Source organism: Cetorhinus maximus, chromosome 3 (genome assembly GCF_964194155.1).
Source record: "Cetorhinus maximus chromosome 3, sCetMax3.hap1.1, whole genome shotgun sequence".
Taxonomy (NCBI): Eukaryota; Metazoa; Chordata; class Chondrichthyes; order Lamniformes; family Cetorhinidae; genus Cetorhinus; species Cetorhinus maximus.
The window spans coordinates 12007707-12060693 of NC_135881.1; the positions used below are offsets into that span (position 1 = coordinate 12007707).

Here is a 52987-nt window from a genome sequence, read left to right on the forward strand (position 1 = left end):
CTGTCTGTTCCCTCTCTGGCTGCTCGGCTACCTCAATAACGCAGGACAGCTTCTGAAACGCCTCCCTCTTCCACCCACCCTCACATCACAAGGGGAAGCTCCTCTATAAAAAGTCTGGCGTGTTGCACTTTCCGCTAACTCCGCTTTTCCCTCTTCTCTCCCCAACCCAACCTCCCCTTGGCTTAAAGTCTCCCACCCCACCCCCCCAAAAAAAAAAATAAATAAAAATAAAATAAATATAAATAAAAACCAAAGGGAGAAAAGTTTCTGGAGTTAAAGGGAAATCGTTCAAGCCCCTTGGGAGTCCGAGATGATCAGAGAGGCGCAGCGCAAGTCCTTCTGGAGGGCTCTGCTGGCCGAGTTCCTGGGGATGACCATCTTCGTCTTCCTGAGCATCGGGTCGGCCACCAGCTGGACGCCGGGCGGCTTCCCCGCCGACGTGGTGCAGATTGCGCTGACCTTCGGCCTGGCCATCGCCACCTTGGCCCAGAGCATCGGCCACGTCAGTGGGGCCCACCTGAACCCCGCCGTCACCCTGGGGCTGCTGGCGGGCTGTCAGGTCAGCCTCCTGCGGGCCCTGGGCTACATCGTCTCCCAGATGCTGGGCGCCGTGGCCGCCAGCGCCATCCTCCTGGGTCTTACCCCCAAATCCAGGAACGGGACCCTCGGAGTCAACGCTGTAAGTAGCCTTAAAAGGGTAAATACCAGGGGGGTGTGGGCGGAGAGGGGGGGAGGGAGGGATATCAATGGGTGTGCAGCATTTATAACATAAGGCTGGCTTTATTTATCTTTCTTTTGCTTCATACCAATCCTTTTAAATCACAATTTAAGATGAATTCAACCTGTGGACCCCACCACCAACCTCGTTTAACATTGGGGAGTTGAGTTGGGGGTGGGGGTGGGGTGGGGAATGAGACACGAAAGAGAGTGTCGACGGCTTGGCTGTAACCCCACTCTCAGCTTTGGCAGGGTCGGTGGGATTCAAGGTGGACGTTGCCCTTTTAAACGAACGAAACACTCAGTCCGCATCCTTCAAAACCATTTACCTGCAGCTCCCGCGGTCGCAAAATTCACTGCGAATAATATAAAAGTGCAACTTGCACGCCCAGGAGTCTGTTGCTCTTGGTCGGGGCTGTCAGTGCAGTGCCCTGCCCTGCCCCTTGCAAAGTGCCTGTCAGGAAGGTGCTGCAAGAGGGAGGAGGCCATTCGGCCCACCCACCCTGCCCTGCCCCAGTGCCGGCTCCTTCCGACAGATCTGAGCCCCCTGCCCCCCCCAACCGCCTTGCGTGTTGGTCCCTCGATACCGGTCACTGTTGTTGCCTCAAATCTGCCCCGAACTGCCAAAGGCAAAGCCTCAGTGACCCCTGCGCTCTTTGCAAGCTGGGGCTGAGATGGTGAGATGAAACGCCCCCCCCCACCCCCACCAATAATGATCGATAAAAGTCACTTCAAGTTTCAAGTATTGAACTTAAGCATCGCTATTTTTTCCTGCACTCAGCTACTATGCACGATTTAAAATACGGTCCCCGCCACATGCTTAACTTGAGCTGGGGTTTTAATATTGACTTAACAATATAGCTTAAAGGTGCCAGTTCTGCTGAAGGGTCGTGAGGACTCGAAACGTCAACTCTTTTCTCCTCCGCCGATGCTGCCAGACCTGCTGAGTTTTTCCAGGTTTTTGTTAAAGGTGCCCTGTGTTTATTCTAAACTATTCGCCCTTATTTTTTAAATGTGAAGTCTGCCTGTGTAAAATCGTTTGCGCTTGCCCCTCTGTGTCCTCGCTCCGATTAACTCCACTTTCCTCACTTGCATTCTTTACCTGGAGAAAAACCACATAAGACCTGTTCGTCATCAAAATAATGAAACCCGCCTGCTCCACAGAGCGCCCCCAAAATCAGATCACCTCCGCGCCCGGAATTCCTGGCTAACTTTTAAAATGGATATAAAAGATAATTTAACACTTGGACCACTGCCTGGACTGAACCTCTGGGATTGTGTGTAATATTCACTGTGCACCTCGACTGGGGGCGCTCGGTCAGACAGCACACCTTTCCCTCAGCGTTTGAGATTTTCGCCTCAAAAATCCCTCCCCCTATGACTTTGAAGACCGTTAAAGAACTCTTTGAGATTTCGATGCTCACCTGTTTTTTTTTGCATGCAAGAATCCCAATTATTATGTTATCTGTGTGTATGTTAGCGTGTGTGTATGTGTGTGTGTGTGTTAGCATGTGTGTATTGTGTGTGTATGTTGGGGGTGTGTATTGTGTGTGTGTGGTGTCTGTGTGTGTTAGCGTGTGAGCTTTGTGTGTGTGTGTGTGTTAGCGTATGAGTATTGTGTGTGTGTGTCTATTAGCGTGTGTATTGTGTGTGTATGTTAGGGTGTGTATTGTGTGTGTTAGCATATGTGTATTGTGTGTGTGTGTGTTTTGTGTGTGTGTGTGTTAGCGTGTGTATTGTGTGTGTGTTAGCGTGTGTATTGTGTGTGTGTGTGTGTGTTAGGGTGTGTATTGTGTGTGTTAGGGTGTGTATTGTGTGTGTATGTGTTAGGGTGTGTATTGTGTGTGTATGTTAGTGTGTGTGTATTGTGTGTGTATGTTAGTGTGTGTGTGTGTATTCGGGTTTATGTACACTGGTAAATAATTCCTTTCAGTCCCATCCCGCAGAGGCTGGAGACTCACATTGCCTGGGTGCAGTGTCTTCTGAGTGACTCATTGCTCAGAACACCTCGCAGCTCCACAAACTTCACACATCACGTGGAGAGGAGAGTACAGAGAGCTGCTTTAATATCAAGTCATATAGATTGTATCTGTAGACACGAGCAACTCCTTATCGGACCTTTTGACAGACCTTCGATCATCTCTCAAATTACCCTTTCTCCTCTGGGTCCTAGTGCTAACGGCCAGCGAGATTCCCTGTTTTAGGAACATGGCTGGGTGGGTGGGATTGGTGGGGGGGGGATGCATTTAACCCCTCGAGTCTGTCCCGACAGTCAATAAGTTCTAACCCCACACCTTAGCTCCATATAGCCACCTTTGCCCCATATCCCTTAATACCTTTGGGTAACAAAAATCTTTCAATCTACCATTTAAAATTATTTTTAAAAATTCGTTCATGGGATGTGGGCATTGCTGGCATTTATTGCCCATCCCTAATTGCCCTTGTTCAGACTCAGCCACACTGATCCAGCATCAATTACCATTTGCGGAAGAGAGTTCCAAACTTTTACAACCCTTTGTGCGTAGAACTGTTTTTCTGTCTTGGCTCTGAAGGGCCAGACATTTTTTTCAAATTCTGCCTCTCAGACCTAGACACCCCAGACCGACACACGTAGTTTCTCTCCATCTACCCTGGCTGTTCCCCTTATTTACTAAATTCCAGGGAATACAGCCCTAGTTTGCGTCTCTGCTCCTCGTAAATTAACCCTTGAAGTTCAGCTATCATTCACTATCAACCATGTCCCCGAGGTCAATGTATCCTTCCCAAAGTCTGATGCCCAGACTGCTCAGCATTCTCCAGGTGTAGTTTTGTATCACGGACGCACGACTTCTATGATGTGCTGAAGGCTTTTTTTTTTGTAAATGAGTGTCAAAGTGAAAGCGTGGGGGTAGATGGGGTTAAACTCTGCCCTTTCACTTCAAGCACCTGGGTGTAACCCTGGCTAATGGACATGGTTGTCTGCTCAATGTTAGGTTCTGCTGTCGGAAGACTGGTGAAAGTGTCCAATCTAGCATTAGTTAGCACGAACCTGCAGTTCCTCGTCCAAACCCACATCATAGCTCCCGAGGCTCGGATGCCACACGTGATTCATTGCAGTTGGGAGACCTGGGTGGTGGGTGGCGGGGAACAGAGTGGCGATGGGGAGGCGGTGGTGTAGTGGTATTATCGCTGGACTACTAATCCAGAGACCTAGGGTAATTCTCTGGGGACCTGCGTTCTGTTCTCACCACGTCAGATGGATTCAATAAAAAAAAACTGGAATTAAATGTCTGATGATGACCATGAAACCATTGTCATTTGTTGTAAAAACCCATCTGGTTCACTAATGCCCCTTTAGGGGAAGAAATCTGTCCAAGACCCACAGCAAAGATTGATTCTTAAACGGTCTAGCGAGTCAGCGGAATGAAACCGGGTAGACCACCCAGCTTCAATCTAGGTACCAGAAACGACAATGGCAAACTCAGCCCTGTCGACCCTGCAAAGTCCTCCTTACTAACATCTGGGGGCTAGTGCCAAAATTGGGAGAACTGTCTCACAGACTAGTCAAACAACAGCCTGACATAGTCATCCTCACGGAATCATACCTTACAGATACTGTCCCAGACACCACCATCACCATCCCTGGGTATGCCCTGTCCCACTGGCAGGACAGACCCTGCAGAAGTGGCAGCACAGTGGTATACAGTCAGGAGGGAGTTTCCCTGGGAGTCCTCAACGTCGATTCCGGACCCCATGAAGCCTCATGGCATCAGGTCAAACAGGGGCAAGGAAACCTCCTGCTGATTACCACGTACCACCCTCCCTCAGATGATGAATCAGTGCTCCTCCATGTTGAACACCACTTGGAGGAAGCACTGAGGGTGGCAAGGGCACAGAATGTACTCTGGGTGGGGGAACTTCAATGTCCATCAACAAGAGTGGCTCAGTAGCACCACTACTGACCGAGCTGGCCAACTCCTAAATGGCATAGCTGCTAGACTGGGTCTGCGGCAGGTGGTGAGGGAACCAACACGAGGAAAAAACATACTTGATCTCATCCTCACCAACCTGCCTGCTGCAGGTGCATCTCCTCATGACAGTATCGGTAGGAGTGACCACCACACAGTCATTGTGGAGACGAAGTCCTGCCTTCACATTGAGGATATCCTCCATCGTGTTGTGTGGCACTACCACCATGCTAAATGGGATAGATTTCGAACAGATCTAGCAACTCAAGACTGAGCATCCATGAGGCGCTGTGGGCCATCAGCAGCAGCAGAATTGTACTCAAACACAATCTGTTACCTCATGGCCCAGCATATCCCCCACTCTACCATTACCATCAACCCTGGTTCAATGAAGAGTGCAGGAGGCCATGCCAGGTGCAGCACCAGGCATACCTAAAAATGAGGTGTCAACCTGGTGAAGCTATAAAACAGGACTACTTGCGTGCCAAACAGCATAAGCAGCAAGTGATAGACAGAGCTAAGCAATCTCACAAAGAACTTATCAGATCTAAGTTCTGCAATCCTGCCACATCCAGTCATGAATCAACAATTAAACAACTCATTGGTGAAAGAGGCTCCACAAATATTTCCATACACAGTGATGCAGGAGCCCAGCCCGTCAGTGTAAAAGATAAGGCTGAAGCGTTTGCTACAATCTTCAGTCAGAAATGCTGAGGGGATGATCCATCTCGGCCTCCTCCAGAGGTCCCCAGCGTCACAGGTGCCTGTCTTCAACCAATTCAATTCACTCCACGTGATATCAAGAAACGGCTGAAGGCACTGGATACTGCAAAGGCTATGGGCCCTGACAATATTCTGGCAATAGTGCTGAAGACTTGTGCTCCAGAACTTGCTGTGTCCCTAGCCAAGCTGTTCCAGTACAGCTACAACACTGGCATCTAACCCGGCTATGTGGAAAATTGCCCAGGTATGTCCTGTACACAAAAAGCAGGACGAACCCAACCCGGCCAATTACCGCCCCATCAGTCTACTCTCGATCGTCAATAAAGTAATGAAAGGGATCATCAACAGTGCTATCAAGTGGCATTTGCTTAGCAATAACCTGACACCCAGTTTGGGTTTTGCCAGGGCCACTCAGCTCCTGACCTCACTACAGCCTTGGATCAAACATGGACAAAAGAGCTGAACCCCTGAGGTGAAGTGAGAGTGACTGCCCTTGACATCAAGGCAGCATTTGACCAAGTGTGGCATCAAGGAGCCCTAGCAAAACTGGAGTCAATGGGAATTGTGGCAAACACTCCATTGGTTGGAGTCATACCTAGCACAAAGGAAGATGGTTGTGGTTGTTCGAAGTCAGTCATCTCAGCTCCAGGACATTATTGCAGGAATTCCTCAGGGTAGTGTCCTCGGCCCAACCATCTTCAGCTGCTTCATCAATGACCTTCCTTTAATCATAAGGTCAGAAATGGGGATGTTCGCTGAAGATTGCACAATGTTCAGCACCATTCATGACTCCTCAGTCACTGAAGCTGTCCATATCCATATCCTGGACAATATCCAGGCTTGGGCTGACAAGTCGCAAGTAACATTCATGCCACACAAGTGTCAGGCAATGACCATCTCCAACAAGAGAGAATCCAACCACTGTGCCTTGACATTCAACAGCATTACCATCACTGAATCCCCCACTATCAACATCCTGGGGGGGGGTTACCATTGACCAGGAACTGAACTGGACTAGCTATATAAATACTGTGGCTAAAAGAGCAAGTCAGAAGCTAGAAATCGTGCAACATGTAACTCACCTCCTGACTCCCCAAAGCCCGTCCACCATCTGCAAGGCACAAGTCAGGAGCGTGATGGAATACTCTCCACTTGCCTGGGTGAATGTAGCCCCCACAACACTCAAGGAGCTTGACACCATCCAGGACAAAGCAGCCCGCTTGATTGGCACCACATCCACAAACATCCCTCCACCACCAATGCACAGTAGCAGCAGTGTGTACCATCTACAAGATGCACTGCAGGAATTCACCAAGGCTCCTTCGACAGCACCTTCCAAACCCACAACCACTGCCATCTAGAAGGACAAGGGCGGCAGACACATGGGAACACCACCACCTGCAAGTTCCCCTCCAAGTCACGCACCATCCTGACTTGGAAATATATTGCCGTTCCTTCACTATCGCTGGGTCTTCTCAAGGGCAATTAGGGATGGGCAATAAATCCTGGCCCAGCCAGCGAAGCCCACATCCTGTGAATGAATAAAAAAGTAATAAGTGTACCTAGTCCTGCTTGACACTTTTGGAGGCAGCAGGTAGTAGATTCTCCCAATTAACCAAAAGTTAATTGAGAAAGCTGTGTCTCAGTGAATAACACACTCAACTCTGAGTTACAAAGTCATCGATTCAAGTCCCACTCATAACCTAGGCTGATACTTCAGTGTGGTAATGAGGGAGGGCTGCACTGTCAGAGGTGTCGTCTTTCAGATAAAACTGTAAACTGAGGCTAAGGCGACAGGAAAGCTCACCTGGCCTGATTTTGGAGAAATGCAATATTCATCTCACAGCCGCCATCGCTGAAAGCCGATTTTATCTGGTCATTATTACATTACTGTTTGTGGGAGCTTGCGCTGTGCGCAGTTTGGCTGCCATACCTTCTACACAACAACAGTGACTACACTTCAGAAGTACCTCGTTGGCTGTAAAGTGCTTTGAGGTTAAATACTGAGGTTAAGGAGGGCACAGCATGGAAGTGCTTTTGATGTAAGTCAGTGTTGCAAGGATTGCAAGCCTCTCCTTTACTACAGTGTGTCTGCTAAGACCGATGCCAGTTTTCCCAGTAAATTTCTGTTGACCACATTGTAGTACCCACTGAAGCTCCATATCGAAAACATGCTCAAACTGTCTTAAGACCCAACTACCAACAGCACCTTAATACTTGCCGCTCCTTGGATAATGATGGCGACACCATTGTGCCTCTGCCACTCCCGCTGCTTGTCCCTGAGCCGCGCTCTCGCCGATGGCACCGTGAGAGTTGCTGGCTACACCAGCAAGGGGCTAAGCTGTATCCACCCGCTTGCCCCAGGAACCTGCCCTTCATCCCTAATTGGATGCTGCTCTCAGAGCCGGCGGGGGGGGGGCGCTGACATTGGCCATCCCACGTGAGATTTGCGCCCAGAGGTTCAGCCTCTCTCCCGCGGCATTGTCGGCGTCCAGATTTCCCTGGGGAGGGAGGACACACCAGCATTCTTGAGGACCTCCGCGACCGGCGGGTGCCAGGGGGCGTTGGGGGGCTGGAGTGCATCATCATCGTCACCCCTTGGAGATACGTCGTTTCAATTTGATACGTTCCCTTTCAAAAGCTTTTGTTTTTTTTGTTACAATGATGTAAACCTGCCCCTTTCGAACGGGGCGTTTAATGGGTAATGGGTTGACCATTATTAGGTTTCAAAAAGAGGTAAGATTGCTCTGGAAGTCCCATTGCTGCCGCGAACAGGGTCGGCACCCAATAATGGTCCTGATGCCCGAAAAGTTTCAAAGTCTGGAAGATTTGTGTGGTGGTATTAATCACTGGTTAGGTGATCCTGCGGTTGGGAAATTAAACAGTAAGAGAAAAAGTCAGTCTGTCTATTTTTTTTGTCGACAGTTTCTTGCACCATTCCGTTAAACTGTTGATTTTATTTAAAAGGCCAGAGTCTCCACCCGTGCCTCAGCTCATCTGCTGCTATAACCTTCATCCGTTGTACCTTCAAGACTTTGCCGTCCTGTTGCTCTCCTGGCTGATCTCTTCTGCTCTCGCTGAACTGACGCTCACCTAAAACTCTTGTTGCTGTATTTTAACCTGCATCTCCAGTCCTCCAAGCCTTTGTGATCTTTGTACACCTCCCATACCAGCCTCTCCTACAGCCCCTGATTTTTACTGCTCCCCCAGTCACAGACATGTCTAATGGTGACCATGAAACCATTGTTGATTGTCATGAAAACCTAATGTCCTTTAGGGGGAGGAAATCTGCTGTCCTTACCTGGGTCTGGCCTACATGTGACTCCAGACCCACAGCGATGTGGTTGACTCTTAAAAATGCCCCCTGAACAAGGGCAATTAGGGATGGGCAATAAATGCTGGCCTAGCCAGTGATGCCCACATCCCACAAACGGAAAAAAATAGACATGCCTCCAGCAGCCCAGCCTCTAAGCGTGACACAATTGCTATGTTGCTGGACTAGTCAAGCAAAGGCCAGAGACATGGGTCTGAAGTTCCCCAAAAAGGGAGGCCGGAATCTCGACAGCAGCCGGAAATGCGCGTGGGCAACATGCGCCGGTGAGCGCCCTCCCGCTCGGGGGGCGGTTTCAGTCCCGTTCAGGATGGCTGCCCACCCCAGAGAGCTGCTGGCCCAATCAGAGGGCCGGTAGCTCAGGATCCTCAGCAGCGCCACCGGGGACGAGTGGTCACTGCTGAGCATGGCAGGGGCCGGTACAACCTGCACCAGGCGGGCCCAAGGATACATTCAAAATTAATTTCGAACGATGGAGGGGAAACCTCTCTGAGCTAAGCGCTGGGGGCTACAATGGTCACCTTACTGGGGTGCTTTATGGACCCCTCTGATCACATTTCGATTTAACGTTGGTATGTTTCCTTTGAACATTTTTGCAGTTTCCCTTAAGCCTTTTACTTTTCCTCCGATTTTGTTAATTTAGTTTATTTGTTTGTGACCTGAGAGAGTTCCAATGGTCACCTTGCCTGTCGGCTATCAGCAAAATGGCCTTTAACAGGGCATTTCAATATTTAAATTTGTTTCTTGCCATCTCCTCCTGGTGAGTAGCCTAGTGGAAGCTGGTCCCACCATTGGAAAAATTCCCCAGCGGTGGGTCATGGATGGAGAGCCAATCCCACATGGCTTTCCTCGCCCATCCCCCCCATTTTACTCTCCCCTCCCCCGCCTGCTGTGATCTTGCCTCTTGTGGCCTGGTAAAATTCTCCCTGTGAATTCAAATCCCACAACAGCAGCTGCGGGTAATTTAAATTCATCGAGTCAAATAAATCTGAAAGACAAAAAAGCTCATATCAATGGAGCGATTGCGCTGTGGTAGAAACTAAACGCCCTTTGAGGGAAGGAAATCTGCCATCCTTACCCGGTCTGGCCTACGTGTGACTCCAAACCAACAATAATATGGTTGACTCTTAACTGCCCTCTGAAAATGGCTGAGCAAGCCACTCAGTTGTACCAGACCCCATGCTTGCAGTGGTCAAAGACTGCAGCACAACAGCCCCTCCTCAAGGGAAATTAGGGACGAGGAGTAAATGTTGGCCTTGTCAGCAAAGCCCCTCAAATGAGAATGATTAAAAAAAGCGCTGGAATACACCCCCCTCAACCGTACCTCCCCCCTCCCCCGCTAAACACACTCCCTGACGCCCCCCACCCCCCTCTCTCTCTCTCCCTAGAAGCTCAAATGTACGTCTTTGGCCAAGATTTTGATCACCTGTCTTTAATATATCTCCCGATGGGCTCAGTATCAATTTCTCTTCCCTTTTATCATTGTTAAATGCAAATTGTTGTTGGTTCATTTCTTTCCTATGTTTCTATTTTCTGATACTTGTCTTAATTAACACTATTTTGCCAAGAAATAACTTTATTACATGATAAACCTCAAGAACAAAGCAGTCTGCTTGCTAAGCAGCCCCATCCACCACCCGGGAAGATCCATTATCTCCACTACAGTGTGTGCCATCTACAAGATGCACTGCAGGAATTCACCAAGGCTCCTGCGACAGCACCTTCCAAACCCACAGCCACTACCATCTAGCAGGACAAGGGGCAGCAGATAGATGGGAACACCACCACCCGGAAGTTCCCCTCCAAGCCACTCACCATCCTGACTTGGAAATATATCGGCCGTTCCTTCACTGTCGCTGGGTCAAAATCCTGGAACTCCCTCCCTAACAGCACTGTGGGTGTACCTACACCACAGGGGCTGCAGCGGTTCAGGAAGGCAGCTCACCACCACCTTCTCAAGGGCAATTAGGGATGGGCAATAAATGCTGGCCCAGCCAGTGACGCCCATGTTCCATGAGCTAATAAGAATTAAAAGGTATAACATGCTCATACAGCACTTTATGCGATCTCTCAGAAGCCTCTGGAGCATTTCATGTTCAATGGTCCTTCTTTCGGAGTCCAGTAACTCTCGTTGCGCTGTCAGAAGCAGCAGCAATGATTAACAAATACCAACTACTAGTCAATCAGCTTTGAGTGTTGGCCGGGACACTGGGAGGACTCCTTTGGTTCATCTTTGGATAAAATGCCCCTGGCATTCTCAACGTCCTCCTGAACCACTGGAAAATGTAGACTGTACCTTGGTTTCACATCATGGCACATGGCATCGTGTTTGAATGCTGCGTACCCTCAGGATTGCGCTGGTGTGTTAGGTTGTATGTATAGCATAAAGGGTTAACAAATGGGATATGCTAATGTATGACATAGATGATGATGTACTACTGACATCAGTCAATCATGTGATGGACTCTCGGGAGAGCGATGTTGGAAACGTGCCTACTCTGCAACCTGTTTAGATGTAGTATTAATAAACAAGTGCTAAGCAGATACAGTCTGTCTCAGAACCAAGTCCCGTGCCTAGAGTCTAAGGCAGAAGGACCCAATCTCAGCGGCAGAGACGTTGATGTAAAAAGACACATCAGTGTTAGCAAAGGGAGCACAGATGCAACCTTTGGAAGCAGCTCGAGAAATATTGGTGGTAGAAGGAGGCTTACTGGAGAGAGCTAATAATGACAGTACCTGGTGAACAGTCCCTACCCTTACCCCATCCATTTGACTGCCTCGAGCGCCCGCAGAGAACCAGCAGTGGGGGGGTGGGGGCGGTGCGGTGTGTTATAGAAACCGAATAGCGTCAGGTCTTCGCGAAGAAGAGCAAAAGCTTCAAGTTAGTTCCTTTCTTTATGCAGTAGGTCCAGTAGCAGACTAAGGCAGGTTGTGCAGGAATCCGCCACAGATTTTAATTTTAACAACACACAGCCTTTAATATCTTATTTAACCCGTCATGGAACCCCGTCATTGAGTTCGACTTCAAGCGCTGAATCGAACTATAATTTGGGGTGACTTCAAGGCTCCACGTGACTCTGTTGACTGGGTAGGCCCAAGGGCAGCGACCCCCCCCCGCCCCCCACCCCCACAAGAAAGCCCACCAAGCCGTGCAAAAGGGCGTGAAAGTGTGGTGCCAAGAAAAACAAGGATAGATGTCAGGGCGGCCCATCAGGGGGCGCTGAATGCTTCCAATGTTCTGGATCTTTCCAGCATTTCTACTAATCCAGCAATTCTAATCGAAGTCAAAGACCAGGAAGAATTTATGAAGCATATTCCTTCCCAGAAATGGGAAGTCTAGAAAACAACGACCCTACAGAGTTCTTAGGGGAAGTAGATAACCTTAATCCAGGCCGCTCATCAGTATGGTACAGGCTCAAGGCTTTGATATTTCTTTTAAATTGGTACCGGAGTGACTGTTCACATATTGGCGATGACCTCGACTGGCTTCAGTCAACGACCCTTTACCCATTGGACGTTAAGTCACGAGGTCCAGGTGGCACAGGGCTTCCAGTCAAAGCCAGGATTATTGCTCCCCTTAGCTACAAGGGGGTGACAGGTCACTGGTTCTATTGGATCACTGGAAAGAACATAGCAGATGGAATATAATTTGGGAAAATGTGAAGTTATCCACTTTAGTCGGAGGAACAGATGTGCAGAATATTTCTTAAACGGGGAGAGATTAGAAAGTGCAGATGTACAAAGGGGCCTGGGTGTCCTCGTCAATAAGCCATTGAAAGATAACATGCAGGTGCAGCAAGCAGCTCGGAAGGCTAGTGGTATGTCAGCCTTTATCGAAGAGGATTTGAGGACAGGAGTAGTGAAGTCTTGCTTCAATTATATAGAAGCTTGGTTAGACCGCTCCTGGAGTACTGTGTGGAGTTTTGGTCCCCTTACCTCAGAAAGGAAATAATTGCCACAGAGGGAGTGCAACGAAGGTGCACCAGACATGTTCCGGGGGTGGTGGGACTGTCTTATGAAGAGTACTTTGAAGAACTTGCTGGCTCCTGTGTTACCTACTGAGACCCCATTGTAACGAAAGGTCTTAGTTGCCTTTTGCCTGTAGATCTCTTCCCCAAAGGGCTGTGGTTGCTCCATTGTTGAATACGTTTAAGGCTGAGATAGACAGAGTTCTGGTCTTTCAAGGAGCCAAGGGGTGTGGGGGGGAGAGGGCAGCAAAGTGGAGTTGAGGCAGATGTTCAGCCACGATCGTGTCGAACGATGGAACAGGTTTGAGGGGCTGTATTCTCCCGATTTTTAACTTGAGTATTGATGAAAAAAAAAGACGTCTTTTGTCGAAGGTTTTTGCTTTGCACTCATCAGGACGGTTCACAAGGAAATGCCAATGTCAGGGAGAACAACATATTTATACTGCATTTGGCATTCTCTTGAGAATTGTCCTGATGAGTCAAAATGAAAAGCTTCGGCAAAAAAAAAGCCTCTTTTTCCAGCAAAAACTCAAGCTCTGCACCACCAAACGGCCAACTTTTAATGTTCTTAAAAAAATGTCCATACCCAGGGTTTCAAGTCCATTCTCTCTTAGGAGTCAGCATGAAAAGTCCAAAATCCTTCACTTGCGAAGCTTAGTGAGCAAGGTTCACTCACAGGCATGGAAGATGATTCTATAAAAACCTGCAATTATAACTGTTCGGTGCAGGTAATAGAGAACTCGTGAAATCCGGTTGGCTTGTTGGCATCCATAAACCCATTAAACAAGCCCACGTGATTACTTTAACTTGTTTATTCTGAAAATTTAGCAATGCGATTTTATCTTTTGCGTTTGTTCCCTTTGCTGTGCACAACGCACTGCGGCACCTTATTTTTGCCTAGTTTCACAGTGTTTTGTCCTTTGCCGGCAAGCCTAGTTTGGCAAAGAGGTGCTAGGGTAGAGTGGGGGCATATGGATCGAGAGCTAGCCAGCCTGATTTGTGTTATCGTTGGCTTAACCAGCATTTAAAATTCACGACCGGGAAAACAAAAGAGACTCAGTTCACAAAACTGACCCTTGTGATTTTTTTTTTTAACTAGACGTTTCTTTTGGCTCAAGGTTATTGTGTGTGTGACACTCTTTACCTTCCTACTTTAAAACCAATTAAACAAAAGTTAATTCTCTCGTAAGATTTATGGTTTTGTGCATGACACTCTCCTCCTCCCCTTCTAAGTTAGGAATTGGAGAACTCCAGCTCTTGAATCCTGAAAGCCTCAATTTAAAAATGAACATTCTTGTTTTCAGCTCTCTTCCTGGCCTCTTTTCTTTATTCCTTCACGGGATGTGGGCTTCGCTGGCTGGGCCAGCGTTTATTGCCCATCCCTAGTTGCCCTTGAGAAGGTGGTGGTGAGCTGCCTTCTTGAACTGCTGCAGTCCATGTGGTGTAGGTACACCCACAGTGCTGTTAGGGAGGGAGTTCCAGGATTTTGACCCGGCGACAGTGAAGGAACGGCGATATATTTCCAAGTCAGGGTGGTGAGTGTCTTGGAGGGGAATTTCCAGGTGGTGATCTTCCCACGTGTCTGCTACCCTTGTCCTTCTAGATGGTAGTGGTTGTGGGTTTGGAAGGTGCTGTCTAAGGAGCCTTGGCGAGTTGCTGCAGTGCATCTTGTAGGTGGTACACACACTGCTGCTACTGTGCATTGGTGGTGGAGGGAGTGTATATTTAAAGTGGTAGATGGGGCATTGATTGTCAAGCATAATTGGAGCTGCACTCATTCAGGCAAGTGGGGTGTATTCCATCACACTCCTGACTTGTGTCTTGTAGCTGGTGGACAGGCTTTGAAGAGTCAGGAGACGAGTTACTTGCCACAGAATTTCCAGCCTTTGACCTGCTTTTGTGGCCGCAGTATTTTTATGACTCGCCTAGCTAAATCTGTCATCAGTGGTAAACCCCAGGATTCTAATGATGTCAAATTCAGCGATGGTAATGCAGCTGAATGTCATGGGGAGCTGGTAGATTCTCTCTTGTTGGAAATGGGCATTACCTCATAATTGCATGAATGTTACTTGCTGCTTATCAGCCCAAGCCTGTTCAGGTCTTGCTGCATTTGGATATGGACTCCTTCAGTATCTAATCAGTAGTGAATGAAACTGATGATTGTGCAATCAGCAGCGAACATCCCCACTTCTGACCTTATGATGGAGGGAAGGTCATTGATGAAGCAGCTGAAGATGGTTGGGCCAAGGACACTATCCTGAGGAACCCCTGCAGTGATGTCCTGGAGCTGAGATGACTGACCTCCAACAACAACAACCTTTGTGTTAGGTATGGCTCTAGTGAGGAGTTTACCCCCTGATTGCCATTGATTTCAAATTTATTATGGCCACTTAACGCCACACTCAGTCTAACTTTACCTTGATGTCAAGGGCTGTCACTTGCACCTCGGGAGTTCAGCTCTTTTGTCCATGTTTGGACCGAGGCTGTAATGAGGTCAGGAGCCGAGTGGCCCTGGTGGAACCCAGTCTGAGCGTCAGTGAGCAGGTTGTTGCTGAATAAGTGCTGCTTGATAGCACTGCTGGTGACCCCTTCCATCACTTTGCTGAAAGTCAAAAATTGTCACCTGGACACACGCACTAGCACAGTTGCCATGTATATCCCGGCAACACTCCGAGTGGGTGAAGACTGGCTTTAAACAGCCTCTAGCACTAAGGAAAATTTATAATTTCTTTAAAATGTTCGTGAATCTGTAATTGGTTTTTTTTTGGTGGACGCTGAGAGATTGGTTGGGGAACCTAAAACACGGGGGGCACAGTCTCAGGATAAGGGGCCGATCATTTAGGACTGAGAACGTGGAGAAATTTCTTCACTCAAAAGGGATGTGAATCTTTGGAATTCTCTACCCCAGAGGATTGTGGATGTCCCATCGTTGAATACACTTAAGGCTGAGATAGACAGATTTTTGGTCTCTCGAATCAAGGGAAAATGGAATTGAAGCCCAATATCAGCCATGATCCTATTGAATGGCGGAGCAGGCTTGATAGGCTGTATGATCTACTCCTGCTCCCGGATCTAACACGGATCTGCCATTTTGCTCTGTGTAGATTCTCTTAACAGCTCTCAATCTCTCCAAACCGAACAGGCGTTTATCTGCTTGAAGGACTCCTCCCCTATCACTAGTCAAAGGGGCTAACCCTGCAAATTTCAGCTGAGGTGCTTTCGTCTTTCTTGTGCTGGTGCAGGGGTGAGTGGAGAAAATGTGTCGAGTGATACCGGTGGAGTTTTGGTAACTTTTGGATTTGCAACGGTGCTGGATCTTGCCAAGGAGCCAGAGGAGTTAGCTGGCCTGTCAGGAGAAAGTCTACTTTCGTTCCTAAGGGGGATAGTTCCAGTATCTCTTGACTTGCAAAAGTGGACCACAGGTAGCAGTAGAGAGGAAGGCATGTCATTAGAGGGGCCTATCTACCAAGGAACATTAAGTCCCCCTATCTTCATCTCAGCCAGGAGCAGTGCCTGAGGGACCTACATTTCACCAGGGTGGTAGTGACTGTCCCTTACCGCATTCCACAACTTGATCTGTTGTCAGAAGATCCCCTAGATGCAGTGATGGGAGTTGAAGTCGTGTTACAAGATCATTAATCAAGGATCTCTGAATTACCAGGCCAAAAACCTAACTGTTATGCTACCTTTCCCATATATTGTCATGCAGACATAAAAATAGGGACTTCCTTTTGTCCTGTGCAGATTTCAAAATGTCTTTTATGGAAGAATGAGATAGAAGCAGACGTTTTTTTATCTGATTCCGAGCTCCAGAGCAAAGGGCCGGTCGTACAAGAAATTTGTATCTGATCCAGAAAAGTTGGCAGGAAATAATCATTCCCTGAGTGCGCTTTGAGGAGGTGGAATTAATCTCCACTCTCAGCGGCAGAAATAGCATCAATATTCAGGATTAGGTTGAAAAGTGGATGAATCAGATGTTAACACTCTCTTCAAATATTGTCACATTCAGGGATCCCCTGCAAATGTTGCACCCTCCTTGGAATCTCTTCCAAATATTGACCAGTTCTCTGAGATCCCCTGTAAATACTGATTAACTTCCTGGGATCCCCAGCAATGATAGTCACCTTCCGTGGGAATCCTTGCGAATAAAATAAACTATCCATTCACCCACCTCACCTACCTACTCACCCACCTCACCCACCTACTCACCCACCTCACCCACCCACTCACCCACCTCACCCACCTACTCACCCACCTCACCTACCTATTCACCCACCTCACCCACCTACTCACCCACCTCACCCACCTACTCACCCACCTCACCCACCTACTCACCCACCTCACCCACCTACTCACCCACCTCACCCACCTACTCACCCACCTCACCTACCAACTCACCCACCTCACCTACCTACTCACCCACCTCACCTTCCTACTCACCCACCTCACCCACCTACTCACCCACCTCACCTACCTACTCATCCACCTCACCTACCTACACACCCACCTCACCTACCTACTCACCCACCTCACCCACCTACTCACCCACCTCACCTACCTACTCACCCACCTCACCCACCTACTCACCCACCTCACCCACCTAACCTACCTACTCACCCACCTCACCTACCTACTCACCCACCTCACCTACCTACTCATCCACCTCACCTACCTAATCCATCCACCTCACCTACCTACTCACCCACCTCACCTACCTACTCACCCACCTCACCTACCTACTCACCCACCTCACCTACCTACTCACCCACCTCACCTACCTACTCACCCACCTCACCTACCTACACATCCACCTCACCTACCTACTCACCCACCTCACCTACCTACTCACCCACCTCACCCATCTACTCACCCACCTCACCTACCTACTCACCCACCTCACCTACCTACTCACCCACCTCACCTACCTACTCACCCACCTCACCTACCTCACCTACCTAATCCATCCACCTCACCTACCTACTCATCCACCTCACCTACCTAATCCATCCACCTCACCTACCTACTCATCCACCTCACCTACCTACTCACTCACCTCACCTACCTACTCATCCACCTCACCTACCTAATCCATCCACCTCACCTACCTACTCATCCACCTCACCTACCTACTCACTCACCTCACCTATCTACTCATCCACCTCACCTACCTACTCACCCACCTCAACTACCTACTCATCCACCTCACCTACCTACTCACTCACCTCACCTACCTACTCATCCACCTCACCTACCTACTCATCCACCTCACCTACCTACTCATCCACCTCACCTACCTACACACCCACCTCACCTACCTACTCATCCACCTCACCTACCTACTCACCCACCTCACCTACCTACTCACCCAACTCACCTATCTACTCACCCACCTCACCTACCTACTCATGCACCTCACCTACCTACTCATGCACCTCACCCATCTACTCACCCACCTCACCTACCTACTCACCCACCTCACCTACCTACTCACCCACCTCACCTACCTACTCACCCACCTCACCTACCTCACCTACCTAATCCATCCACCTCACCTACCTACTCATCCACCTCACCTACCTAATCCATCCACCTCACCTACCTACTCATCCACCTCACCTACCTACTCACTCACCTCACCTATCTACTCATCCACCTCACCTACCTACTCACCCACCTCAACTACCTACTCATCCACCTCACCTACCTACTCATGCACCTCACCTACCTACTCACCCACCTCACCTACCTACTCATCCACCTCACCTACCTACTCATCCACCTCACCTACCTACTCGCCCACCTCACCTACCTAGTCATCCACCTCACCTACCTACTCACCCAATTCACCTACCTACTCACCCACCTCACCTACCTACTCACCCACTTACCTATTCACTCATTCACTGAATAATTTGGGCCTTTAAAAACCTGTCTGAAAACAGCAGCTATTGTGGTGAAGAGAGGCATGTCCTCCTCCATCTCTTCTTGTTTTATTTATTCATGGGACATGGGTGTCGCTGGCTATGTCAGCATTTATTGCCCTTGTTCAGACGGCATTTTAAGAGTCAACCACATTGCTGTGGGTCTGGAGTCACATGTAGGCCAGACCAGGTAAGGACAGCAGATTTCCTTCCCTAAAGGGGAACATGGGTTCAACAATTAACAATGGTTTCACAGTCATCGTTAGACTTTTAATTCCAGATTTTTTACTGAATTCCAATTTCACTACCTGCTGTGGTGGGATTTGAACCCTGGTCCCCAGAGCATTACCCTGTGTCTCTGGAATACTAGTCCAGTGATAACACCACTGTGCTGACAGTCTTTCCCCGGAGAGGCTGCATTGACCTCTCGACGCTCCAGCCTGGATCGGAAGTTACGGCTCGAAACTTGTAAAAAGGTCGGGTCACTGGCCAGGAGGGCTGAGCCCATTATTTGTAGGGAATTCCCACGGAAGGTGACTGTCATTGCTGGGGATCCCAGGAGGTTTATCAGTATTTGAAGGGGCTCCCTGAAGTGTGCCAGTTTTTGCAGGGGATCCCAGAGAACTTGTCAATAGTTGGAAGAGATTCCAAGGAAGGTGTCAGTATTTGCGGGAGATCCCTGGACTGTGGCACCTTCCAAAACCCGTGACCTCTACCACCTGGTAGAGTAAGGGCAGCAGAGAGATGGGAACACCACCACCTAGACGTTCCCTTCCAAGCCGCTCACCATCCTGACTTGGAAATATATCGCCGTTCCTTCACTGTCGCTGGGTCAAAACCCTGGAACTCCCTCCCTAACGGCTCTGTGGGTGTACTTCAGTGCTTCAAGAAGGTGGCTTAACACTACCTTCTGAAGGGCATTTAAGCATTGATCAATAAAAAATGGCCTTCCAGTGATGCCCATATCCCACGAACAGATATAAAAAATAATTCAAGTGAGCCTGTGATGTGTCGTCTACTTTAATATCGTTCCTGCAGTGTGGAGTCCAGTACCGCAGGCTGCACTCTTACTGAGAACCTATTAAAGTTTAATTTAAAGAAAGGAAGGCTAGTGCCTTTCACGGTCTGAGACCATCCCAAAATGCTTTAGAGTTAATTATGCAGCTTTGAAATGCTATCACTGCTGCAACGTGGGAAATACGGCAGCCAAATTGCGCACAGCAAGCTCCCACAAAAACAATGTGATAATGACCAGATAATCTGTATTCGTGATGGTTTTAGGGACATGTCTGGAGAACTCCCCTGGTCTTCTTTGGAATAGCAGCAGGGGATCCTTTAAGTTCATCAGAGAGGACAGGCGGGGCCTCCGTTTAAAGACTCATTTGACAGACGGCACCTCTGACAGTGCAGCTCTTCACCAGTACTGCAATGTCAGCCTACATTGTGCGTTACCAGCTTCCAGCTGGTGTACCGACACAAGTTGTCCTACGTTGTCCTATGATAAGAGGCTAAGTAAACTCTTTGGAGTTTAGAAAATGAGAAACAACCTCATTGAAACCTACAAAATTCTGAAGGGGCTTTTTTTTGATTTATTCATTGGGTGCGGACTTCACTGGCTGGGCCAGCATTTATTGCCCATCCCTAATTGCCCTTGAGAAGGTGTGGTGAGCTGCCTTCTTGAACCGCTGCAGCCCCTGTGGTGTAGGTACGCCCACAGTGCTGTTAGGGAGGGAGTTCCAGGATTTTGACCCAGCAACAGTGAAGGAACGGCGATATATTTCCAAGTCAGGATGGTGAGTGACTTGGAGGGGAACTTCCAGGTGGTGGTGTTCCCATCTATCTACTGCCCTTGTCCTTCTAGATGGCAGTGGTTATGGGTTTGGAAGGTGCTGTCTAAGGAGCCTTGGTGAATTCCTGCAGTGCATCTTGTAGATGGTACACACTGCTGCTACTGTGCATCGGTGGTGGAGGGAGTGAATGTTTGTGGATGTGGTGCCAATCAAGTGGGCAGCTTTGTCCTGGATGGTGTCAAGCTTCTTGAGTGTTATGGGAGCTGCACTCATCTAGGCAAGTGGGGAGTATTCCATCACAATCCTGATTTGTGTCTTGCAGATGGTGGACAGGCTTTGGGGAGTCAGGAGGTGAGTTACTCATCGCATGATTCCTAGCCTCTGACCTGCTCTTGTAGCCACAGTATTTATATGGCTAGCACAGTTCAGATGCTGGCTTGATGGGGTAAATACTGAGAGATTGTTTCTGCTGGTCGGGGAATCTAAAACACGGGGACACAGTCTCAGGATAAGTGGCCAATCTCATTTAGCACTGGGATGAGGAGAAACTTCTTCACTCAAAGGATTATGACTCTTTGGAATTCTCTACCCCAGAGGGTTGTGGATGCTCCATTGTTGAATACATTTAAAGGCCGGGAACAGACAGATTTTTAGTCTCTCGGGGAATTAAGGGATATGGATAGCGGGCAGGAAAGTGGAGTTGAAGCCTGAGGTCAGCCAGGATCGTATTGAATGGCGGAGCAGGCTCGATGGGCCGAGTGGTCCACTCCTGCTCCAGTTTCTTCTGGTCTCGTGTTTGTGTTCAATTTAACGTTTTTTTCGTGAAGGAAACCTGCTGTATTTTTCCCAGTCTGGCCAACAGGTGATTCCAGTCTCACGTCAATGTGGCTGACTCTTACACGCTGTCCGCAGTGGTCGAGCAAGCCCCTCAAGACCGATGAGGGGGTAAATGCTGGCCTTATCGACAACACCCACCAGCTATTAAAACAATTCTTTCTTCACCTTGGCCACAGCTGCCCATATTTGGGTATGGCACCTGTCAGTGAGAAGGGATATCAGGCAGGCAGAATAACGTCACTAACCCGATCATTGGATACTATGGAAGAAAAGGCTAAGTGAGCAAAGGAAGAACGATAGATGTTGCATTTGCATAGCACATTCCTTGACATCAGTCTGCTCTAAAGCACTTTCCAGCCAATGAGATGCTTCTTGAAGTGTGCTGAATGTTGTGAGTTAGGAAGCACAGTTTACGCACAGCAAGATCCCACAAACAGCAATGAGGTCATGACCAGATAATCTACTTGTCGGTTGCTTGATAAACAATGGCCAGGGTGAATCTGTTCTTGGAAATAGGGCCGTGGGATCTTTTACACCTACCCGAGAGGGCTAATGTAGGCCTCGATTTAATGCTTCAGATGAAAGATGGCACCTCCGACAGTGTAGCGTTCTCTCACTACTGCACTGTAGTGTGGGTTCAGTTGGCGAGAGAAGGAATTGAAAAGACAGTGTTGATGGAACACTTGGTGGGTCAGTACTGAGGTAGCACTGCACTGTCAGAGGGTCAGTACTGAGGGAGTGCTGCACTGTCAGAGGGTCAGTACTGAGGGAGTGCTGCACTGCCAGAGGATCAGTACTGAGGTAGCACTGCACTGTCAGAGGGTCAGTACTGAGGTAGCACTGCACTGTCAGAGGGTCAGTACTGAGGTAGCACTGCACTGTCAGAGGGTCAGTACTGAGGTAGCACTGCACTGTCAGAGGGTCAGTACTGAGGTAGCACTGCACTGTCAGAGGGTCAGTACTGAGGTAGCACTGCACTGTCAGAGGGTCAGTACTGAGGTAGCACTGCACTGTCAGAGGGTCAGTACTGAGGGAGTGCTGCACTGTCAGAGGGTCAGTACTGAGGTAGCACTGCACTGTCAGAGGGTCAGTACTGAGGGAGTGCTGCACTGTCAGAGGGTCAGTACTGAGGGAGTGCTGCACTGCCAGAGGGTCAGTACTGAGGGAGTGCTGCACTGTCAGAGGGTCAGTACTGAGGGAGTGCTGCACTGCCAGAGGGTCAGTACTGAGGGAGTGCTGCACTGTCGGAGGGTCAGTACTGAGGTAGCACTGCACTGTCAGAGGGTCAGTACTGAGGGAGTGCTGCACTGTCGGAGGATCAGTACTGAGGTAGCACTGCACTGTCAGAGGGTCAGTACTGAGGGAGTGCTGCACTGTCAGAGGGTCAGTACTGAGGGAGTGCTGCACTGCCAGAGGATCAGTACTGAGGGAGTGCTGCACTGTCAGAGTGTCAGTACTGAGGGAGTGCTGCACTGTTGGAGGGTCAGTACTGAGGGAGTGCTGCACTGTCAGAGTGTCAGTACTGAGGGAGTGCTGCACTGTCGGAGGGTCAGTACTGAGGGAGTGCCGCACTGTCAGGGGGTCGGTACTGAGGGAGTGCTGCACTGTCAGAGGGTCAGTACTGAGGTAGCACTGCACTGTCAGAGGGTCAGTACTGAGGGAGTGCTGCACTGTCAGAGGGTCAGTACTGAGGTAGCACTGCACTGTCAGAGGGTCAGTACTGAGGGAGTGCCGCACTGTCAGGGGGTCGGTACTGAGGGAGTGCCGCACTGTCAGGGGGTCGGTACTGAGGGAGTGCTGCACTGTCGGGAATACTGCAGGATCAGTATTGAGGGTTCAATTTGAGAGGGAACAGATTGAGAAGGACAGTATTGATTCCTGATAGATTCCCTAGTTGCCTCCATTTCCATCTGTAAGATATGTTTTTATGATTACTCTTCATGTTTTCCCTCTTTTTTTTCCAGCTGGGCGATGGTGTTACTCCAGTGCAGGGTCTGGGCGTTGAAATTATCATCACTTTCCAGCTCGTTCTCTGCGTCTTTGCGACCACCGATAAACGAAGGACAGATCTCTCGGGCTCTGGCCCTCTTGCCATTGGACTGTCGGTTGCTATTGGTCACCTAATGGCGGTGAGTGACATCAGCGGAAACATCTGGCTGGCATTCGCGAAACGTTCAAGGCTGTGTTTCACTGGTCACCAACTTTCCAGCCAATAGCATCACCCGAGTTGTAACATTAAGTTGACCAGCTGCACAGTGGAAGATTCCAGAAGGTTCCAGACTTATGCAGCACAGAAGGCCATTCAGGCCATCAATGCCTCTGCCGACACACTGAAAGAGTTGCCCAATTAATCTAACTCTGTTGCTTGTTCTGCGTATCTTATAAATCTACCCCTGGGTGTATCTATCCAATTTCCTTTGGAAGTTACTAGGACATAGGACTAGGAACATAGGAACACCCGGAAATTAGGAGCAGGAGTAGGCCATTCGGCCCTTCGAGCCTGTGCCACCATAGAACCATAGAACCATAGAACCATAGAACACTACAGCACAGAAAACAGGCCATTTGGCCCTTCTAGTCTGTGCCGAAATATTATTCCGCTAGTCCCATTGACCTGCCCCTAGTCCATAACCCTCCAGACCTCTCCCATCCACGTATCTATCCAATTTATTCTTAAAACCTAAGAGTGAGCCCGCATTTACCAGATGGTAGCTCATTCCACACTCTCACCACTATCTGAGTGAAGAAGTTCCCCCTAATGTTCCCCCTAAACCTTTCCCCTTTCACCCTAAAGCCATGTCCTCTCATGTTTATCTCTCCTAATCTAGGTGGAAAGAGCCTACTCGCATTTACTCTGTCTATACCCCTCATAATTCTCATACTCATAATTCCTCATACCCCTCACCATTCAATAAGATCGTGGCTGATCTGGTTGTGGCCTCAACTCCACTTTCCTGTCTGTCCCCCATAACCCTTGATCCCCTTATCTATCAAAAATCTAGCTCAGCCTTGAATAAATTTAAAGACTCAGCCTCTACTATAAAATCTGCTTCCACCACCTTTTCGGGCAGCGCGCTCCAGGTCTCGCTGTGTCTTTTTAATTTATTCTGGGGATAGGGCCATCCCTGGCAAGTCAAATATTTATTGCCCATCTCCAGTTGGCCTGCCAAGGCCACGTTGGACCTTCCCCTTCAACCGCTGCAGTCCATGGCACTACCCACAATGCTGTTATTTCAGGAATTCTGGGATTTTGACCCAGTGCCGATGAAGGAATGGTGTGGGGGTGGGGGGTGGCTGTGGTATGCCCCACAGGACTGCTGGTCCCACAGGTCGTGGGGTGGGAGAGTTGCTGTTAAAATGACTCTGGTAGATGGCACACATTTACCAGGGGAGGTGGTGGCATTGTGGTATTGTATACTATAAGACCATAAGACATAGGAGCAGGAATTAGGCCATTCAGCCCATCGAGTCTGCTCCGCCATTCAATCACGGCTGATAAGTTTTTCAACCCCATTCTCCCGCCTTCTCCCCGTAACCTTTGATCCCCTTACCAATCAAGAACCTATCTATCTCAGTCTTAAATACACTCAATGACCTGGCCTGGGCTAGTATTCCAGAAGACCTAGGGTAATCCTCTGGGAATCCAGGGTTCAAAATCTCACCATGGCAGATGGTGAAACTTAAATTCAATTAAAAGAAAAGTCTGATGATGACCATCTGGTTCACTAGTGCCCTTTAGGGAAGGAAATCTGACACCCTTACCTGGTCTGGCCTACATGTGACTCCAGACCCACACCAAGGTGGTTGGCTCTTAAGTGCCCCCTCAATAAGGGCTGAGCAATGTGTTTTGGCCTAGCCAGTGATGCCCACATCCAATGAACAAATAATTAAAAAAAAAACACTGCAGTCACTGCACACTGGCGATGGTGGTGGTGACTGGGTAATGGGTCATGACCTGCTCTGTCGTGCCCGGAAACGATGTCTGTGAGAGCATCTAAATCCAGACCGGTGAGTCAGCGGATCAGGCTGAAATAGGAGGCCCAATAAAGCTTTCATCCAGAGCGTGGGTTTAGAGACTTGAATGGTCAAGGCGGCCACCATCGATGTCTTTCAGGGGAAGCTCGATGAAGGCTGTGTTTATTTCTGCTGTGGCACTAGGGGGAGCACTTCCTGCACATGCCCAGACGGGGTGTCAGAGTCAGTGATGTCACGGCCTGCACCCAGAACGTGGCAACACCGGGTTAACTTGGATAATCCTCGGGATTAGTGCAGGCAGCGCCCCAGCTCAGTACTGCCTCAAGACCCGGTAACTGGCCCAACATGGGAAGCAAAATAATTAGCTTCTGAAAGTGGTATACTGACAGCCCCCACACCCGCTTCCCCCCACGTAACCCCCTCACCACCCTCCCCCCGCCACTGTCCTCATTTCAACCGCAACCCCCCCCCTCACCTCCCCCCCCCACCTCGCCGTTTTCCTCACTTCCCCTGTCCGGAAGCGAGGAGAATGGGCAGGGGAGGGGATGGGGGCCACCGAGGCTTTGGGAGGCGCGACGACGATGATGATGTAAGTGGCTGGAGAAACCGGGCTCGCGCCAGCGGCGGGAGTCCGGAGCTGACTTCCTTCCCCCGTTCGTTTCCAGGTGTTATGGTGCTCGATAAACAGGTGGGGGAGGAAGGATTCGGAAAGGGTACGCTGGCGGGGTTAGATGACGGAGGGTGAGAGCGGGGCCCGTGTGAACCGTGAGCCTGACATGGAGCCTTTGGGCTGAATGGCCTGATTCTGTTCTGTAAATTGTGTGCGGATCCTAAAGGTTCAGGTGGATTTGATTTTTTTTTAAATGGGCTAGCACGAGGCAGATACAGTTAAATAAAGATGAACCATGAGATAACTCGTCTGGAACTAAAACCAGTGGCATGGAGAAGGTGGTGTGGCGGGGCCTGGTCATCCATGGGGACATGGGTTCAAATCCCAGCTGGTGGAATTTAAATTCAATTAATAAGCCCGGAGCTAATGTCAGTAATGGTGACCGTAGCAACTGGTTAACTAACTAAGAAATCTGCCAGCCTTACCTGGCCTGGATGTGACTCTTAACTGCCCTCTGAAATGGCCTGGTCTGGATGTGACTCTGAACTGCCCTCTGAAATGGCCTGGTCTGGATGTGACTCTGAACTGCCCTCTGAAATGGCCTGGTCTGGATGTGACTCTGAACTGCCCTCTGAAATGGCCTGGCCAGTTCAAGGGCCAATTAGGGTTGGGGAGGCAGTGACGTAGCGATGTTGTTACTCAGATTCCCACCACGGCAGAACTAAGAAGCCCAATGATGACCATAAAAAGTTGATTGTCGGAAAAGCCCAAACCCATCTGGTTCACTGAGACAAAAATTTTAGATCTTGAACTCCCTCCTCCATCCCCCACCCCCTTTCCGTTTCTTCCCCCTCCTTTTTGATTTTTCCAATAATTTATATAGCGTTTTCTTTTCCCACCTATTTCCATTATTTTTAAATGTATTTCCACCCATCGTTTATCTATACCTTTTATGCCCTTTTGGTCTTATTTCACCCCACCCCCACTAGGGCTATCTGTACCTTGCTTGTCCTGCTCTCTACTCTTAATTAGCACATTCTTTTAGATAATATCACCACCTTCAACACCTCTTTGTTCTTTTGTCTGTGATATCTTTTGGTTATCTCCTCCTATCACTGCTTGCTTGTCCCAACAACCCCCACCCCCCCTACCTGCTTCTCCTCCCCCACCCCCCCACCTTAAACCAGCTTATATTTCACCCCTCTCCTATTTTTACTTAGTTCTGTTGAAGGGTCATGAGGACTCGAAATGTTAACTGTGCTCCTCTCTGCCGATGCTGCCAGACCTGCTGAGTTTTTCCAGGTATTCCTGTTTCTGTTTTTGTTTTCCATCTGGTTCACCAATGCCCCTTTAGGGAAGGAAATCTGCTGTCCCTACCTGGTCTGGCCTACACATGACTCCAGAGCCACAGCGACGCTTCTTCCAAGTCAAATGGCCGAGCAAGCTACTCAACCCGAGGGATGGGCAATGAACGCTGGCCTAGCCAGCGATGCCCTACATCCCATGAAAGGAAAGTAACCTCTGGTTATGATGGAACATCGTCGAAACCATCAGCGATGGAGGGAAAATAAGATTCTGTTTTGCATCAAGAGAATTAGCATTGCTGCTGTGATTACCAATTTACTGGTGCCCCTCACCCACTCCCCTCCCACCCCCAAATTTCAGGTAATCCATACAGCATTGGTCAGCGTATAGATTGGATGAAAACATCAAAGAAAATTGCTGCAGATCGGGCAATATCAAGTCAATGACTTTTCATCTCCACAGTTTTCATTGAATCACCGCATGTTACAGCACCCAAGGATTGCCATTCAGCCCATCGTGCCGGTGCTGAGCTACCCAATTAGCCCTGCTCCCCCGCTGGTTGCACAATAGCCCTACAAACCGTTTCCTTTTTGGAATGGATGTCCAATTCCCTTTCTGAGAGGGAGCTGTGGTTAGCACTGTCACAGTGGGAGGCTCGCCCCCCCCACTCGCGGAGAAACCCTCCACCAGCACCTCGGCAGTCGAACGTTAGGGTCACATCACCATGTGCAGCTGGCCCTGCCTTTGCTTTAATGTTCACGCCCGTAGGATAAAAGTCCAGGCAGCGAGCTTACCATAGGGAGAACGGTGACCAATTCTGACTCATTGCCCCAGGGTCAGTTTTGCCCCAGTAAACACACATTCCACAATTCCGCAGGGTTTATCAGCCAACTCGGGGAGGGCCTGATTGGCTGGGAGGTATTAGGGGAGGGGAGCTGTGAGTAGAGGCAAGAGACACCTGGGAAAAAAAGGGGGACTGATCCAGTAATTAGGGGATTTGGGGGAAGAGGACCGCTAACATGGGGGATTGGGGTAGGGGCATCAGTAAATGGGGTGATTGGGGTAGGGGCATCAGTAAATGGGGTGATTGGGGTAGGGGCATCAGTAAATGGGGTGATTGGGGGAGAGGCATCAGTAAGTGGGGGTACTGGGGGAGGGGCATCAGTAAGTGGGGTGATTGGGAGAGAGGCATCAATAAATGGGGATTGGGGGAGGGGCATCAGTAAATGGGGGTTTGGGGAGGGGCATCAGTAAGTGGGGGGATTAGGGGACAGGCATCAGTAAATGGGGGATTAAGGGAGGGGTACCAGTAAATGGCGATTGGGGGAGGGGCATCAGCACATGTGGGAATTAAAAGAATGCACACCAGTGTGTGTTTTATTCTGTAGAAAAGGGAAGGGTGCTGACCTGACACAGGTCTTTATACTTACAAAGGGTTTTGGTAGGATAAACTTGGAGAAGATTATTTTATTTATAGGGTGGTGGGGTCTAGTCATTATATACCCAATAGGAATTCAGGCAAAACTCCTTTACCCAGAGAGTAATTAGAATGTGGAACTCTACCTCAAGGAATAGTTGAGACAAATGGGATAAGACCATAAGACCATAAGACATAGAAGCAGAAATTAGGCCATTTGGCCCATCGAGTCTGCTCCGCCATTCAATCATGGCTGATAAGTTTCTCAACCCCATTCTCCCACCTTCTCCCCGTAACCTTTGATCCCCTTAACAATCAAGAGCCTATCTATCTCCGTCTTAAATACACTCAATGACCAGGCCTCCACAGCCTTCTGTGGCAATGAATTCCATAGATTCACCACTCTTTGGCTAAAGAAGTTTCTCCTCATCTCTGTTCTAAAAGGTCTTCCCTTTACTCTGAGGCTGTGCCCTCGGGTCCTAGTCTCCCCTACTAATGGAAAAATCTTCCCCACGTTCATTCTATCCAGGCCTTTCAGTATTCTGTAAGTTTCAATCAGATCCCCCCTCATCCTTCTAAACTCCATCAAGTATAGACCCAGAGTCTTCAAACGTTCCTCATATGTTAAGCCTTTCATTCCTGGGATCATTCTCGTGAACCTCCTCTGGACCCTCTCCAGGGCCAGAACATCCTTCCTGAGATACGGGGCCCAAAATTGATCACAATATTCTAAATGTGGTCTGACCAGATCCTTATAAAGCCTCAGCAGCACATCCCTGCTTTTATATTCTAGTCCTCTCAAAATAAATGCCAACATTGCATTTGCCTTCCTAACTACCGACTCAATCTGCAAGTTAACCTTAAGAGAATCCTGGACTAGGACTCCCAAGTCCCTTTGCACTCCAGATTTCTGAATTCTCTCCCCATTTAGAAAATAGTCTATGCCTCTATTCTTCCTACCAAAGTGCATGATCTCACACTTCCCCACGTTGTATTCCATCTGCCACTTCTTTGCCCATTCTCCTAACCTGTCCAAATCCTTCTGCAGCCTCCCCGCCTCCTCAATACTACCTGTCCCTCCACCTATCTTTGTATCATCTGCAAACTTAGCCAGGATGCCCTCAGTTCCTTCATCTAGATCATTAATGTATAAAGTGAAAAGTTGTGGTCCCAACACTGACCCCTGCGGAACTCCACTAGTCACCAGCTGCCATCCTGAGAAGGATCTCCTTATCCCCACTCTCTGCCTCCTGCCAGACAGCCAATCTTCTATCCATGCTAGTACCTTGCCTATAACACCATGGGCTCTTATCTTACTGAGCAGCCTCCTGTGCGGCACCTTGTCAAAGGCCTTCTGGAAGTCCAAGTAGATAACATCCATTGGCTCTCCTTTGTCTAACCTACTCGTTACCTCCTCAAAGAATTCTAACAGATTTATCAGGCATGACCTCCCCTTGATGAAACCATGCTGACTTTGCCCTATTTTACCATGCACTTCCAAGTATCCTGAAATCTCATCCTTAATAATGGACTCTAAAATCTTACCAACGACCGAGGTCAGGCTAATCAGCCTGTAATTTCCCGTCTTTTGCCTCACTCCCTTCTTAAACAGGGGGGTTACATTAGTGATTTTCCAGTCCTCTGGGACCCTCCCTGACTCGAGTGATTCTTGAAAGATCACCACTAACGCCTCCACTATCTCTTTAGCTATCTCCTTCAGAACTCTGGGGTGTAATCCATCTGGTCCAGGTGATTTATCCACCTTCAGACCTTTCAGTTTTCCTAGCACCTTCTCCTTGGTAATGGCCACCATACTCACCTCTGCCCCCCTGACTCTCTTCAACTTTGGGGATGTTACTCGTGTCTTCCACCATGAAGACTGACGCAAAGTACCTATTCAGTTCCTCCGCCATTTCTTTGTTCCCCACTACTACTTCTCCAGCGTCATTTTCCAGCGGCCCAATGTCCACTTTTGCCTCTCTCTTACCCTTTATATATCTAAAGAAACTCTTGCAATCGTCTTTTATATTACTGGCTACTTTACCCTCATATTTAATCTTCTCCCTCCTTATTTCTTTTTTAGTTGTCCTCTGGTGGTCTTTGTAGGCTTCCCAATCCCCTGGTTTCCCACTGCTCTTCGCCGCATTGTATGCTTTCTCTTTAGCTTTTAAGCTGTCCCTGACTTCCCTTGTCAGCCATGGGTGCCTCGTCCTCCCTTTAGTATGCTTCTTCTTCCTAGGGATGAATTTTTGCTGTGTCTCCCAAATTACTCCCAGAAACTCCTGCCATTGCTGTTCCACTGTCTTTCCTGCTAGGCTCACCTCCCAGTCGATTCTAGATGCACTTAAAGGAAGATGATTATGTGTATGAGCGAGAGAAAGGAATAGCAGGATACACCGATTTAGTGAGGTGAAGTAGTGTTGAAGGAGGCATGTGTGGATCATAAACCCTCATGTTTGTAAACAGTGAAAGGCTGTTTTCTCTGTTGTAAAATTCTATCTAACCTGTTTCCACCATCCATTACAGCTGTGAGAGTTTTAATAAAGCTCCTCGTTTTCCTAGATCTATTATCTGATCATGATTTTATTCCATTCAGGGTACACACTCCTTTCAGTTCCTGCTTGCTCCAGAAAATAAAGCTTATAGCTTTATATTTGCCTTCATTTCACTGCATCTGCCACTTATTGGCCCAGTTTGATTTTTTTTTCCAATGGAATATAGAAACAGGGGAAGGTCACTCAGCCTCATGAGCCAGATATCTGTGATTGGGCAGTGTCACAGATGTGGGTTTTAAACTAAGTAGTTGGGAGAAGGGATCAAAGGTGGGCAGATGTGGTATATCAATGAGTAGAGACAAGTTAAGAGAGGAAGACATTAATATGGGAAATTATAAACAGACCATGACAGGAAGGAACAGAGAGTACAAGTCTCAGAGTACATCAACAGATAAGGCCAGGGGTTGCAAAAATAATAAAAGGACAAAACTTAAAGTTCAGTATTTGAATGCACATAGCATTTGGAACAAAGCACGAGCTGATAGTGAAAATAGAGATAAAAAGTATGATGTACTGGCCATTATAGAGACATTGCTGCAGGATGGCAAAAATCGGAACCTTAATATTGAAGAGTATGTGACTTTTAGGAAAGATAGGAAGTTAGGAAAAGGTGGAGGGGTGGCTCTGTTAACTAAAGATGACATTAGCACAATAGAGGAGGGTGATCTAAGTTCAGAAAATGAGGATGTAGCAGTGGTTTGGGTTGAGATGAGGAATGATAAAGGCAAGAAGTCACTTGTGGGTGTGGCATACAGGCCCCCTAACAGTAATCACACGGTAGGACAGGACATCCAAGAGCTTTTCATAAAGGTACACAATTATCGTGGAGGTTTTTAATCTACATATAGACTGGAACAACCTGATGAGCAAAGGTAGCCTAGATAATGACCTCATAGAACGTTTTTGAGATAATTTGTTAGATCAGCATGTTCTGGAGCCAACCAAGGAGCAGGCTATATTAGACCTGCTAATGTGCAACGAGATAGAATGAATTAATAACCTCATATTGAAGGTGCCCCTAGGTAGCAGTGATCATAATATGATAGAATTTTACGTTGTTTGAGGGAGAGAAGAGTGGGTCCAAGACTAGTATTTTAAACTTAAATAAAGACAATTGTGAGGGTATGAAAGTAGAATTAGTGAAATTGGACTGGCAATTTATGTTAGGGGATGGGTCAATAGAGATGCAATGGCAGACTTTTAAGGGGATATTTCAGAATACACTGAATAGATACATTCCAATGAGAAAGTAAAATTCCAAGGGGAGGACCCACCATCCATGGTTAAATAAAAAAATTAAAGATAGTATCAAGCTTCAAGAAAAAACATATAATTTTGCAAAGATGAGTGGCAAGACAGAATATAAAAAACAGCAAAAAATGACTAAAATATTTACAAGGAGGGAAAAATTATACTATGGGAGAAAGATAGAAATATAAAGACAGATGGCAAGAGTTTCTAGAGATATTTTAAAAAAGAGTTAACAAAGTGAGCATTGGTCCTATAGAAAATGTGTCTGGGGAATTAATAATGGAAGATATGAAGACGGAAGATGAATTAAACAAATATTTTGCATTGGTCTTCACTATAGGGGACACAAGTAACGTCCCAGAAATAGCTATAAATCCGGAATTGGAATGGAGGGAGGAACTCAAGAAAATTACAATCACCAGGGAAGTGGTACTTAGCAAATTATTGGAACTGTGGGCTGACAAGTCCTTGGGTCCTGATGGATTTCATCCTAGGTTTTAAAAGAAGTGGCTAGTGAGATAGTTGATGTGTTGATTTCAATTTTCCAAAATTCGGTAGATCTGGGGAAAGTTCTACTAGATCGGAAAATAACAGATGTAACTCTTTTATTCCCAAAGGGAGGGAGACAGAAAGCAGGAAACTATAGGCCAGTTAGACTAACAGGAAACTGTTAGAAGCTATTATTTTTATTAACGATGTTATAGCAGGACACTTAGGAAAAGCCAAGGCAATCAGGCTGAGTCAACATGGTTTTGTGAAAGGGAAATTATGTTTAACCAATTTATTGGGGTTCTTTGAAGGAGTCACATGTGCTGTGGATAAAAGGGATAAATGGATGTACTGTACTTAAATTTTCAGAAGGCATTTGACAAGCTTATTGCAGAAAATAAAAGCTCATGGTGTAGGGGGTAACATATTGGCATGGATAGAAGTTTGGCTAGCTACCAGGAAACAGAGAGTAGGCATAACTGGGTCATTTTTGGGTTGGCAAGGTGTAACGAGTGGTGTGCCACAGGGATCAGTGCTGGGGCCTCAACTCTTTACAATTTATATAAAAGATTTGGATGAAGGAACCAATGGTATGGTTGCTAAACTTTCTGTTGGCGCAAAGATAAGTAGGAAAGTAAGTTGTGAAGAGGATATAGATAGGCTAGGCGAGTGGGGAAAGATCTGGCAAATGGAATATAATGTGGAGGAAAATGTGAGGTTGTCTGTTTAGGCAGGTTGGATAAAAAAGCATGTTTTCTAAATGGTGAGAGATTGCAGAGCTCTGAGACGCAGAGGGATCTGGGTGCCCTAGTGCAAAAATCGCAAAAGGTTAGCATGTAGGTACAGCAAGTAATTAGCAAAGCTAATAGAATGTTATTGTTTATTATGAGGGGAATTGATTACAAAAGTAGGAGGGCTAGCCTTCAGTTGTGCAGGGCATTGGTGAGACCACATCTGGGGTACTGTGTTCAGTATTGTCTCTTTACTTAAGAAAAGATGTAAATGCTTTGGAAGCAGTTCAGAGAAGGTTTACTAGATTAATACCTTGAGCGGGTGGGTTGTCTTATGAGGCAAGTTTGGACAGGCTAGGCTTGTATCCGCTGGAGTTTAGAAGAGTAAGAGGTGACCTGATTGAATCAACTAAGATCCTGAGGGGTCTTGACAGGGTGGATGTGAAGAGGATGTTTCCTCTTGTGGGAGAACCTAGTTCTAGGGGCCACTCTTTAAAAATAATGGGTCGCTCCTTTAAGACAGATGTAAGGAAAACATTTTTTTCTCTCAGAGGGTTGTGAGGCTTTTGAATTTTCCTCCTCAAAATGTGGTGAGGCAGAGACTTTGACTATCTGGAAGGCAGAGGTAGATAGATTCTTGATAGGCAAAGGGGGTTGAAAGGTTATTGGGGGTAGCAGGAATGTGAAGTTGAGGTTAAAATGAGATCAGCCATGATCTTATCGAATGGCAGAGCTGAGTGGTCTATTCCTGCTCCTAATTTGTATGTTCCTATGTAATACCGCTATTCAAGAAGGGGGTGAAATAGAAAGCAAGGAATGATAGGCCAGTTAGTCTAACACCTGTCATTGATAAAATGCTAGGATCCATTATTAAGGAGGTAGTAGCAGGACATTTAGAAAATCACAATACAATCAGGCAGAGTCAACATGGTTTTGTGAAAGGGAAATCACATTTGACAATTTTATTAGAATTCCTTGAGGATGTAACAAGCAGGGTAGATAAAGGGGAACCAGTAGATGTAGAGTATTTGGATTTCCAAAAGGCATTTGACAATGTGCCACATGAAGGATTACTAGAGAAGAATAAGAGCCCATGGTTTTGGGGGTGATATATTAGCATGGATAGAACATTGACTAACTAACAGGAAACAGAGTTGGGATAAATGGGTCATTTTCAGGATGGCAAACATTAACTAGTGGAGTGCCGGAGGGATCAGCTAACTAATTATGATCTATACTAATGACTTGGGTGAGGGGACCAACTGCATTGCAGCCAAATTTGCTGATGATTCAAAGACATGTAGGAGAGCAAGCTGTGAGGAAGACACAAAGAATTTGTAAAGGGATGTAGATAGGTTAAGTGATTGGCCAGAAGTTTGGCAGATGGAGTATAATATGGAGAAATGTGACTCTACAGGGCACTTGAGAGACCACACCGGGAGTACCACACATAGTTTTATTTGAGGAGGAATATACTTGCATTGGAGGCAGTTCAGAGGGAAGCTTCACTAGGTTGATTCCTGAATGAAGGTGTTGTCTTATGAAGAAAGGTTGTGCAGGTTGGGCCTATACTCATTGGAGTTGAGAAGAATGAGAGGCGATCTTATTGAAACAAGATTCTGAGGTGGCTTGACAAAGTGGATGTTGAGAGGATGCCTCCCATTGTGGGCGAATCTGGAACCAGGGAGCACAGTTTGAAAATAAGGGGTCTCCCATTTAAGACAGGGATGAGGAGGAATTTCTTCTCTCAGATGGTCGTTAGTGTTTGGAATTCTCTCCCACAGAGAGCAGTAGAGGCTGGGTCATTGAATGTATTGAAGGCCTGGTTCGACAGGTTTTTGATTGACAAGGGGGTCAAGGGTTGTGGGCGGCAGACAGGAAGGTGGAGTTAAGGCCGCAGTCAGATTAGCCACGATCGTATTGAATGGCAGAGCAGGCCCGATGGGCCAAATGGCCTACTCCTGCTCCTATTTCTCATGTTCTTATGTCAGTGGGGAAACGTTCGCTGAGGTTATCTAATGCCTGTGTTGTTACCTTCTCTCCTTAGATTGGCTTCACCGGATGTGGGATGAATCCTGCCCGGTCCTTCGGGCCGGCTGTCATTACTGGCGACTTCAAGGATCACTGGGTGAGTTGGTGGCTATCAAATCAATATTTTGTCAGGCAGAGCCTGACACCGGGCCTGCACACAGGCCTTGTCTCAGTGGGTAGCGACCCTTCGTACTGAGACAGAAGCTTGTGCCTTCAAACCCATAGACGTGAACACAAAACCCAGGCTGCCATCCCAGTGCAGCACTGTCAGAGGTGCTGTCTTTCAGATCAGACGTTCAGCCAAGCCCCCCACCTCCCCCCCCGCCCCATCTTCCCTCTCAGGCAGACCTAGAAGATTCCAATGGCCTATTTTTGAAGGGGAGCAGGAGAGTTACCCCCGCTGTCCTGGCGGGGGGTCAATGATTACCCATCATCCAACATCACTAAAAGAAATGATCTGGTGATTATCGCATCACTGCTTGTGGGATCCCGCTGTGCGCAAATTGGCTGCTGCATTTCCTATGCTCGTTCCCCAGGGCTCAGTGTTGGGATCCTCGCTTTTCCCGACATATATATTAATGACCTGGAAGTTGGTGTACAGAGCAGAATTTTGACATTTGCAGATGATATGTAATTTGGAAATACTGTAAGCTGTGAGGGGGACGGTGTAGAACTTCAAAGGGACATAGACAAGTTGGTGGAATGGGTGGAGAGCTGGCAGATAAAGTTCAGTGTGGAGAGACGTGAAGTGATTCATTTTGGTAGGAAGAACAAGGAGAGACAATGTAAAATAAAGGGTACAACTCTAAAGGGCATGCAGGAGCGGAGGGTGTATATGTGCATAAATTATTGAAGGTGGCAGGACATGTTGGGACTGCAGTTAATAAAACATACAGTATCCTTAGCTTTATTAAAAGGGGCCTAGAGTACAAGAGCAAGGAGGTTATATTGAACCTGTATAAAACACTGGTTTGACCTCAACTGGAGTACTGCATCCAGTTTTGGGCGCTGCGCTTGAGGAAGGATGTGAAAGCTTTGGAGAGAGAAAGCGCAGAAAAGATTCACGAGAATGGGTCCAGCAATGAGGAACTTCAGTTACGTAGACAGATGGGAGAAGTTGGGGCTGTTTTTTGTCCACGGAGGAGGGAAGGCTGAGAGGAGGTTTGATAGTGGGATTCAAAATCATGAGGAGTCTGGACAGAGTAGAAAGAGAGAGAAACTGTTTCTACTCGTGGAATGATTGAAAGCGAGAGGGCTCAGATTTAAAGGAACTTGTGAAAGGAGCCAAAGCGAAATGAGGTATAAGGTTTTCACGCAGCGAGGGGTTAGGGTCTGGAATGCCCTGCCTGAGAGCGTTGGTGGAGGCAGGTTCAATCAAAGCATTCCGAAGGGAGTTAGGCAAGGAAGGGAAAGGAAGAATGTGCAGGGTTATAGGGAGAAGGTGGGGGAATGGTGCCAAGGGCAACATTTTCCCCCTGTCGGTGGGGTATGTGCGGGAGCGGGCGTGAGTGGGCGGGTTTCTGATTGGCACCCCCGGGTTGGGGGCGTGCCGCCATTTTACCCGCCAGGGAGCGCTATCCCTGTGCACTGGGAGTGCGCTCTTTCGCGCATGCGCACGACAGAGCGCACAGACATCCCTGAGGCTCAGCGCTGCCTCAGGGAGATCGGCTCAGATTTGAAACATTAAATAAAGATGAGAGAAAGATTCCGCTGCTGCGTCCCCTCATGTGACACTGTCACACGAGTTGGGACATCTCCATAACTTTTATTTTGAAATATTCCGAGATTTTTTAATCACTCGTGAGACCTCATCCCGCCCGTGGATGAGGTTCCATGCTTTCTCTGAAGCCCGCCAGGGCTCCCGGCCTGCCCGCTAACCTTAAGGTTGGACGGGCAGGTCCATTAATGGTTTCAATTAGTTTTTTAATGGCCTCAATAGGCCATTAATAGGCCGTTGTTGACCTGAAAATCTAAATGACGCGGGGTGACTTCGGGACACACGCCCGACGTCACCCTGGGTCATTTTACGCGTCGGCGGGCAGGCCCCGCCCCCGCTCGCCGAACAGAAGATTCTGCCCGAAGTGAATCGCTCGTTCGGAGAGTCGGCGCAGATGCGATGGGCTGAATGGCTTCCTCCTGCGCTGTAACAATCCTGTGATCCAGTGACAACACTTCCTTTTGTAACTGATGGGATTGTGAAGTTTGGGACGTCTCGAGTGTGTGAAAGGCGTGAAGTAAACGCAAAGCCCTTCCTTATTTTTCCCTTTGAGTAGATATTCCTCCTTGGAATTCACCCAGTCCCTTGTAGAGGGGAGGGGGCAATTTCTCGAATTTTAGACTCACAGACGTTTACAGCACAGAAGGAGGCCATTCGGCCCATTGTGTCCGCACCGGTCAACAAAGACCTGACTGCACTAATCCCATTTTCCAGCGCTTGGCCCATAGCTAAATACTTCTTATATGTTACGAGAGTTTCTGTCTCAACCATCCTTTCAGGCAGTGAGTTCCAGACTCCCACTGCCCTCTGGGTGAAAAAATTTCTCCTCAACTCCCCTCTTAGCTTTATACCTCTTACCTTAAATCTATGCCCCCTGGTTATTGACCCCTCTACTAATGGAAAAAGTGCCTTCCTATCCACCCTATCTATGCCCCTCATAATCTTATACACCTCTACCAGGTCCCCTCTCAACCTTCGCTGCTCCAAGGAAAACAGCCCCAGGCTATCCAATCTTTCCTCATAGCTCAGACCCTCCAGCCCAGGCAGCATCCTGGTAAATCTCCTCTGCACCCTCCCCAATGCAATCACATCCTTCCTATAATGTGGTGACCAGAACTGCACACAGTACTTCAGTTGTGGCCTAACCAGCATTTTATACAGTTCCAGCATAACCTCCCTGCTCTTGTATTCTATACCTTGGCTAATAAAGGCAAGTATCCCATTTGCCTTCTTAACCACCTTATCTACCTGCCCTGCTACCTTCAGGGATCTGTGGATATACAAACCAAGATCCCTCTGATCTTCAGTACATTCCAGGGTCCTACCATTCATAGTGTAATCCGTTGCCTTGTTTGCCCTCCCCAAGTGCATTACCTCACACTTTTCCGAGTTGAATTCCATTTGCCACTATTCTGCCCACCTGACCATTGATAGCCTCCTGCAGTTTACGGCTACCCTCCTCACTATTTTCCACCCTACCAGTTTTTGTGTCATCTGCTAACTTCTTGATCATACCTCCTACATTTAAGTCCAAATCATTTATGTACACCACAAACAGCAAGGGCCCCAGCACCGAGCCCTGTGGAACCCCACTGGAAACAGACTTCCAGTCACAGAAACTTCCCTCTATCTTCGCCCTCTGCTTCCTGCCTCTCAGCCGATTTTGGATCCAACGTGCCATTTTGCCTTGGATCCCATGGGCTCTTACTTCCTTGACCAGTCTGCCATGAGGGACCTGATCAAAAGCCTTGCCTTTTCTGCAGCCAGTGGGACATCTGGCTCTCACCAGGAGTGCGGTGGAAGGTTGGACGCAGGGTGTCCATTGCTTTGTGACCACTTCTTTCACCTGATTGGGCAAATCACACGAGCAGGCTCCCAGATGTTCAGTTTGGTGGGTTATGCTCTTGACCCTGCAATATGATATTGGGACAGTTGAGAGGGCTCTGTGTGAGACATTTCTTCATGTGGGAAATCCGGGCAGCCAGTAGGCTGTGCATCTGGACTGCGTTTATTACAACAACAACTTGCATTGAGACAGCGCTGCCACTTAGTCAAATGTCCCAAGGCACTTGGCAAGAGCATCTTCAAATCAGATTTGACACTGAACTACATGGGACATAATAAGACAGGTGACCTTAGGTTTTACAGAGCATCTTAAAGGAGGGGAGAGGCGGAGAGGGTTAGGGAGGGAATCCCAGTGCTTAACCTAGGCAGCTGAAGGCATGGCCGCTAATGGTGGAGTGATTAACGTTGGGAATGTTCAAGGCTGCAGAATTAGAGGAGCGTAGATATCTTGGAGAGTTGTGGGGCAGGAGGAGGTTGCAGAGATAGGGAGAGATACTCCTTCACCCACAGCTATACCTTTACAGATATATACAGATCCATAAGGATAATACAAGTTACAAAAGCTATCTTATACTCTGATGTCCACAGTAAGCACACAGTTCATGTACCAATAGGCGACCTGTGGTCAGACACACCACACTCTGAAACCAAGTGACAGATGCCACCCCAGACAGATGCAATGGATCTCTCCTCAACTCCCCCAGACGCTTGTCACACTGTGAGCCAATCAGTCTCACTGAACTCCATCTTTCACACAAGGGTTTCCAATCTCAACTTTCCAAGAACTTGCCTTGGAATCTTCTCCCAAACTGATGCTTTCTCTCTCTCTCTCTCTGATCTCTTCTCTCTCTCTCACTGGGTCCTGATCTGATCCCTCTCTCTCTCTCACTCTCTCTGTTCTATCTCTCTGGTCTCTCTCTGGCCTCTCTATCCATCTGGTCTCCCTCTCTCTCTCTTTGGTCTCTCCTGGTCTCTCTTTCACTTTGGCCCCTCTCTCTAGTCTCTCTCTCTTGCTCTGGCCCCACTCTTCTCACTCTCGCTCTGTTCTCTCTCTGGTCTCTGTATCTGGTAACTCTCTCTCTCTCTCCTGGTCACTCCCTCTCTCTCTCTCTCTCCCTTTGATCTTCTCTCTCTCTCATTGGGTCCTGATCTGATCCCTCTCTCTCTCTCACTCTCTCTGTTCTCTCTCTCTGGTCTCTCTCTTTTCTCTGGTCTCTCTCTGGTCTCTCTTTCTCTTTGGTCCCTCTCTCTAGTCTCTCTCCCTGGCCTCTCTCTTGACTCTCTCTTTGGTCTCTCTCTCCCCAATTTCTCTCTCTAATCTCTTTTTTTCTCTCTCTTTGGTCTCTCTCTTGTCTCTCGCTCTGGTAACTCTCTCTCTCTCTGGTCTCTCTCTCTCTGGTCTTGCTCTAGTCCCTCTATCTCTCTGGTAACTCTCTCTCTCTAGTCTCCCTCTCTGTCTCTTCCTCTCTCTCTGGTAACTCTCTCTCTCTAGTCTCCCTCTCTCTCTCTCTCTCTCTGGTAACTCTCTCTCTAGTCTCCCTCTCTCTCTCTCTGGTAACTCTCTCTCTCTAGTCTCCCTCTCTCTCTCTCTCTCTCTCTCTGGTAACTCTCTCTAGTCTCCCTCTCTCTCTCTCTCTGGTAACTCTCTCTCTAGTCTCCCTCTCTCTCTCTCTCTCTCTGGTAACTCTCTCTCTCTAGTCTCCCTCTCTCTCTCTCTCTCTCTCTGTCTCTGGTAACTCTCTCTCTCCAGTCTCCCTCTCTCTCTCTCTCTCTCTCTCTGGTAACTCTCTCTCTCTAGTCTCCCTCTATCCCTCTCTCTCTCTCTCTGTTAACTCTCTTTCTCTCTGGTTTCTCTCTCTCTCCCTCGTTTCTCTCTCTGACCTCTCACTCTCTCTGGCCTCTCTGATTTCTAGTCTCTCTCTCTCTCTCTCTCTCTAGTCTCTTTCTCTCTCTGGTCTTTCTCTCTCTCTGATTTTTCTCTGGTCTCTCTTTGGACACAGTGTAGGAGTTCCTCAGGGTAGTGTCCTCGGCCCAACTATCTTCAGGTGCTTCATCAATGACCTTCCTTCCATCATAAGGTCAGAAGTGGGGATGTTCGCTGATGATTGCACAATGTTCAGCACCATTCGCAACTCTTCAGATACTGAAGCAGTCCATGTCCAAATGCAGCAAGACCTGGACAATATCCAGGCTTGAACTGACAAGCAGCAAGTAACATTCACGTCACACAAGTGCCAGGCAATGACCATCGCCAACAAGAGAGAATTTAACCATCACCCCTTGACATTCAATGGCATTACCATCGCTGAATCCCCAACTATCAATATCCTGGGGGTTACCATTGACCAGAAATTGAACTGGACTAGCCATATAAATACTGTGGCTACAACCGCAGGTCAGAGGTTAGGAATCATGCAACAAGTAACTCACCTCCTGACTCCCCAAAGCCTGTCCACCATCTACAAGGCACAAGTCAGGAGTGTGATGGAATACTCCCCACTTGCCTGGATGAGTGCAACTCCCACAACACTCAAGAAGCTCAACACCATCCAGGATAAAGCAGCCACTTGATTGTCACCAGATGGACTGTAGCAGGTCAAGAAAGAAGCTCACCAGCACCTTCTCAAGGGCAGTTAGGGATATGTAACAAATACTGGTCTATACAGCAACACTCACAAACCATGAAAGAATAAATGTCTTTCTGGTCTTATATTTTCAGTTCAGGGTTGGTTGGTGCATTCCCCAATGCAACCACTAGAGGGAGTACATTTGTAAACTAATTTCAAAAGGAGAGAAAATGCATCAACATTAACGTGTGCTCACACTCACACTGACACACTCACACTGACACTGACACACTCACACTGACACACTCACACTGACACTGACACACTCACACTCACACTAACACACTCACACTCACACTGACACACTCACACTCACACTGACACACACACCCACACTCACACTGACACACTCACACTGACACACTCACACTCACACTGACACACACACCCACACTCACACTGACACACACACTCACACTGACACACTCACACTCACACTGACACACTCACACTGACACACTCACAATCACACTGACACACTCACACTGACACACTCACACTCACACTGACACACTCACACTGACCCACACCTCACACTGACACACTCACACTGACACACTCACACTCACACTAACACTCACACTGACACACTCACACTGACACACTCACACTCACACTGACACACTCACACTGACACACTCACACTCACACTGACACACACACCCACACTCACACTGACACACTCACACTCACACTGACACACTCACACTGACACACTCACATTCACACTGACACACACACCCACACTCACACTGACACACACACCCACACTCACACTGACACACACACCCACACTCACACTGACAAACTCACACTCACACTGACACACATACCCACACTCACACTGACACACTCACACTGACACACACACCCACACTCACACTCACACTGACACACTCACACTGACACACACACCCACACTCACACTGACACACTCACACCCACACTGACACACACACCCACACTCACACTGACACACTCACACCCACACTGACACACTCACACTGACACACACACCCACACTCACACTGACACACTCACACCCACACTGACACACACACTGACACACTCACACCCACACTGACACACTCACACCCACACTGACACACCCACACTGACACACTCACACCCACACTGACACACTCACACCCACACTGACACACTCACACTGACACACTCACACCCACACTGACACACTCACACCCACACTGACACACCAACACTGACACACTCACACCCACACTGACACACTCACACCCACACTGACACACCCACACTGACACACTCACACTGACACACTCACACCCACACTGACACACTCACACTGACACACTCACACTGACACACTCACACCCACACTGACACACTCACACTGACACACTCACACCCACACTGACACACTCACACCCATACTGACACACCAACACTGACACACTCACACTCACACTGACACACTCACACTGACACACTCACACCCACACTGACACACTCACACTGACACACTCACACCCACACTGACACACTCACACTGACACACTCACACCCACACTGACACACTCACATTGACACACTCACACCCACACTGACACACCAACGCTGACACACTCACACTGACACACTCACACCCACACTGACACACTCACATTGACACACTCACACCCCACTCACACTGACTCACTCACACTGACACACGCACACTGACACACTCACACTGACACACTCACACCCACACTGACACACTCACACCCACACTGACACACCCAGACTGACACACTCACACTGACACACGCACACTGACACACTCACACTGACACATGCACACTGACACACTCACACTGACACACTCACACCCACACTGACACACTCACACTGACACATGCACACTGACACACTCACACTGACACACTCACACTGACACACTCACACCCACACTGACACACTCACACTGACACACGCACACTGACACACTCACACTGACACACTAACCCACACTGACACACACACCCACACTGACACACTCACACTGACACACGCAGACTGACACACTCACACCCACACTGACACACTCACACTGACACACACACCCACACTGACACTCACACTGACACAATCACACCCACACTGACACACCCACACTGACACACTCACACTGACGCACATACTGACACACTCACTGACACTCACACTGACACACACACTGACATACTCACTGATACACTCACTGACATACGCACACTGACACACCCACACTGACACACGCTCACTGACACCCACACTGACACACTCACTGACACACCCACAGAGACACACTCACACTGACACAGTCACTGACACTCACACTGGCACACACACTGACACACACTGACACACTGACACACACACTGACACGCTCATTGACACACTCACTGACACCCACGCTGACACACCCACACTGACACGCTCACTGACACCCACACTGACACACTCACTGATACACACACTGACACACTCACACTGACATGCACACTGACATACATTGATTCACACACTGACACACCCACACTGACATGCTCACTGACACCCACACTGATACAGTCACTCAGTCACACTGACACACTCACTCACACTGACACATACTGACACTGACACAAACCCACAATTTTTAAATTCATTTATGGGATGCGGGCATTTATTGCCCATCCCTAATTGCCCTTGAGAAGGTGGGGGTGAGCTGCCTTCTTGAACCGCTGCAGTCCATGTGGTGTAGGTACACATACAGTGCTGTTAGGGAGGGAGTTCCAGGATTTCGACCCAGTGTCACACTGATACACACACTGACACACTCGCACACTCACTGACACTCACACTGAGACCCACACTGATACACACACACTGACACACTCACTGACACCCACCCTGACACACTCACTGATACACTGACACACACACTCACAAACTTTTAAAAAATTCATTCACGAGGTGTGGGTGTCGCTGGCTGGGCCAGCATTTATTGTCCATCCTTAGTTGCCCTTGAGAAGGTGGGGGTGAGCTGCCTTCTTGAACCACTGCTGTCCCTGTGGTGTAGGTACACCCACAGTGCTGTTAGAGAGGGAGTTCCAGGATTTTGACCCAGAGTCACACTGATACACTCACTGATACACTCACTGATACACTGATACACTCACTGACACCCACGCTGACACCCACACTGACACACTCACTGATACACACACTGTCACACTGATACACTCACTGACACCCACGCTGACACCCACACTGACACACTCACTGATACACACACTGTCACACTGATACACACACTGTCACACTGGTACACACACTGTCACACTGATACACTCACTGACACCCACACTGACACCCACACTGACACACTCACTGATACACACACTGTCACACTGATACACTCACTGACACCCACACTGACACCCACACTGACACACTCACTGATACACACACTGTCACACTGATACACTCACTGACACCCACACTGACACACTCACTGATACACACACTGTCACACTGATACACTCACTGACACCCACACTGACACACTCACTGATACACACACTGTCACACTGATACACACACTGTCACACTGATACACTCACTGACACCCACACTGACACCCACACTGACACACTCACTGATACACACACTGTCACACTGATACACTCACTGACACCCACACTGACACACTCACTGACACACTCACTGATACACACACTGTCACACTGATACACACACTGTCACACTGATACACTCACTGACACCCACACTGACACCCACACTGACACACTCACTGATACACACACTGTCACACTGATACACTCACTGACACCCACACTGACACACTCACTGATACACACACTGTCACACTGATACACTCACTGACACCCACACTGACACACTCACTGACACACTGATACACTCACTGACACCCACACTGACACCGACACTGACACATTCACTGACACACTCACTGACACACTGATACACTCACTGACACCCACACTGACACCTACACTGACACACTCACTGACACACTCACTGATACACACACTGTCACACTGATACACTCACTGACACCCACGCTGACACACTCACTGATACACACACTGTCACACTGATACACTCACTGACACCCACACTGACACACTCACTGACACACTGATACACTCACTGACACCCACACTGACACCGACACTGACACATTCACTGACACACTCACTGACACACTGACACCCACACTGACACCTACACTGACACACTCACTGACACACTCACTGATACACACACTGTCACACTGATACACTCACTGACACCCACGCTGACACACTCACTGATACACACACTGTCACACTGATACACTCACTGACACCCACTGATACAACCACACTAACACACTCGCACTGACACACACACACTGATATACACATTGACACACTCACTCACACTGACACCCACACTGATACATACACAGGCACAGTCACCCACACTGACACGGTCACACACTCACATTCACACACTCACATACACCTACTCTCACTCACACTCACTCTGACCTAGCCAGAGATGCCCACATCCCATGAACGAGTACAAATAAACTCACTCACCCACACTCTCACTGTCATCGAGGGCAGCCGGGATCAGTAGGGATGTGCAAGGCTTGCCAGCTACCCGAACCCCCACCCCCACCCACAGCACCCCCCCAACCCCAAGGATTGCCCTGGAGTCTCCAGGAATGAGCATTAATCTCCCAGACACTCTCGGTGACCAAAATCATAGAGGCGTTAAAGGAAATGGTGTTTTGTTTCTCATTCTTGGCAGCATCTTTGTTAATGAATTGTAAAATTATTGGAGATGGGGTGTTTGACTGGGAGGGTGGTTGAAGGAGGGAGGTTACTGTTGTGTTTTTACAGTGAGTTTATTTGCAGTGTGCAGATATTAGGAGCTGTTGTCTGTTCTGCTGCTTAGAGCAAAAGTGACACTAAAACTGGAGCAGACGATACGCTCGTCGTTTCCCTCCTAGTGATGTGAACACAACATGTTCATCCTCTTAGAGGCACAACAGATACAGGAGACACATGAGGTATAGATCAGGCCAGAGTTGGCAACCCTGGGTGTACCCGATTGACACGTCACATTGGCTGGGTGGGTAACAGCGCCATCCAAAAAATCCTGCCCCACACTCTCATCCCCAAAGCAGACGCACTGACTCAGTTATCCTGCATTTTACACCGACGCCCAATGTCAAAGGTACCCCACACTCACCAAACTCTACCCCACACCCACCCTATTCTACCCTACACCCGCCCCACTCTACCCCACACCCACCCCGCTCTACCCCACACCCGCCCCGCTCTACCCCACACCCGCTCTACCCCACACTCACCCTATTCTACCCCACACCCACTCTACCCCACACCTGCTCTACACCACACACGCCCCACTCTACCCCACACCCACCCCGCTCTACCCCACACCCGCTCTACCCCACACTCACCCCGCTCTACCCCACACTCACCCTATTCTACCCCACACCCGCTCTACCCCACACCCACCCCGCTCTACCCCACACCCGCTCTACCCCACACCCACCTCGCTCTACCCCACACCAGCTCTACCCCACACTCACCCCGCTCTACCCCACATCCACTCTACCCCACACCCGCTCTACCCCACACCCACCCCGCTCTACCCCACACCTGCCCCGCTCAACCCCACACCCGCTCTACCCCACACTCACCCTATTGTACCCCACACCCACTCTACCCCACACCCGCCCCGCTCTACCCCACACCCGCTCTACCCCACACTCACCCTATTCTACCCCACACCCACTCTACCCCACACCTGCTCTACCCCACACCCGCCCCACTCTACCCCACACCCACCCCGCTCTACCCCACACCCGCTCTACCCCACACTCACCCCGCTCTACCCCACACCCGCTCTACCCCACACCTGCTCTACCCCACACCCAACCTGCTCTACCCCAGACCCACCCTACCCCACACACACCCCACTCTACCCCACACCCGCCTTACCCCACACCACCCCGCTCTACCCCACACCTGCCCCGCTCTATCCCACACCCACCCCACTCTACCCCACACCCACCCCGCTCTACCCCACACCCACTCCGCTCTACCCCACACCCACCCCGCTCTACCCCACACCCACCCCGCCCTACGCCACACCCACCCCGCTCTACCCCATACCCGCTCCAATCTACCCCACACCCACCCCGCCCTACGCCACACCCACCCCGCTCTAACCCACACCCGCTCTACCCCACACCCACTCCGCTCTACCCCACACCCGCTCTACCCCACACGCACCCCACTCTACCCCACACCCGCCTTACCCAACACCACCCCGCTCTACCGCACACCTGCCCCGCTCTACCCCACACCCACCCCGCTCTACCCCACACCCACCCCGCTCTACCCCACACCTGCCCCGCTCTACCCCACACCCACCCCGCTCTAACCCACACCCACCCCGCTCTACCCCACACCCGCCCCGCTCTACCCCACACCCACCCCGCTCTACCCCACACCTGCCCCACTCTACCCCACACCCAACCCTGTCTATCCCACACCCGCCCCGCTCTACCCCACACCCACCCCATTCTACCCCACACCCGCCCCACTCTACCCCACACCCACCCCTCTCTACCCCACACCCGCCCCACTCTACCCCACACCCAACCCTGTCTACCCCACACCCGCCCCGCTCTACCCCACACCCACCCCGCTCTACCCCACACCCACCCCGCTCTACCCCACACCAACCCCGCCCTACCCCACACCCACCCCGCTCTACCCCACACCAACCCCGCCCTACCCCACACCCACCCCGCTCTACCCCACACCCACCCCGCTCTATCCCCACACCCACTCCGCTCGACCCCACACCCGCCCTGCTTTACTCCACACCCACCCCCCTCTACCCCACACCCGCACTGCTCTACTCCACACCCACCCCACTCTACCCCACACCCGCACTGCTCTACTCCACACCCACCCCGCTCTACCCCACACCCGCTCTACCCCACACCCACCCCGCTCTACCCCACACCCGCCCTGCTCTACTCCACACCCACCCCCCTCTACCCCACACCCGCCCTGCTCTACTCCACACCCACCCCGCCCTACCCCACACCCACCCCGCACTACCCCACACTCACCCTGCTACCCCACACCCACCCCACTCTACCCCACACCCACCCCGCTCTACCCCACACCCACCCCACCCTACCCCACACCCACTCCGCTCTACCCCACACCCACCCCGCCCTACCCCACACCCACCCCGCCCTACCCCACACACACCCCGCTCTACCCCTCACCCGCCCCGCTCTACCCCACACCCACCCCGCTCTACCCCACACCCACCCTGCTACCCCACCCCCACCCCACTCTACCCCACACCCACCCCGCTCTACCCCACACCCGCCCCACTCTACCCCACACCCGCTCTACCCCAGACCCAGCCCTCTCTACCCCACACACACCCTGCTCTACCCCACACCCGCCCCGCTCTACCCCACACCCACCCCGCTCTACCCCACACCTGCCTTACCCCACACCTGCGCCGCTCTACCCCACACCCACCCCGCTCTACCCCACACCCGCCCCGCTCTACCCCACACTCGCCCCGCTCTACCGCACACCTGCCCCGCTCTACCCCACACCCGCCCCGCTCTACCCCACACCCGCCCCGCTCTACCCCACACCTGCCTTACCCCACACCTGCCCCGCTCTACCCCACACCCACCCCACTCTACCCCTCACCTGCCCCGCTCTACCCCACACCCGCCCCTCTCTATCCCACACCCACCCCACTCTACCCCACACCCGCCCCGCTCTACCCCACACCCACCCTGCTCTACCCCACACCCGCCCCGCTCTACCCCACACCCGCCCCCCAGACCCGCCCAGATGTACCCCGCCACCTGCCAACTGCTTCCCAAATCCCTTCCCCATCCTGGAATGGGGCATCCCTGTTCTCTCGGTGATCTCTGTGTTATTTCATTATTCCTCCAGTTGTACTGGGTGGGCCCCATGATCGGAGGAGTGGCCGCCGCCCTGTTCTACGACTACCTGCTCGCCCCCCGCTTCAGCGACCTGTCCGAGCGGCTCAAGGTGCTGACCAGCGGCCAGATCGAGGAGTACGACGTGGAGGCAGAGGAGGACAGCGCCAGGATGGAGATGAAGCCAAAATAAAACCGAGGAAGGAAAATAAAGGAGCTGGGAGCCACCCATCGGCGGAGAGAGAAACCAAAATAAAAACCACACGAATGGGCCCTGGGGTCAGGGTTGGGGGGGAGGGGGTTTCTCATCTCTGTCTGTGTCAGCTCCGCACTTTCCCGGGTGGTAAATGTTGGGATAATGGATGTAGAATTGAAGAGCTACCCCTTTTTAACCTCTACCTTTAAACCTCAGAGGCTCGAGCACAAAATCTAGGCGGTCCCTCAACCCGCCCTACTGACGGAGTGCTGCACTGCTGTGGGGGCGGGGGGGGGAATGCCGTCCTTTGGATGAGGCTTCAAATCCGGGCCCTGATTGCGGTCACCATGGATACAGCACCACCGGAGGCCACTTGGCCCACCCTGCTTCTGCCAGCTCTTTGGAGGAGCTATCCAATTAGACCACGCGCCTTCCCGCACCCCCCCCACCATATCCCTGCGTCTCTCTCTCTCTCTCTCTCCTCTTCGAGCGTTTATCCAATTCCCTTCCGAGGCCCTATTGCATCTGCTTCCACCGCCCTCTCCCGCCGATGTGTTCCAGGCCATAACAATCCACCTCTGGCCCTTCCGCCAATCACCTTCATTAGATGGATCGACCTGGGCCTGCAGCCTCCCCCTAGTCTTGTCCAGCAACCTCAGTGCCAAAATCGAGGGAGGTGCAGCATCCTGGGGAGCTGAGAAGGAAGACTTAGGTCGAGGCCTTGGGGGGGGTGGGACTGGCTCAGAGGGATACGGTTGATGGCAATCGTACGCCAACGAGGAGTTCATCGGGGGCGGCGCACTGTTAGGGTTGTGGAGCTCTCTGTCCGAAACCCCAATTGCCCTTTTGAAACAGTTCGGGGGTTGGGGGGTGGGGGGGGTGAGCAGGGTGGGAAGAGTGCCCAGGAGGGGAGGGAGGGGCTGGTATCGAGCAGGAGAGGGCGATGGGACCCGCTAACCCGGGCGAGGGACATTCTAGGACTTTGTTTCAATGGAGACCTTTCCTTTGACGCGGTGAGAGTTTTTGGCATTCGGAATGCGCCGACTGAAAGGACGACGGCCGGGGAAGCAGATGAAACAGTAACTTTCCAAAATAACTTTTAAATAATGCTTGAGGGGGAAATGAATTACCAGGGCTATGGGGGTGGGTGGGTGGGTGGGCTACAGCCAGTCAGTCATTGATTCGTTCGGTCACGGAGCGAGGCCATTCAGCGCATCTAGTCCGTGCCAGACTAACTGGATAGGTCTTTCGAAGATGGGCGGAATGGCCTCCTTACACACTGCATGATTCCAATTGGAAAGCAATATAGAAAGACGAGCAGGCAGAAATATATAATAAGCTAATTTTACTTATCACTTGTTATTCCCTGTAACTATGCGGAGCGCAGACACCTTTATAATTATCGCCACCCCAGTATAATTGTACTGTCCCGCCCCACTGAGACTCCTGGGGTTTTCTCATGGGTCACCCAGGAAATCTAGAGGGGGGTGGGGGGTGGGGGGTGGAAATGGGGATCAAGAGGTGGGGGCTGGGGTGGGGGAAGTGTATGATGTGGGGGGGGTGCCCATGGCCACGCTCACACGTTGACTACAACGTTGCTATGGTAACTTAGGCCTCAGGCTTCAACCACTTCCTTCCTTCGGCAGACTTTTGGTTCCAAATGGGGGACACAGTTCCTGGAAGTGTTCGGTGCAAACTTCTCTTTCCCTCCCCCTGCTTTCTCTCTCTCTCTCTCTCTCTCTCTCTCGCTCTCTCTCTCTCTCTCTCTCTCTCGCTCTCTCTCTCTCTCTCTCTCTCTCGCTCACTCTCTCTCTCTCTCTCTCTCTCAAAACAGCCCAGACCTTCTGATGTAGATAACTCTTATTTTTTTTTGTGTAAAAAGAGGTCACAAAGCCAGAAAATATTGGCGATGTAAATGGTTGGAGGTTTAAGGTGTTGACCCCTTTAGCTCCATGTTTCAGTGAGGAGTTTACTCCTGTTAAATAAACAGGCTAAATCCTGTGTTAAATTTTCACTGTTGGAATGTTGTCCACTAATATCATTACTACTATCCGAGAATTAATTAAGCAGTCTGTTAGCTCCCGGTGTATATTGTTCTCTCTCGTTATATAGATAATATTTATTGGAATAATTCAAGTATCCCTTTATGTTATTCAAATAAACTACTATGTACAGTTGTGTGTGTTTGAGTTTCTTGCTAAAACTTGCAGTGATATTTTAACATTCCCTTTTCAACCTTTTATTCTTTCACGGGATGTGGGCTTCGTTGGCAAGGCCAGCATTTGTTGCCCATCCCTAATGGCCCCTTGAGAACTGGGTGGCTTGACGAGGGGCCATTTCAGAGCCAACCACATGGCTGTGGGCCTGGAGTCATGTGGAGGCCAGACCAGGTAAGGTTGGCAGGGTTTCCCTTCCCTCGAGGGGCACGCGTGGACCAGGTGGGTTGTTGAACAGCCATCGGTGATGTTGTCATGGTCACCGGGACCGAGACTGGCTTTCACACTGCGGATTGATTCATTGAGTTTAACTAGCACCAGCGGCCGTGGCGGGTTTGAACCTGTGTTCAACAAGCGTTATCCTGGGCCCCATGGAGTTGGCTCATCCGGTGACCCCTCCATTGGGCCACTGTTCCCGGTGAGAATGAAGAGCAGGGAGACTCTCAGCCTAGTGGCTGGGGTGGGTATCACGCCCAGACACTTCCTTCCCCACGTTGCCCTGGCTCCAAACACTATGCCCCCCCCGCCTGACCTTCCCTTCCCTCCCCTCCCCATTCCCCCCATTCCCCCCTCTCCCCGGACAGCTGGGAATTGTCCCTGATTTGCGCTGGGTGAGGTAGCGGGCAGGAAAGAGACGTTTTACCCGGCGGCTGCAATGGTGGGTTTTGGTGGCCTATCGGTGCCCGTTCCCGGCTTGTCCCGCCTCATGCATCGTGGGTTCACGGGAAGCACTTCGGATCGCTCGCTGGC

At 49.6% G+C, this 52987-nt stretch overlaps 1 protein-coding gene across 1 annotated transcript; it reads left to right on the forward strand.

Moving 5' to 3' along the window:
• The first annotated feature begins 262 nt into the window (after nt 1-262).
• LOC144675986 (aquaporin-1-like) lies at nt 263-50077 on the forward strand. Its single transcript, XM_078536503.1, has 4 exons — nt 263-679; nt 23199-23363; nt 35615-35695; nt 49839-50077. The coding sequence occupies exons 1-4, from the start codon at nt 311-313 to the stop codon at nt 50016-50018; spliced, it is 795 nt and encodes a 264-aa protein (XP_078392629.1). The 5' UTR covers nt 263-310; the 3' UTR covers nt 50019-50077.
• Nucleotides 50078-52987: the final 2910 nt, after the last annotated feature.

What these genes read in the sequence shown, in the direction of transcription:
- LOC144675986 (XM_078536503.1), top strand. Translation starts at nt 311, where the DNA reads ATGATCAGAGAGGCGCAGCGCAAGTCCTTCTGGAGGGCTCTGCTGGCC. An exon ending in CTATTGGTCACCTAATGGCG is followed by an intron (nt 23,364 to 35,614) that starts GTGAGTGACATC and finishes TTCTCTCCTTAG; the next exon opens with ATTGGCTTCACCGGATGTGG. An exon ending in GCGACTTCAAGGATCACTGG is followed by an intron (nt 35,696 to 49,838) that starts GTGAGTTGGTGG and finishes TTATTCCTCCAG; the next exon opens with TTGTACTGGGTGGGCCCCAT.